Source organism: Chenopodium quinoa, unplaced genomic scaffold (genome assembly GCF_001683475.1).
Source record: "Chenopodium quinoa cultivar QQ74 unplaced genomic scaffold, ASM168347v1, whole genome shotgun sequence".
Lineage (NCBI taxonomy): Eukaryota > Viridiplantae > Streptophyta > Magnoliopsida > Caryophyllales > Amaranthaceae > Chenopodium > Chenopodium quinoa.
This window is the reverse complement of record NW_018744718.1, coordinates 1,121,881-1,193,579: the sequence shown is the minus strand read 5'-3', so window position 1 is coordinate 1,193,579 and position 71,699 is coordinate 1,121,881. Positions and strand designations below refer to the sequence as shown.

The following is a 71,699-nucleotide window of genomic DNA, read 5'->3' as shown; positions in this document are numbered from 1 at the left end:
GGTAAGATTCCAATAAATTTTAAGGTAGGTGCATTCTGGAGTTTCCTTATCCTGTAGATAGTAAGTACACAAATGCTAATAAGCTCTCTTTCTAGTCTAGCAACCTTACATAGAAATTAGAAAGTCCGTTGTTTTGAAAGAATGATGAGGTTGCCTATTTGAGCATATGAAAGTAGTCACTTTGATCTTAAGTAATGTTATGTACAGTTTGTCTCTCAAATTAATATAAGATGGTGTTTAGGAGCAATGTTTTCTAATTCTCTAATATGAGATTCAGTACTGAATTTGTTACATTGCGCCAAAACTATCAATTCGCCAGTGTAATACACCTGTTTTGGTTCACGGTATTTTTTGGGTGTTTTGAGGAAAGGGGGGCGAATTGGTAACGTTGTTTAGGAGTTTAAATCTTTGGGAAGATAGTAAATTCAACAGTATTGTGATCCTATGTCTATCTCTAGGAGATCCAAAGAAAAATTCATAGGAGGACTGACATGGATCTTCTGAAGTGTTGTTTTCAAAAGCATGGATCTTCTGTAGATGATGTTTTCAAAAGCCATGATCTGTAGATGATGTTTTCCAAAGCCATGGAATTTTCATAGATGATGTTTTTGAAAGCCATGGATCTGCTATAGATGATGTTTTCAAAAGGCCCATATCTTGATGTTGTTGTCAGTTTATTTGACTGTCAAATTTTTGGCTTAGTTGCAATGACATTGTGTATTAAAGGACACAATGAGCATACCTGACTGAGAGGATTCTTGAATGTTATGATTGATTCTTTCAAATTATTGTGTTCAATTCAGGGCAAGTAAATGAATCCTGCTCTTATGCTTTCTTTCTTTGTTTGCATAGATAAAACGAGATGGCATTACAAAGCTTGTTGTGCTTCCTCTTTACCCACAATTCTCAATATCGACCAGTGGTTCAAGCTTGAGACTTCTGGAAAGTATATTCCGGTACGTACTTTTTTGTATTTCATTTATATATTTATATTTGCAAAACAAATTTCTGTTTGTGGGATTAGTTTAATACTTTAAGTTAGAATAAGTTTTGATTCATAAACTCTTTATTGCAGGGAGGATGATTACCTTGTCAACATGCAGCACACAGTCATTCCTTCCTGGTATCAGCGAGATGGATATATTAAGGCCATGGGTAATTTGATTGAAAAAGAACTAAAGAAGTTCAATAATCCAAAAGAGGTGAGTTATTTTTAGCTATTTAATGCCTTAGGCCTTTATGTGCTGACCTAAAATTCAATTCTGCTTGGTATTGAATTTTCAATTGATTACTCTTCTGAATAGGACAAGCTCGGCCTATATAAAACATTTGTTTTGTAACTAAAAGAGAAATTCTAGTTGGTGACCTAGAGTATGTAAACTAATTCTGAGTTTCAAACATAAGCTTAATATTCGGTTGAGTTGGTCCTCTAACATGGTATTAGAGCTGTGAGATAAAAATCACACATTCTAATCTCATCCACCCCTCATGGCAAGGTCCATGGTTCTCATGTGAGGGGGCGTGCCAGAGTATATAAACCAATTTGTATAAGAGGGGCACATGGCACACTTGGCCACTACAAAACCACCAACCCACCCTCCTCCCTTAATTCCCAACCCCCCTCACAATCACCACAGCTTCCATCACCCTACCCCTTGCTATTATCACCACCGCCATCCTTTTTGTCAATGGAAAGAAGATACGCCAGGAAATATTGGAAAGAAATGGTTGGTGATACTGTCAGAGTGTCAGGTAGATTGGTAATTGTGCTGAGGGTGGGGTGATGATGAGTGATGACAATGAGAATAGTGATATTTTTTGGAGAGGGTGGTTCCGGTATAGGGGTTGTAAATATGGAGGACTGGTGATGGTGATAGCCTGATTGGTAGGGTTTTATAGTTTGTGGTGGTGGTGGTGGTGGTGGTTTTGATGGTAGTGGTGATGGTGGTGGTTTTGATGATAGTTGTGATGGTGGTGGACTGGTGGTGGATTATGTGAAGGCGGTGATTGTTTCGATGATGGTAATTAATAGCGATGGTGCTGGTTAGTTTGTGAAGGTGGATGGTGGTTCTTGTTTCGGGAGTACTATATATACTCTATATTTTAATTTAGTATATTCTGTAATATGTATTTATGTAATATCCTCAATTAAATTTTGTGGCATGCTCATGGATGTAGTTAAAACTTTGTTAGTGAACCGCATTAATCTACATGCTCTTGTTGTTCTGCACTCTTTCTTGCATCTGTTACTGCATCAGTGAGGTTGGTGGTGGATTGAGTTGGGAATGGTGGTGGGTGGTTTACTGGTTTATGGACCTGGTGTTGGGAAGGGGCAAGGGAAGAAACTGAGGAGAATGAGAGGGAAAGTTCCTGAATGTGGATGAGCTAATTATTAAATTGAATAAAAAGGAGGGGGAAGCGGCGTAGTCTTATAATTTTAGGTTGGTAAGTATGGGCAGAGTTGTAATTGTATGTATAAAAAATATCCATTTTGGGCTGTGTTGCAAGTATTGATTATTGAGACATTTCTATTTTAGGAGTGTTGCAAGTATCTGAAACAGGGATCCCAGGATTCTGTGATCAAATTTGTGTTCAGTCCAAGCTTCAAATTACTTTCTTGCTACTGTATATAACTGATTGTATGTGACAGGTTGTGATATTCTTTAGTGCTCATGGTGTGCCATTAGCTTATGTTGAAGAAGCTGGTGACCCATACAAGGCTGAGATGGAAGAATGTGTTTACTTGATAATGGAAGAATTAGAAAAGAGAAGGATTTACAATTCCTTCACTCTTGCTTACCAGGTATTGAATTTAAATGATCTGTGGTTCTTTTACATTTGTAAATTTCCTTTCTATGTTTGTATGCTTTGTACAATATATTAATTATGCTTGTGGCATGTGTTTATTGGGGTTTTGGGTGGGCAAGTATAGAGAAAATTGTTATTGCACATTGTGCTTACCAATTTTTTTTACTTAAAATTTCAAATGCCCATTATAGCTGTTGATGGTGTGGATTACTTTGGAATCTTTGTACAGAGTAGGGTTGGACCTGTAGAATGGTTGAAGCCCTATACAGATGATACTATTATTGACCTTGGAAAGAAAGGTGTGAAAAGTCTTCTTGCCGTCCCAATCAGGTACTTCCATTTCTATAAAAATCAATTCATCCATGAATGTTTTTGTTTGGGGACAATCAACAGTTATAAATACTAATTGCGTAAAGATTTTCATCAGTTTTGTTAGTGAGCATATTGAAACTTTGGAAGAAATTGATGTGGAGTACAAGGAATTAGCTCTAGAATCAGGTATAGAAAACTGGGGACGTGTTCCTGCCCTAGGATGTGAACCAACATTTATTTCAGATCTGGCTGATGCTGTGATCGAAAGCCTTCCCTATGTTGGGGCAATGGCAGTGTCAAATCTTGAAGCACGACAGGTATGAATATAAGTTTTTTAATATGTAGACCTGTCACCTGTTTATCTGTTTAGCTTTTTCTTAGAGGATATCTTGTAATATTGCATTTATTATGTTCTTATTTTGGGGTCGGTGCTATCAGTAGATATTACATCCAGTATAGAAGACTTTAAACTTTGTGCTGGTTTCAAAACAGCTTGCAAAACTGATCAAACAAGACCTGGTCAGACTTAGAACCAAGTAACATACTAGACATACAATTGGGAAAGAGAAAATTAATTTTCATTTTTAGCAGACAAGAACATACAAGGATCTAGTTTGCATGCTGCAAAATATGTTGCCAGTAAAACAATAAATTTCAAAAAAGTTACTGTTCTTGCAATCACATCCAAACCGAAACTAATCCTTCTTAAATTGACCCAGACTGGAAATGTTAATGATTACAAATCGATTGATTGTTTATGATGAGCAAATTGCCAATAGACCCTGCCTAAAATTTGACCATACCTGATCTAACCCGAATTTGAACAGATTGACTCACCACACCCATATATGACCTAAATTAAATGGTCCTTTGCCATCTCTATCCATCATGCTTAAACTGGCAAAGTGGCATGTTGAAGTTGAGGTAAATGGATATCTTGTTTTTGATATTCTCCCTTAATGCTCACTCCAATTAAAGGATCTGCACACTTTCCTGCTCTGGTTTTCTCTTGTCTTTTGATGTCAGGAGACTGTAAGTATATAAGTGGTAGTAGACTATTAGCTTCAAGCATGAGTTAGTTCTATTACTTCTATAGATTATCTAAAACAAAGGATTGGTATTATGCAGTCTCTCGTTCCACTCGGCAGTGTAGAAGAGCTTTTGGCAGCTTACGACTCACAACGCAGAGAGCTACCGCCTCCAGTGACAGTTTGGGAATGGGGTTGGACTAAGAGTGCTGAAACTTGGAATGGAAGAGCTGCTATGTTAGCCGTGCTGGTTCTCTTAGTGCTCGAGGTTACTACAGGGCAAGGCTTTCTGCATCAATGGGGTATATTACCATTGTTTCAGTAAACAGAAATGTACATGTTAATTTTGCCTCCTTTCCACTTTAAGTTGTTTAAATTTAATTTGGATTTTCTAAACTCCCTCTTCCTCCACAAAATAGGTACTGTGATCAATATATCTTGTAAAAAACCGTTGTACTCAGATACAACTGTGCATCCCTTATAGCCCCCTTGCTATGGGATTTCGAAGCATATATACTAGTTAGCATACACCACATTTCTTACCTTAAATCAGTGTTTTGAATCCACATTTAGTAAAGGCGAGTATATATACAGTCTACAGAGTACTTTGTATTAAACAGTTCGTATTTAACTTGTTAGCTCCTCGAACCATTTCCTATTTTTAGTTTATTTACCTATTTGTGATTTATATTGGAATTTCTATGGTTTTAACTTTTAAGCAATCTTACTATTTTATTCCTTCTTACTTGCTTGATAGTGTCATAATGATAAATGAAATTTTGTACATTTTTTTTAAGCCGTAGTTCTCAAATCTAATTTTCATGTGATACATTTGACGGGGTTCAATTTATCGACCATAGATAGACAAAATAAATTAAGGATATAAATAGTTGGTCTTTCATTGTTCTATGAACAAATGCAAAGAGTTGAAAAAAATAGTAGTGTGTGTAAAAAAAGGGAAAAAATAAAAAATAAATAAATTATTAGTACAACGATCAAAATAAATTGTGTGTTAAAGAGAGAAGATAACAATGAATCCAAAAAAATAAAAAGAATGGAAGACAAAAAAAAAAAATTCACTTAGTTTGACAAATTAGATTATTGATAAAAATAATCTCAACTTTCACCCAACCGCTCAAAATAATCCCAACTATGGATTATTTTTAAATAATCTGAACTTTAAGGGACATGCACTTTTATCGGTCTCAAGTGACCGATAACTTATCAAAGAGGTTTTTTTTTTCAAGTGACACGTGTCAGCACGTGAAAGACTAAAAAACAATTTATTTAATAAAAACTAAAAATTTAATCCCACACCCAAGTACCCAACACCCACGCAACTCCACCACCACTGTCCCGACAACCACCGTTCCCTGAAGTCCAGATCGGTGCCAACGTGAGGAGGGTGTCAGGTCGGCGGCAGGGATGGGGCTTTCGAAGGGGGTTGTGGCTGGGGTTGGGGAGCGGGGTCGTGGGTGGTGCTTAGCTTATTTTATTTTATTTGTACTTTTATATTTTTTTTTTTTTAAACGAATCATGTGATTACATGTGTCTTAATTACCTGTTATAATAGGTTGAGTGATCGGTTGAGACCTTTTTGAGCAAATACTCCTCAGAGTTCGGATTATTAAAAACAAATAAATAATGCATAGTTGGGAATATTTTGAGCGAATGGGTATTACATCAATTTTTCCTTATTATTTTAACCAAAACCAATTCTAGGCTTCTAGCTAATTAACAAATACAAAGTTGTACACTCTATTACATCAACCTAAAAAAAGCAGCACACTCTGTATCTAAACCGAAGATACTGGATCATAAAACTGTGAGGGTTGAGATATGGTACTCCATATTTTTTGGTTTTCTTGTAACGTAATTATAAGCTAGAAAAAAAAAATTAAAAAACCAATATTAGCAAAGATAGACTATGTAAAAAAAAATAGTAATACCTAGTTGTGATTCTTGTGAACATTAACTTTTTAACTTGAATCATACTCGGTATAGCAAGTGATAGTAAACCATTAAAAAGAGGTATGATAATAAAATAAACACTTACGAAGTAATAAACAGAAGAAAATAGACCAGCAATTTCCCACAGGGTATTGTAACATTGTCCAATATGGACCTTTTCTCTTAATATATGATGCTCTATGCATGTTTCTTTCAAAAAAAAAAAAAAAACAGAAGAAAATAGATGTAAATAAATTAACGCAAGTTTTAGATTTTTTAGGTGAAGATTTTTTTGGTGAAGATTGACTTATACGAGTACTAATTTAGTGTGAAGATTGACTTCTAAAATCTTTCAGGAAAAAAAAACAAAGGATTGACTTCTAAAATAGCGTGAATATATTTATAGTTTGTTACTTTCTTTTTTCTTTTTTTTTTTTTTGTTACTTTCATTCCACAATAAATGCAATATATTTACTTATTAACACAGTACTTTTAAGGAAAATGTTATACATAGCCCTTAGGGCTACATATAAGCATTAAATTTACACTTGAAAATCGTAAAAAGTTAAGAAATCATCAAAATATAAACACTAGTAACACCGATTTACGCGTGTTAATGTCATGAATTCCAAATTTTATACAATTTCCAAAAGTATATTTAATATCAAATTTTTACTGCACTTATTCTTTTTTTTTTTTTTTTAAAAAGTTTAAAAATTAATTTTTGAAAATATATATTGAGACTAATTCAACAATAACATATAAATTGATATATAAAGTGAAACGTTACGTCTATTATGAAACAGATAATTGGTGGTTGGTGCAGGCGGATGCACGATCCGCATTGTGCATCTGCGGCAAAACGACATTGCTTTGTTAACAAAACGCAGGCCTTCAATTTCTAAAAAACGCAGAATGTACATTACGTTGTGTAATAAGGTACATGGTAGTAGAAAAAAACATTTTGTTCAATTTTAATGAACATAAGTTGTTTTAACCTTAAGTTTTGTAAAAAAGAAAAAAGATAAAAAAAGATAAACATAGTAAATTTTTTTTACCATTTCATACTATACTCTATCTCTCTAAAATTTTATTTCTCTAGAATATTTCTCTCTCTATAAGTTTTCTCTACCAAACCGATTCAAATTCTTGAAACCCTAAGATTAATTTGGTGAATTTCGAACTTGTTGGTGCGAAATTATTCAAGTATGGTTGACGAAATTGTTCGATTGTAAGTAGTTTTTGCAAGTTTCTGTTTTTTTTTTCTTTTTGTGCTTGGTTTGATTTTTGAGTTCAAATCGATTTTTTGTTTTATTTTTTTGATTTGTTTTTTTTTTTATTATGGTTTTGCAGAGAAAAACCAAATGAAAGTGATGAGAATGATGATGAAAACCGTACAATAGTTTCATTATTGAAGGAGAAAAGAACAAGGAAAGGGACAAATTCAAAGAACAATGGTTTTGAGTATAATTTATTTTTTTGTCATATTAATGTAATGTTCTTTTCTTGATTGTGTGATGTTCTTTTGTTTTTAATTAAGTAATGTTCTTTTGTTAATTATAGAATGTTCTTTTTCAATGTTTGGAAAAATAGTTGAACGCGTATGCAACTTATCTTGGGACTAAAGGAGTGAAGGGTCATGAGAAGGTTCGAAACTTCTCTGTGTCTTTGTTAACTATGGCATGGCAGACAAGCACAAACAAGGTTGATTGTGCCATATACGCAATGAGGCATATGGAGTGCTATTTGTTGGAGACAACGGAAGTATAATGGGTGATTGGATCAGATTAATAAGTAATATTTATAAACTATATGAGAAACGAGTAGAGCTGCCGCACCTACTTATATTTATTCTTGAAAATGAAATAATACCGAAGAATATGTTTTCTTTTATTATATTCTCTTATATTGAAAATGATATCAATTACAGTTTATATAGGAAAAACTCATCCTAAATAAATAGTGATAGAAAATTTAGGAGCATTATATGCTTTACATTTTATTTAGGTTTTACTATTTTATTATTAGTTTTTCTTAATTTTACTTATCTTAATATAGTTTATACATTGCACAATTAACTTTTATCTCACAAATTCCCCCTCTTAATTTGCAATGTTTAATAATGTTTTAAATTTCTCGAACTTTTCTGTTGTTATAGCTTTGGTAAGCAGATCTGCTGGCTGATCATTAGTGTTGATGAACTCGAGCTGTATTTCTTCTTCATTGACTAATTCACGTATAAAATGATGTCGAATCTCAATGTGTTTACTTCTAGCATGAAACACTGGATTCTTTGTCATAGCGATAGCAGACATATTGTCACAAAATATCATCGTAGGGCTTTCTTGCTGAAGACCCAAGTCTTTTAAAATTCTTCGTACCCAAACTGCTTCACATGCTGCTTCAGTAGCAGACATGTATTCTGCTTCTGCAGAAGAAAGTGCTACTGTTTGTTGTTTCTTTGAATTCCATGATATTATCTTAGTGCCTAAACAGAAAATGTAGGCTGATGTACTCTTACGATCATCAATGGAACTAGCCCAATCACTGTCAGTATAACCAATCAATTCTTTATCAACTTCACTCTGGTATCTTAGACCTACTTTCTTAGTACCTGGAAGATATCGTAATATCCTTTTTGCGGCAGCAAAATGTAATTTGCTAGGATTATTCATAAATCTTGATACCATATTCACTGCTTGAGCTATGTCAGATCTTGTATGAGTTAAGTATAGTAAAGAACCTCCAAACTTCTGTACACATTACCATCGACCTTACTAGCTCCATCATCTTGACTTAATTTTTCATTCAATGCCATAGGAGTATTCACTGGTTTGCAATTTTCCATATGAAATTTCTTTAGGAGATCCACAGTATATTTTTCTTGATTAAAGAAAATTTCTCCCTTGGTTTGCGTAACTTGAATTCCAAGAAAGTATTTCATGAGTTCTAAGTCTGTCATTTCAAATTCTTGGATCATAGACTCTTTGAACTCATTAATGAGTTTCATATCATTTTCAGTGTAGATTAGATCATCAACATAAAGACAAACAATGAGAAAATGCCCATCATTGTTTTCTTTAATGTAAAGTGATGGTTCACTTGGACTCTTTTTGAATCCGTTATTCATAAAATATTTGTCAATTCTACTATTCCAAGCTCTTGCGCTTGCTTAAGCCCATAGAGCGCTTTATGCAAACGATAAACTTTATCTTCTTGCCCTTGAATTTCATAACCTTGTGGTTGCTCCACATACACTTCTTCTTCTAATACACCATTCAGAAATGCGGATTTCACATCAAGCTGATAAACATATAATTCTTTCTGTGCAGCTATGGCTAACACTGTCCTAATGGTTTCAATACGAGCTACTAGAGCAAATGTTTCATTGAAATCAACTCCGGATTTTTGAGCATATCCTTTGACAACAAGCCTTGCTTTGTGTTTTTGAAAATTTCCGTCTTGGTCTAGTTTTGTTTTATAAACCCATTTTAGACCAATAATATCTTTACCTTCAGGGTAATCAACAAGCTCCCATGTCTTGTTTTTCTCAATCATAGCAATTTCTTCATCCATTGCTTTTATCCAAACATCGTCATTTGATGCTTCTTTATAGCTAGAAGGCTCACTTGCAAATAAAGCTAATGTTTCCGTGTCATTTGCTTTAGATAAATAGCACTCGTAATCATCCAAATAAGAAGGCCTTTTTCTAATTCTTCCTGGTTGATTTAAAAGTGGAGAAGATGAGGTTTCTTGTGTTTGTATATTTGACACATTATTAGGAGATCTATGCGGACTGTTTGCTTCATTATTTATTGTTGTTGGAGCTGGGTTACGAGAATTTATAGCTTCTTCTTGCACAGGAAAATGAACTATTTCATCATCCCATTTCCATTTTGCCGATTCTTCAAATATAACGTCTCTGGAGACTATTAGCTTCTTAGCTTGTGGGTCTAAGAGACGATAGCCTTTTGATTCATCACTATATCCCACAAAAAGATACTTTCTCCCTTTGGGATTGAACTTGTCTTTACCTTGATCTTTGTTTAAGGCATATGCAATACATCCAAAAACTTTTAAATGACTAACAACCAGTTTTCTACCATTCCAAGCTTCATAAGGAGTCTTGTTACTAACTGCTTTAGTTGGTGAAAGGTTGAGTATGTAAATAGCTGTATTTACAGCTTCAGCCCATAATGTTTTAGGAAGAGTCTTTTCTTCCATCATGCTTCTTGCCATTTCTACAATTGTGCGATTCTTTCTCTCTGCTACACCATTCTGCTGAGGTGTTCGTGAGACTGTCAATTGTCTTTTTATTCCTTCATTTCTACAATGCTCCATAAAAGGGTTATATATAAATTCACCCCCTCTATCAGTTCTCAATGTCTTTATCATATAACCACTTTGTCTTTCAACTAATGCTTTAAATTGGAGAAATACATTGAAAGCATTTGACTTTTGATCAATAAAATATATCCACATCATACGAGTGTAATCATCGACAAATAATAGAAAATACCTCTTATTCTGTAGAGAAGGATTTCTTGTGGGGCCAAATATATCTGCATGTACTAATTCAAGAGGAGCTTTAGCTCTCCATGAAGTTTTTGGGAATGGAAGATGATGCATTTTTCCATATATACATCCTTCACAAACTTGAATATTTCTATCAATGTGTGGTAATCCCACGACCATGTCTTTTTGTTTCAATAATTGTAATCCTTTTTGGTTCAAGTGTCCATATCGTAAGTGCCATAGATAAGATTCATCCATAACATTTTCTTGCAATGCCAGCTTCTTTTGTGGCATATGAAGCGGGAAAACTTTATTATCAGCCATTTGTACTTTCGCCAATATAGTACCAGATTTTTTGTCCGTAACAATGCATTCCCCATTGTCAAAATTTGCTGAATATCCTCGTTGATCAAGTTGCCCAACACTTAGGAGATTATGTGTCAAATTAGGCACATAAAGAACATCATGTATGTATTTTGTGTTATTTGCTTTGCTATTAACAGCAATGACTCCTCGTCCTTCGACGTTTGCCTTTTTTCCATCACCTAAGGTGACTTGATTTGCTACACCCATATCTAACTTGATGAACATGTCCTTATTTCCTGTCATGTGGTTGCTACAACCACTATCGAGAAACCATAAATTGCTAGACTTATTCTGTGCATCCATGCACGTAAGAAATAATTGTTCACCTTCAGCGTTAGCGGTGAAATTCGCTTCATTTGTATTATTTCCATTTTGATGCCAACAATCTTTTTTAGAATGATTTGAATTACGACATCTCTTACATTTAAAATAACATTCAGATGATTGATGGTTAGACTTACCACAAATACGACAAGAATTATTTGACCTTTGTTGATAATTTTGATATTGTCCGCGACCTCTTCCTCTACTTTGTCCTCGGCCACGGTTAAAATTTTGGGTACCACGGCCTCTACCATATTGATGTCCTCTTTGGTTTCCCCCTCTTTTCTCTGACTCTCCTTGATATTGTTTGTTTGATATGTTAAGTTGGGATTGAAACGCTTGATCTACAAGTTGATCGGTATTTGCATTTATTTTCAATTTTTGATCATGTGATTCCAAAGATCCCATCAACTCATGCATTGTGAGAGTTGACAAGTCCTTAGACTCTTCTATTATAAATGTGGCAGAATTATATTTTTCTGTCATACTTCTTAATACTTTTCGAACAACTCTTTTTTCTTCTAATGTATCACCGAGACTTCTTATTTGATTAACTATTTCCGTGACTCGTGAAAAATAAACTTGGATATTTTCTGTCTTTTGCATTTCCAGGTTATCAAAATCTCTCCATAGATTTTGTAATCTAACAGCAACAACTTTTTCATTTCCTAGAAATCCTTGTTTTAATGTATCCCAAGATTCTTTGGATTTTTTCAATCCATATAAGCGGGGAAATATAGTTTTACTCACGGCTACATGAATATATCGTAAAGCAAGTGCATCTTTTTTCTTGTTTTCCTTGTGTAATTTTTGTTGTGCTTCATTAGGATTTTCTGGAAGGTCTTCATAGCCTCCTTCCACGAGCTCCCATAAATCTTGGGATATAAAGAATGTTTGCATTTGACTACTCCAATAGTCATAATGTTCTCCATCAAAGATAGGAAGTGTCAGTTGGGAATAAGAGAAAAATGGTGTTGATGTACTGGAAGCCATGATATAATTATTCCGGCTCTGATACCAAATTTGTTGGAGACAGCGGAAGTATAATGGGTGATTGGATCAGATTAATAAGTAATATTTATAAACTATATGAGAAACGAGTAGAGCTGCCGCACCTACTTATATTTATTCTTGAAAATGAAATAATACCGAAGAATATGTTTTCTTTTATTATATTCTCTTATATTGAAAATGATATCAATTACAGTTTATATAGGAAAAACTCATCCTAAATAAATAGTGATAGAAAATTTAGGAGCATTATATGCTTTACATTTTATTTAGGTTTTACTATTTTATTATTAGTTTTTCTTAATTTTACTTATCTTAATATAGTTTATACATTGCACAATTAACTTTTATCTCACACTATTACGGCAAAAAGAGATGGAATTGTGGCGTAAAACCCTCAAATGTAAGCATGTCTTACTTATTGTGTATAGTTCTGAAAAATAATTTTATTTATTATTAACTTGGGTTTAAATATTTATCAAATTTCAGTATGAACCTGTGAAGAAGTTGAGGATGCAATATGCGTATGAGTTGATGAGTCATGCAATGAACAGGATGAAGGCAGAAGTTCGTTATGTTGCATCCAAATACATCCAAAATTTAGTTTGATGAATGAACTACATTTTGTTTTTTAAAAACCAAAGTTATAAGAAACTTATTGATATGTACAATTGGATATATTATAATTTAAGTGGTTGTTCTTTATTTGAAATATTATGTTCTTTATCCCAAACATTATGCTCTACTTTTACTGTATGTTCTTTATACTTTAACAGTATGTTCTTTATATGATTATAGTTTGTTCTTTACCTTATAACAATATGTTCTTTACTTTATAACAATATTTTCTTTAATTTATGTTGTCATGGTCATTTATATTTATGATCGGATTTATTTGTAGTTTCACTCCTTTGAGAAGAAAGAATTCCTCCACTGAAAAAGTCTTTTGAATATGCAGGACACCACATCTCTCTAATATTATGCAGATTGCTGAGTCATTTGTTATCATTGCATTTGTATTTTGTAATCATACTGAACATATAAAATAAAGAACATCATTCATATAAAAAATGAACATTGCATTTAATCAAAATGAACATATTGTGTATTTATACAGTACATATTTCACAACTAAAAAAACTACAGCAGGTAGGACATACATTATTAATTTCTGAACTAAGAACATACATTATTTCTGAAAAGAATATATAATACTTCTTAATAGAGCATACGTGTAAATAAAAAAGAACATACTCTAAAATTTTAATGAACATGAACACTGAACAAAGAACATTGAAATTATAAGTAAAGAACATTGCAATAAAAATAAAGAACATGAACTTATAAATTAAAAAAAATAGAGAAAAATAATTAAAAACAATTCAAAGACATACCTTGTCCAATAATGTTCGAACTCTGCAATTGTATCAGTGTATTTTAGGACAATGTCAAATAAGTCAGTAAAGCCTTCCTTTGCCCTTAGTCCTTTGATGTTTTTCTTGGCATTTTCACCAATGTGCCAAGTGCATAATCGATGTCGACTGTTAGGGGATACAATCCTAATAGCTTTGGCCCTTGATGCAGCTTGGTTAGTCATGACGGTAATTGGATGTTTGCCATTCATTGATCTTAAGAAAGTATTGAAGAGCCACTGAAAAGATTCCCACTTTTCATTGATGAGAAATCCAATACCAAACATTACATTCTTATTATGATGGTTCATACCCACGAAAGGACCACATATCATATCGTACTTATTAGTACGATATGTAGTATCATGGACTAGCAAATCACCAAAAGCATCATAATCAACCTTCATCCTGCTATCCCGAAAGAAAAATGACTGAAGATGCCCTTTTTCATCAACATCAAAATCATAATAAAAGTCATACTCCAAAGCCTTCCTTTCTTTAAAATAACAAATAAGCTGTTTTGTGTCACAACTGTCGAACTTCTTTTTTTTTTCTCACTAGCTAATGCAACGTAAAGATCTCTTTGAAGAAAGGTAAGATTAGCTTCACCGCCAGCTTGGTTCCTTATTACACGATACGCATCAGCAATAGGAATACCATTTTCAATCAAGGTAGATACCATTTGAATCTGATCCTCATAAACCTGTAATGAAAACATTATCACATACATGTTCTTTATCAAATAATACAATGTACATTAAAATACAGTACTATGTTCTTTTACTATATGAGTAATGTTCTTTAATGTTTATCAAGTGCCTCTTTGAAACGGGAACCCTGCTATGATTATGCTCCATTTCATGTTTGACAGCATGATACAAACAAGTGTCCTTATCGACATCAAACTAGATAAATGCTTTGCAACCGGTACGGTAATCCTTTTTTTGGTACATAGAATCAGACTTCATTTTCTTAAAGCCAGCATAACTACAAACAAGAGTTCGCATTCGAATTGTCTTTTTATCCTCCCTTGTCTTTTTAAGTGCTTTGCGTGTACCAAATCCATGCTTAAAAGCATATGAATTGTACAAATCACATGCTTCTTTGTCTCACATTACTTTTCTAAATAGTAGCTCAGAAGTAGTAGATTCTGTAAAGCCTGCACATAGCAATTAATAAAATTGTGGATTCTCATAAATATAAATGAACATTATAGTCAAAATAAATTAACATTGTAGTCAAAATAAATGAACATTATAGTCAAATTAAATGAACATTAGCCAAAATATAAATGAATATTGTATCTGATTAGGGGATTTTGCTCCCACCAATCGGAATGCGCCACGTGGGCCAATCAGGTCCTGCCAAGTGTCCCCCAGTTGGAACCGTCAGGGCTTTCCACGTGGCACACGCTTATTCGTCCACCTTGGACCTATTATGTCATGACACGTGGCATACTCCATGCCTAATGGAGAAACCGGCCACCCAGGCCCAACTTCCGAGGGAAGCCCAATCAGCCCTAGGTTAACCTAAACCTAGGATGGGCACGTTTCCCAAGGTTATAAATACCTCCCTTAATCCTCATTAAGGGGGATTACGCTGAAAAACTCACATTAAACACTCTCACCTAGAGAGACCCAATCACTTTAATTTCCGCATTAATTACTCTTTAATCAAGTACTAACTTGACCGTTGGAGGCGGAGCTCCCACCACCAGGAGTCTCCGTTGTTTTGCAGGTACAGGCGTCCGGTTCCAGTCTCAGAATTGTAACTCTCCCGCAGGACATCAGGAAACCCCGAAACATTTGGCGCCGTCTGTTCAAGGGCGAGAGGCGACTCCCCATCCTAAATCTAGGAAGCGGGAGCCGACTGCCTTTGATTTCACAAAATACCGTTTTCCTACTCCAGGAAATAGGAAACCTGTTCGTCATATTCAGGCGGACGGGTCGAGGAAATCATACACAGACGCTCGGCTACTGCTAGAGCAGAAGAAGAGTGACCGATTGTCAGAGTCGGCCTCTACTTCAAACTTTCAAGACAGTCTGCGAAATACCTCAATGAGGCATACTCAGTCGTATCATGAGAGTCAGTCAGGCGGCACCTCCCGTCAGTCCGGCTTTCATAGCGACCAGGCGGTACCAAACTTACCGTTTGTGCCGCAACAACAGTATTTTTTACAGCCACCTCCGTTTGGTGGTCATGCAGCAAAAAATGTCCAACCTATGGACTGGCAGCTTCGGTTGCTTAGACTTGGTGAACAGCCGTCGGCCTTCTCCAAGGAAATTACTGAAGCCGCTCAGCCGGCCAAAGTGAAAAATGTATTAGTAGGCGCCTATGACGGCACTACTAACCCAGAAGACCATCTTATGGCCTTCACCAACCTGATGTACCTTCAAGGGTTGGATGATCCCACTTGGTGCAAGTGTTTCCCAGCGACTCTCAAAGGAATCGCACAACAATGGTTCGGCAACCTGCCGACTGGTTGTGTAAATAGCTTCAGGACGCTTGCTTACTTATTCACCTCCAACTTCGCCATGAACATCCCTGCGAAGAAGACGACCCTTGATTTAGGAACAATTCAGCAGGGCGAGAAGGAGGGGCTTCGTTCTTACATCAGGCGGTTTAACCTGATGAGAATACAGATTCAAGGGTTACCGGATGAGGTAGCCTATACTGACTTTTTCAGAGGTCTCAAGGACGGGTCGACCTTCAAATTTGACTTGGTGCGAAAGAGGGTGGCGACTCTTCAAGAGGCCTTGATTGAAGCGGAAGCCTATATACAGGCGACTGATCTTTGTAGTACGGTAAAACAGTCGGACGGGAAAAGGTTCGACAAAAGAGAAGGACGACAGAAACAGTCGTCAAACAAAGACGAGAAGAGAAAAGAGGTCTGGGCGGCTGATTCCTCTAAACAGCCGGCCCAGAAAAAGAAAAAAGAATTCAAACCATACTCCCCAAAGTATGCGTTTAACAAGGATAACCAGTTTATCCTAAAAGAAATCAAGGGACGGATCTCAATTGAGAAGTCGGTCCCCATGAAGGGTTCTGCAAACAACCGGAACCAAGAAAAATTCTGTGCTTATCATGAAGATGTTGGTCATCACACCAATGACTGCATCAGTCTCATGCGGTATCTGGACCGCCTGGCTGAGCAAGGTGATCTTGACACTTATGTCAAGAAATCTACGGGGAACACTTTCTCAAAAAAGCAGTCAGCCAAAAAGAATCAACAGGCCGACAGCTCCGATAAAGATGATGCAGTCGTCTACACCATTGCATGCGGCTTCTCAGGAGGCGGCCCCACTATTAGGGGCAACAAAGACAATATCAGGCGGTTAGATGTAAATTCCGTTCACCAAGAACGGCCGTCCAAATATTCATTTCCTGAGATTGTCATCACTGAAGAAGATCTAGGGGGGGTAAGAGGGCCGCATGACGACCCTATCGTTATTGAATGTAAAGTGGCCAACCAGAGAGTTGGCCGAATCCTCATAGATACCGGAAGCTCCTCAGATCTCATCAGTAGAAAATGTCTGTCGAAACTAAAATATCAGACTGATTGCATACATCCGACCTCCCACCCTTTAGTAGGGTTTGGAGGAGGAGGAGTCCACCCACTGGGACGAGTGGATTTACCCATCCGCCTGGGCGAAAAAGAGGAAGGACGACACATGGTAGTCCGGTTCCTGGTAGTAGAAGAACTCTCGGCCTACAACATGATTCTGGGACGACCAACCCTGAATAATTCCAAGGCTGTTATAATCCCATCTCTTATGTTGCTCAAGTTTGAGAGGGATAATGGAACAGTCGGCTCCCTAAGAGGAGATCAGAGGATGGCCCGATAGTGCTATCTCTCGGATGTCAAGCCCACTGTTATGGCCACTGGGTCAAGTGGTGAAAAAACAGACCTTGACAATGTCAAGGAGAGTGCGCCTGTTCAAGAAGCAGGCGGCAAGAAGAGAAAGGCATCCCAGACAGGGGCCGCAAGAAAAGACAAAAAATAGCAATCATTGGCAGAGGAGCGGTCGGATGATTTCCGCCCTCAGCCGGCTGGTGAGCATGCGGACTTGATCTTAGACGACTCACGTCCTGAGCGAACAGTCAAAGTTGGGACGACTGCTCTGAGAGACCTTGGTGACGACTTTCACAAACTATTGAAAGAATACAAGGACATCTTTGCATTCGAAGTCCATGAAATGCCAGGCATTAGTCCTGATCTGGCGGTACATAAAATGGCCGTGGACCCGAAAAAGAAGCCGGTAAGGCAGAAGAAGCGGAACCATGGCGAAGAAAGAAGTCAGGCGGCAGCCGCCGAAGTTAAAAAATTACTTGATGCAGGGTTCATTCGGCAATGTTACTTCCCAGACTGGGTTGCAAATATGGTGCTTGTTAAAAAGCCGAATGGCACCTGGCGAATGTGTGTAGACTACACAGACTTAAACAAGGCGTGCCCCAAAGACAGTTACCCTCTGCCTAAAATTGATAACCTGGTCGACTCAACAGCAGACCATGCTTTGATGAGCTTTATGGACGCCTACTCTGGTTTCCATCAAATTCCTTTATGGAAGAAAGATCAGGAGAAGACGGCCTTCGTCACTGATCAGGGGTTATACTGTTACACGGTCATGCCGTTTGGTCTTAAGAATGCCCCGGCTACCTTCCAGCGAATGATAAACACTGTGTTCTTTGATCAGATTGGGAGAAACGTCGAGGCATACATTGATGATATGATTGTCAAGACTAAACTTCAGAAAGATCATCTGTTGGACCTCCGAGAAACTTTCGCCACACTCAGGCGGCACCATGTCATGCTCAATCCCAAGAAATGTGTCTTTGGAGTTGAGTCTGGGAAATTTCTCGGATTCCTTATCAATCAGAGAGGAATAGAGGCGAACCCTGAGAAGGTGCAGGCGGTCATTGACATGCAGTCGCCTCGTACCATCCGAGAGGTTCAGAAGTTAACAGGTTGTCTGGCGGCCTTGGGAAGATTTCTAAGCCGATCAGGCGACAAATGCTTATACTTTTTCCAGGCAATTAAGAAAAAGGCAAGGTTTGAATGGGGGCCGGATGCTGAGGCCGCCTTCCAGAAATTGAAAGTTCACTTGCATTCCTTGCCGAGGCTGGTCAGCCCTTTGCCCAAAGAAGTACTCTACATGTACCTGGCCGTCTCTGATCATGCGTTAAGCGCTGTTCTCCTTGCTGAAAGAGACGGCTGTCAGCTCCCGGTCTACTTTGTCAGTCACGTACTGAAAAATGCCGAGTTGAGGTATCCCTTAGTGGAGAAATTTGGTCTTGCACTCTTCATGGATGTTAAAAAATTGAAGCCCTACTTTTTGGCACATGCAGTCGTCGTGTATACAGACCAACCTATCAAGCAGCCATTGACCATCATGGAGTCGTCAGGCCGAATGATCAAATGGGCCATAGAAATTCAGAGCCTCGAAGTTACTTTCGAGCCTAGAAAAGCAGTGAAGGGACAAGCCTTTGCTGACTTTATTGTTGAGATGACTCGTCCCCCTGACTCTCAAGTTCCAGACCAAGTCTGGAAGGTATATGTGGACGGAAGCTCTACTTCAAATGGCTGTGGAGCAGGCGTCATATGTCAGTCGCCGGAGGGCGACAGGTACGAGTATGCTCTACGCTTTAGTTTTCAGGCCTCAAACAATGAGGCAGAATATGAAGCTTTACTAGCCGGAATCCGCATGTGCAAGGCGGCAGGGGCAAGAAAAATAGACGCCTGTTCCGATTCACAATTGATAGTGAGTCAGTACAATGACGAATATGAAGCAACCCATCCGGCCATGATCAAGTATTTACGGGCGGTCCGACAAGCAGTCGGCTCCCTTGAGGATTTCCATCTGATCCAAGTGCCGAGATCAGAAAACAACCAGGCGGATGCACTGTCAAAATTGGCATCATCCGCCTCCTCTGATACTCCTCGAACTGTTTTTTGGGAAGTAATGGAGAAGAGAAGCATCGAGGAAGACCCTATTGGAATCCTAGACAGAAGCTCAACCTGGATGGATCCAATCAGGGCATATCTGACAAACGGTACCCTGCCGGATGATCATCGACAGGCGGCAGCACTGAAAAAACGAGCAACCAGTTTTGAAATAATAAAGGGAGAACTTCACAAAAAGGGGTACCTTCAACCCTTCTTAAAGTGTGTTACTCCAGAGAAAGGACGAGAGATACTAGACGATCTTCACTCTGGTTACTGTGCTTCCCATATAGGCGGTAGGACGCTTGCTCAACGGGCAAGGCGGCAGGGCTACTTTTGGCCTACCTTAGAAGCAGATGCAATGGAGATGGTGAAAAAATGTGACAAGTGCCAAAGGTTTGGCAAGCTAATTTACCGTCCGGCTACTGACCTCACTGCCATTCATAGCCCACTAGCGTTTGCTAAGTGGGGCATGGATATTCTGGGTCCATATACGCCTGCTACAGGCGGAAGGAGGTACATACTTGTTGCCGTCGACTACTTCACTAAATGGGTAGAGGCGGAGGCTGTAAAGAGAATCAAGACGAAGGATGTAATTTCATTCATTTGGAAAAATGTCATCACTCGGTTCGGGGTTCCCATGTCTATGGTTTTTGATAATGGTCCCCAATTTGAGACGCCTGTTCTCAAAAGCTGGTTGGGTGACCAAGGAATTGCACACTACTTTGCATCTGTCGGCCGTCCACAAGCAAACGGCCAGGTAGAAGCCTTTAATAAAATCATCTCAGACGGTCTTAAGAAAAAGATTGAACGAGCAGGCGGCCTATGGGCGGATGAATTACCACATGTTCTCTGGGCCATTAGGACGACTGAAAAAGGGGCGAATGGAGAAACTCCATTCCTCCTAACTTATGGTGCGGAAGCTGTTCTTCCAATAGAACACTACGAGCCGACTCTTCGAGTAGTGCTATATGACGAAAAGACAAACTGGGAAGCCATGCGCCTTGCATTAGACTCACTTCCTGAAAGGAGGGGCAATGCTGTCTTGTGCCATGAAATTTACCGCCCGAGAATGACTAGATCATACAACAAAAAAGTACACAGGCGTCCACTCAAAGTAGGGGACTTTGTACTTAGAAAAATGGAAGCAGTTGGTAGGGCTAATGAGTCTGGCAAACTAACTCCCAACCGGGAAGGACCCTACCGAATTTGTGAAGAAGTCAGGGACGGTACCTACCGCCTGGAATCACCAGACGGACAACCGTTGCCTCGAACTTGGAATGTAGATAATCTTAAGAAATATTTCTTTTGAATGATGTAAATAATCAAGGGCTACTTAATAAAAGTTTGCACTTAATATTCAATTTTGTACTAAGAGGGGCACGCCTACTAACAAATAGTCGACTACTCTCCATGTTTAATTTTTATTCTACTTAAGAGGGGCATGCCGTCTGTACCTTTACAGTCGGCTACTCTCCATTGAGTATTTTACTCCCTTCAGAGGGGCATGCCGTCTGTACCTTTACAGTCGGCTACTCTCCATTGAGTATTTTACTCCCTTCAGAGGGCATGCCGCCTGTACCTTTACAGTCGGCTACTCTCCACTGAGTATTTTACTCTTATCACCATAGGGGCATGTCGTCTGGACATATAGTCGGCTACTCTCCATAGAAGATGGCCGACTGATTCCAAAGCACACAACCACCCCCCTTATACTTAGCTAAAAAGATTAGGGCCTGGCCGACCCTGTGCCTAAACAGGCGGCTACCCTCCTCTTACTTAGCACCTACGTTCACCAAGAACTAACCAAGGCCACATGCCGAATGATCAGACCAGGCGCCAAGCCAACTGATCCAATCTTCAAAACTAATACGACCTGTCCCAACATCATAGCAGGCGTCCGGCGGCATCCCTCCGGATGAAATTCGTCGCAGAGAGCAGCTCCCTTTTGGGTGGAACATTGCTCTATAAATTAATTACACGGCACCTATACGACTGCCCCCAAGGGCAACCACGTAGCCGTTTTTGAGACAAGGATAACTCTATCACTAACCAAACCAGTGGTAGCAGTTGACATCTGAGTCAGATGACCGCCTGTATTACTTGGGATAAATGCAGGGGGTACCTCTTGAGTTAATAGCCAACAAACATTGGCGAATCAAGGGGTCTAGCCGGCCTCCGCCGCCTGGTACCTCTACTTCTCAAGCAAGAGTGACGGTGACTGAGTAACACCAACGTTAACTCATAGTCACTCCCTCAAACTTGGTATGGAACCTAAAAGGTTTGAGTAGACCGCCTGTTTTTTGGCAAACAGGGGCACTCAAACCCCTATTCCTACTAGGTAACCACTCGGGTTAATAGCCAACAAACATTGGCGAATCAAGGGGATCAGTCGGCCTCCGCCGCCTGGTACCTCTACTACTCAATCTAGAGTGTGACGGAGACTAAGTAACTCCTATGTTAACTTATGGTCACTCCCTCAAACTTAGTATGGAGCCTAAAAGGTATGAGTCGTCCGCCTGTTTTTAGCAAACAGAGGCTCTCAACCACTACTCCTTCTAGGTTAACAACTTATGAGTTAAAAGCCAACAAACATTGGCGAATAAAGGGGAACAACCGGTACCCACCGCTTGATACCTCTACTACTCAGTTCCTTGGCAACTAGGTAACAATCATGTTTACTTGGTCAGACCACTGTCAGGGCTTGCCACATGGCACACGCTTATTCGTCCACCTTGGACCTATTATGTCATGACACGTGGCATACTCCATGCCTAATGGAGAAACCGGCCACCCAGGCCCAACTTCCGAGGGAAGCCCAATCATCCCTAGGTTAACCTAAACCTAGGATGTGCACGTTTCCCAAGGTTATAAATACCTCCCTTAATCCTCATTAAGGAGGATTACGCTGAAAAACTCACATTAAACACTCTCACCTAGAGAGACCCAATCACTTTAATTTCCGCATTAATTATTCTTTAATCAAGTACTAACTTGACCGTTGGAGGCGGAGCTCCCACCACCAGGAGTCTCCGTTGTTTTGCAGGTACAGGCGTCCGGTTCCAGTCTCAGAATTGTAACTCTCCCGCAGGACATCAGGAAACCCCGAAACAGTATCCAAAATTAATGAGCATCATATTCAAATTTGATTGGTGTAGAAAGAGACATAATGAACATTGTAGCTAATATAAATGTACATTGATTAACAAAACAACATTATATATAAGATTCATGTAATGTACATTATATGCAACATTAAAGAACATTAAAATATAATATAATGAACATGTGTGCTAATTTTAAAGAACATCATCTTCATCATCTTCAACGTGACACATTATAAATAAAAAAACAGAGCAATACATTAATAATTCCAGAAATCAATGCAATCAACTAATAATTCAAGAAATCAATGCAATAAATCATCATTGTGAAAAATAATTATAATTCAATTCAATCAAATGATAATTCAAGATATCAATTCAATCAAATTCAACGAAATTATAAAATCAATAAGAAAATCATGAAATTCAATTAAATTACAAAAAATAAAACTACATTACCTTTTCCTTCTGTAACAATGTCTTCAGTCTCGCCGAAATCATCATCATCTTGATCATCAAACGCAAAACGGCGATCTGAATCATGTCGAAATTCGCCATGATTGGCCATGTTCTTTAGCTTATCTCTCTTAAAGTTTGATTTCTCCCTATTTTTCTCTCTACAAATTCACTCAATTTGAAAATTGAAGTCTGAATATAAATTTCCTAGTTTAGACACTATATATATAGAAAGAAGATCCAAAAATCAAGTAATTAATAGTATCCAAAAAACAGAGATTCTTTTTTTCTAAAAGAAAAAACATGTGTTTAGGAGGTGGATGCACCATGCATGGTGAATCCGCCTCCAGGAAGAAAATTGATTACTTAATCCATATGAGGCTTCTCAAAGACTTGCAAAAAATAAACTTCTTAAAGCTAAACAAAAATAACATCAAGAAAAACAAAAAAAATTATTTCCTATTATATAGTAATAAAAACGTCTATAAGTGAACGCAATTGCGACTTGAAAGAGAAACCCTTTATGGTGACTTTATGACGTTTTTGTAGCTGAGGAAGGACGAGAAGGCGATGGATGGGATGATGAATTGAATTCTATGGACTTGTTCTCTTCTTCTTCCACTAGCCTTTTCATGTCGCATAAAGTTTTTGCAATACTTAATTCATATTCGGTATATTTTTGTTTTTCTTCTTCTCCCACCCACCTTTTCATGTTGCATAAAATTTTTGCAACACTCCATTCAAGTTCGGTATACTTTTCATTATCAATAGTCGAATTCTTTTTATTCGCCTCCATCATATAAAACATAGATCAACAAACTATTCTACCAAGCAAGAAAATAAATTAATACCAAAAAAATTTAATACCAAAAAAATTAGTACAAGATGTACAGCTAGTCTTATATTTATAGTAGTTCAAAAATCAAGTTTGAGCCATATTAGAATTATACTCCATATAAAACTTGTTTGATAACTAACTTTTAAACATTGTTTTAGATTGGAATTAACAGTTTTAAACTTACCAATCTCCTAAAATTAAATATTTTTCCAATCTCTTTATCATTCATAAAATTTGATTACAGAAAATTAAATCCGCAAAGATTCGCGCTCACTCTAAATCTAAAATATACGAATAATAAATTTATTTTATTTTTTTTTAGGAAAGAGTAATAAAGTAATTTTTTTTTATTGAAACAAGTAACAAAGTAATCTTAAATCATTTGATTTTTTTTTTTAAAAAAAAAAACATTTGATTTGTTTTTAGAAAAAAAAAAAAAAAAAGTTTCCACGTCATTTGATTTGTTGTCGGCTTCTTTCTGTGAAGGTCACTTAAATCTTCCAATCTTCTTCCTTCTTTTTTTTAAAAAATAAAATAAAAAAGCAACCCCACAAAAAAACACGAATTCGGAAACAAACCCAAAAAAATAAAAGTGACGTATAACATTAATTAGCTTCGTTAATTGTTAAGTATAATTTCCTGCTACAATTTATTTAATTAATTCCCAATTTGGCAAATGAAATTTCCCAATAATTTTAGAAATACTTGTACATCGTTTGTTATTATAATTGTGTTGTTGGATTTGAGTCATTTTACAAGTTCAGTGGAAATTGATTCTTTAATTGAGCTCCCACAATCTGGGTTTACAAGAAACAGGACACCCAGAAAAGAAGGGTTTGTTCTTCATGTTACTGCATATGGTGCTGTTGGTGATGGACTTCATGATGATACTGAGGTATAATTATTCATACCCATTTACCTCCTTTTTAATAAAAATGTGAAATTTATGAATTTTACAATTTCTTTGCTTTATTTATTTGATTTAATCACCAATGTATCCATTGTTATTGGTGTTGCTGCTTTTTTTATTTTATTTTTTTTGGTGGGGTGTGAATGTGTGATGATGATGATATTGTTAGCATCAAGCTTACTTAATGAAGTGATACTGATAAATTTTAGGTAATTTTGGAAAATTAAAACAGTATGTCTGTGTGCATTTTGGGGGATTCCAGAATAAGTCATGTTAGGTCGTTAGGAACTAAGGATCTGTTCTCTTCGACTTATTTTCAGTTCAGTTCAGCTCCAATAAGTTCAGTTCAGTTTTTATCTTAATTTCCTTCTCTTATAAAATATTCGGTTGAGCTTAGCTCAGCTCAACTCAAATAAGTTCAGTTCAGTTCAGCTCAGTTCAGTCAATCAGAACAAACCTTAGGATTGTTCTTCAAATTGAATGTCTGAATGTCATATTGCAATATGGAATGTGACTGTAGCTAAGTTACTCATATGCTCGTATTCGAGGAATGAAAGTCTACTGTGTTTAGAATAGCTTGATCTAAGAAGGATTCTAAGGCTTGGATATGGGAGGATTTCCCTTTGTTTTTTTGTCAACTATGAAGTGTCTACTGTAGTACTTTATGTGCTATATGATATCATCTTTAGGTTGGAAACAAGTAATCCAATAATCAATGGTGCCGTGGGCAGAGGGTGAATTTTTGTTTACTAGGATTGAATGGGATAATGGCCCAGATTGGGAGCCTTAATATATGATAAAAGGTTTATTAACGGCTTGTTGGAGAGAGTAGTAAGAAAATCGATGAAGAAAATAGCATATTTGGGGGTGATATAATACCAACTCACTATGACACACACTTTTGGTATTCTATGCAAAGATTTCATTCTAACTTGTTGATTGTTATTGTTACCTAATGATGTCGTACCAAAATAAGAAAAAGATAGAGCAACTGAAGTTATGTGTCACTAGCTACTTGTCAGCATTTTTTGTGAATTGAGATTCTTGTTTTGGTATTCTTTCCATCTCCTTCGACAATCAGATTTTCAGTGGTGGAAATAAGATTAAGCAACTGAAACTTTTCTTTGCCAGTAAATACTTGGTCTGCTAAATTGATTTTCAGTTACATCAAATGCCTTACCTCGTTGCAGGCCTTCAGAAAAGCATGGAAAGTGGCATGTTATTCATCTCAGCGATCAACAGTAATAATTCCAGAGGGATTTACTTATTTGGTGCAGCCAATGAATTTTGCTAAGTGTCGAGCTGAGGTGACTCTAAGGGTATGTTGTGATGCTGTTTTCTTTTCTGTCTTAATGGACTTCCATCTTTTTTCCAACTCAAGGATAGATTACCATTATAATAGTGGGAAACAAAGCCTCTCTTTTTTTTTTTTTTTTTTTTTTTTTTGACATTTTTCACTTGTCTTTTAACAGATACTTGGAGCAATTATTGCTCCTAAAGATCCTGAAGTATGGCTTGGTTTGAACCCTCGAAAATGGCTTTATTTTCATGGTATAAAGAAACTAACTCTAGAGGGTGGAGGGACTATAAATGGTATGGGTGAGATATGGTGGGCTAGATCCTGCAAGACCAATAAGACAATGGTATGCTGTTCTTATGTCCATGATCTTCTTTTCGGTCTTTTGAAATGTTGTTTAAAGATTCATCTAATCTTCTTTATATCTTTTTGCCTGTTGATTTTCGCAGCCTTGCCATCATGCTCCCACTGTAAGCTCTGCTACTTGCTCAAGCCATAAGTTTATGTTCTTTTTGACAGTCCTTGAATCACACTTGTGGCTCTTATAGGTTACTTTGTACTTCTTAGAGATTGATGTAGTTTTTGCAATCTTTAGATTGGCTGAACAATCATGCTGCAGGCTGTTATTTTTCACAGGTGCAAGAAATTAAAAATTCGAAATATCAGTATTGTTGACAGTCAACAAACGCATCTGACCTTTACCAATTGTCGTAGCGTTGTGGTTTCCAACGTCACACTAACAGCACCTGCTGAAAGCCCCAATACTGATGGAATCCACATTAGTGCCTCTTCTGATGTGAAAGTCATTGATAGTAATATTATAACGGGTTAGTTAATTTTCTACTGGTGTTCTTACCGTTTTTTAAATTTGCTGTGATGAAGTGATAGCTCCATATTGGTATGCCTACATGAATACTTGGGCTAGCTGCAGTCAGCGAATGCATGGATTCTTAGTTTTTTCGAATTATTATGATGGGGTAACCAATTGGTGACATGCTGGAATGCTGGATTTTGTATTTGGTTTGCCTGCATCATTTGCTGGTTTGATCCATAAATGTGGCGAGTCAAGGGATGGCTTGTTGCATTTAATAATTAATTTATAGTTTTTTGTCGTATAAATAGGAACTTTAGATGAATAATTTATGCAAATAAGCTGTCCTTTGAGATAAGAAGAGCATTGCAAAACATTAACTGTGGCTTACATATTTTGTGTTGTTTTCTCATTCACCAAACTCCATTTCTATGTGTCTCAAGTTTTTTTCTGAATGGTTTACATACTTTTGCAGGTGATGATTGTATCTCTATTGTGAGCAATTCCTCAAAAGTTGTAATCACAGGTCTTTTTTGTGGCCCAGGCCATGGCATAAGGTATTGACAATACTAATTTGTGTTACATTTATTTTGATCGGTCTCTTGTCCACCCCGAAATCTTGGCTCATTTGAAATTTCCAATAGTATTGGAAGCTTAGGAAAACAGCATGAATGGGCAGAGGTGGATGATGTTATGGTTGATGGGGCATACCTATCGAATACTCAGAATGGTGTAAGAATTAAAACCTGGCAGGTAATGGTTTATGTGATAGTTTGCTTCTTCACTCACGACAACAACAATAATGTACAATTAAAAAAAAATCAAAAATTACTGCCATGGAGCAGGTAACCAAATAATCTATGTACTCCGTATTTAACAAAAACAACCCAGTTAAGATCCTCCCACTAATGAAAGATGTCATTTGTGACAGGGAGGTGCTGGGTATGTGACAAGGGTTACTTTCCGAAACGTGAGGATGGAAAATGTCGCTAATCCGATTATAATTGATCAATATTATTGTGATTCTCCAAAGCCATGTAAAAATCAGGTATTACATACTGCTTGTAAATTTGCAAATTTTGTTCCTTCAACATATTACATGGTGTATTTTTCAGGTGCAAGTTTGTATCAAGTTGTACTCTATTCTAACACATGCTCTTCTTCATATGTTTTCATTTCCGTGTAGTGCATATAGCATATTATATCATTTCCTACGTATATGTTTTAGCTAGAATGCCTGAAATATACTGAACATATTTAGTTTATTGGGAAACATTTAACAGTATGAGATTATGAGGGTCAGCCTGCTTCTTGATTGTCCTATCCTTTTCTTCACTGGCTTTCCTCCCTAGTCCTCTCAGATGTTAACAAGCATAAGCATGGAAATTGCATAAAACAATCTTCTCTTGTTTTTCCTTCATGTCCAAAACTCTCAAACTTATATGTATGGTTAACACAAAACAGTGATAGTTTCCCCCTGGCTTGATCTGAATAATTGGAGTATTATTTCATTTACCTGCAGACATCAGCAGTACATGTTGGTAAAATATCATTTGTGGGCATCAAAGGGACTTCAGCGTCAGAGGAAGCGATAAGATTTGCTTGCAGTGATAGCAGTCCTTGCCAAGGGTTATATTTGAAGGACATCCAGCTCATAAGTTACACAGGAATCACAACAGCATTTTGCTGGCAAGCCCAAGGTTCGAGTTCTGGGTTTGTGTATCCTTCCCCTTGCTTTCCAACCAGCAAAAGCATGATCAAGCAAAAACCAACTTTCAACGCCCTTCATTATTCAAGTTGAACATGGAAAATCATCTTCTGTCAAATAATGAGATTTGATGATATGACACGGGGTGGCTACTTTTGCAATGTCATGAATCATGAGCTCTACTTATCATCGTAGACTGCTTATCATCGTCGCTTTTAAAAGTTTGTGGATTGGTTTGTACTTATCTTGTGTAAAATATATGTAACCTGAACATAGTAGCAGTCTACTCTGAATATATGTACTGCATGAAACAGAACATTGAGATGCATTTTTGAAGGCTATATATGGCTGCAATTTGCAAGTAATTGTCTCCTAATGTAAGTCCAAAATCAAATTCCCTGCAATTTTCCATTTAATTTCTTCTACTAGGAATGTTTTGACATTGACTAAGCACGCAATAGAAGTGAATTACAAATCAATAATTGTATTCAGAAAGGAAATTTTAAGCCTGTAAACAATAATTTTGCTTAGAATATTATTATCATATCATAATTCATTTGAAGTTAATTTAAAGCGATGAAAGAAAGGTCAAATATAATCCAACCAATTAACCTAAGTATTCAAAAATTTCAACACCAACCAGAATTAACATTCAAACTGATGTAACCCCACTAAGAGGGAGAGAAATGAAATATCCAAGTACCTTTGGAATAAATAGCTTATAAAAAGTAGAGCAACCTACAGAGATCTTTCCCACTAAAATATAACATGTGATCAATATGAAATTAATCAAAATGAATGATGGTTTCCCTTGAAAATTCTTGAGCTAATTATACCAATGTAATGGGTGACAAGATCCTCCATCGGCTAGTCTATCAAGATGAAATCTTCCGTGCTCCAAGCTTCGGACAGCCAACTGCAAGAGGTAAATCTAAGTTTTCAACAGTTCTGAATGTCCTTGGCATCATCTTGTCAACATATAGAGCACCCTCCAAATGGTCACACTCATGCTGAAGAATACGTGCCTGCCATCCTGAAGCGTCCACTTTTATAGGCTGCCCATATTGATCCAGTCCCTTGACTTCGACATCAAGATATCGCTCCACCACTGCTCTATACCCGTCGACACTGTAAATTATCAAAACTTTTAGATTCAGAAATATAAGTATCATGAGTTTTGGCACACCGTTACAGGAAGAACGATGTCAAATTTGAATACATAAGTGTTATATCATAATTCAAAGCAGCATGCCAACACCATTCCAACCTATGCTACAGCTAAAACATACATGTTATGTCACAGGTAATTTCATTTGACAAATGGCCTATGCTCGAGGCAGGAAAGTCAGGTCTCACTTTGCCTGGAATGTATTTGAACAAATGGCCTTACACTTCAGCACTATCCTGGATTGTATTTAAACTTCAGAAATAAGAAAGATATTTGAGCCCTCCATTCTTTCCTTATTTTCCCTCAATATTTTTAAAGGGGAATTACAAAGGTAGTAATATCACAGAGTGTATGCTGAAATAAAAGGGGTATGCTAGATCTTCTTCCTAATACCCTCATATAACAAAGAATATCACCTTAGTACTGTGTATACACAAAATGGATACCATCACAACAAAAACAGTTACTATGCCGCTAAATATAGCAGTAATAGGCCAAATAGCACATATAGTGTAACACGTGAGTTGCAAGAGACCATTTGGTGGAAACGATCCTATTTTATCATGACAGATACTCAGGCTGAAAATATTAATGAAGGTAATGTCTCGTACCTCAGGCAGCCTTCAAAGAAAAGTGCCGTTCTGTTGCTCTTCTTTTTCAACACCGGATTCACAATAACCTGCCTCAAATCTAAGAGTTTGTCAATATATAGAGAGAACATTGCACTTCCTAGAAATTAGAAGGAACATAAACCAAAAGGAAATTCCATTTCATCTGTTTAGAATGTTCTCGTCGTCTATCATACCAGAAGATCAAATGGGCGTCTATCTTGTGCTTTAATCTCCTCTTTTGGCGCATAACTGATGAACTCTTTTGTATCTTCCAAAACAATAATCTACACAAAGATGAAAAACTAAGTTCATATTTGGCTTACACCTAGTTATTGACTAGTTGGGTCGAGCTATTACAAAAGAAAAATAGCTTATTGTTATTTGCCAAACAACCATTCCATATCACAAGCACTGTACCTTAGTAAAACAAAATTTTGAAGTTAAAAAATGGTCAGAACTGTATAATTTCAAAATTCCACGGGTAATCATCAAAAATCTCAAACATTCAACAAAGTGTAACAAATTAACAATTGTACATATTCCTAACACATTATTCTAATTTGGTACAGTAATAAAAATAAAATATAAGACAAAGTTCCATGAGGTCCAAATGTACGCAACTTTACCACTTACAAGAAAAACTAGTGAAACAATAATACATAGTACTAATACTACTAAACAAGGCTTTCCTGAGGTCCAAATGTACACAATCTAACTTATAACAAGTCTACCAGTGGAAGTGGAAACACTGTTTAAAAAAAAAAAAAAACTAAATTAACACACAATTATCAAACAAAACTTAATTGACTAAAGTCTAGGGATGGTACTCAACACTTGTGATTAGTCAAACTAGGTGTCTACGTCTACATTATATCCTTTGCGGCTCTCAATACACCAAATAAAACATAAAATCAAAGGCAAATACAACCCTATTTCATATTATTTGCAACGATTTCATTAGAGTGAATAAATGTCTAATCATTGCAAATAATATAAAACACCGTTACAAGCACTGCAACTCATGTATTACACAATTATCAAATAATATGAAACAATTATTTGCAACGATTTCATTAGAGTGAAAAAATGTTTAATCATTGCAAATAATATGAAATGGAGGTAATTGGGAAAATAAATTAAACCAACAAGAAGTCAAGAATCAACCTTTAAAGGGACACCAATTTGGGGAGCAGCAAGTCCAACACCAGGAGCAATCCTCATAACCTTAATCATATCATCAATTATCTTCTGAATCTTCTCAGACCCGATTTCATTCGGGTCAACTTCTCGGGCCGGTTCATGAAGAACCGGGTCACCCGCTTTAACCAAGTCGGGCAACTTCTGCTTGTTTTTTTCCCCAAGACCCAGTAACCAACCTGCCCGAGTTTTTAATGTAGAAGGTGAAGAAGATAAAGAAGAATTGAGGGGTTTTGTACTGAAAAAATGGGTTGTTTTAATCGGGTTTGGGCAAATGGGTAAGGGATTTGAAGTGGGTAATTGGCAAAATTGGAGATGGAAAAATGGGGTGATGAGAGATTTGGGGTTAGGGTTTATGGAGGAGAGAGAAAGAAGGCGGTTGGAAAAGCGGGGAAAAACCTCCATTGTTGTGGGTGGCTAAGTTATGGTTGCTTTCTTACTTGAGCTTAGATAAGTGAAAACGAAGTTGTTTTTCATATGCTTAGTTTTCGATTGGGTGTAACCCGAGAATGTACCAATAAGCCTATCGGAAAGCAATGCTGAACTTATTTGAACTAAACTTTTTCGAGCTTATTTCATGTTTTGGTGGACCTTAAACTAATCTTTTCTAAATTTATTTGATGTTTTGGTATGTTTAGGACTTTTAATGGACCTTATTAGATAAATATGTATCAGATTTAAAAAAGCCTCTTTAAAATTGAAACTTTATGATAAGTTGATAACCGCTCTCCTCTCTTAAACCCAAGCTTGTATTGCTGAATTTTGGAGGAACTTTTATCGGTTACTACAGCCTACCGGTGAAAAACCCTTATTTATGTTTCTTTGGTGATTTCCTTGCTTATGTTTGTTTATTTTGTAATCATGTTAACTCTTTCTCCTTCTGAGAGGAAGTTTCTCTTTGAAATCGTCAAAGAACCAATGATTTTTTGTGCAAAAATTATATTGAAATATAGAAAAAGTTTTGTAAGAAATTGTAATGTCTAACAACATTTCTATTAAGAGAGTAACAATAATGTATCAATTTTAGATTTAGCTATATAGTCTAGTCTAGAATAAATGAACAAAATGTTAAAAGGGATGTTAAAAATAGAGGAGCAGCATTCAAATAAAATATTTTACCAGTCTGTTATCAATCTGTGGAATGAGGGTGATGCTTAGCAAATATACTCATAAAATAAACATTAACAGGGATCTAACTCATCTAAGGCGGGGGTGAAAATTAGGGGTGTACAAAAACTGGACCGGACCTGAAACCGGACCTGAACCGACCTGATCCGGACCGGACCTGACCCGAACCTGTTGATTCAGGTCCGGTCCCGGTCCTTGAAAATCAAGGTTCCCGGTTCCGGTCCGAACCCGGTCTAAAACCGGGGGTTTCAGGTCTGGACCTGAAACCCGGTTTTTTTTTTTTAAAAAAAAAAAAAAAAACAAACACAAAAACTCAAAAAATCAGAAACGCTGCTCAGTGCTCTACTTCAATTTTTATTTTATTTTCTAACCCTAACTCGTTGCTCACCCTGCTCTGCCTCTACGTTGCGCCTCCTCCCTCATTCTCACTCTCTCCTCGCCTCTGCCTCTGCACTGCGACATCTCCCTTGCTTCCTCACTCTTAGGCGACGCCCACCCAAGGCTTGCTACATCAGCCACCGCAAATCTCCGGTAAGTTTTTTTTGCATATTTAATTATTCTTTATTCTTTTGTTCTTGTTTGAAATTCCGAATTATGGTGTATTGGTGTTCATGTTCAGTGTTCTTGTTTAATTTATATACATAATTCGAATTTATATATGTTTAATTTTATTTATATACATAATTCGAATTATATATGTTTAATTCGTATAAGATATACATAATTCGAATTTATATATGTTTAATTCGAATAAGATATACATAATTCGAATTTATATATGTTTAATTTTTGGAAGTATGCTTAAATTTATATATGTTTAATTTAATTTATGTGGGTCGAATTTTTGTTCATTTTGGCCGAATTTTATTTATGTTCAGAATATATATTCGAATTTATATACGTATTCGAAGTTATATATGTTTAATTTTATTTATGTGGGTAAGCTCTTATGTTTAATTTTATTTATATATGTTTAATTTTGGCTGTTAAGCAGGTTTGATGATTAGGGTTTATTGTTTTTGAATTTATGAACTTGAATTTGTGTTGGGGGTAATTGTGGAAGTTTGATTTTGTGAATTGGGTTTTAATTTGCAGGTTTCGATTGCTTTTGGTGGTGCTTCTAGAGAGAAAACTCAGGTTAGGGAATCAATTCAGGGTTTTGTGATGAATTTGAAATTAGGGATTGGTTTGTCTTGATCTATTAATTTTAGTTGAATTTGAAATGGAATTATTCAATTGAGACTTGTTTGAGCATGCAATTCACAATTTTTCCTGTCTTGGATGGTTAATTGTGTGAATTTGCCGTGTTTTTGGATCATTAATTTTGATTTATTAGTTTGATTCTTATTGTTACCTGCTTTAAAGATACAAGATTATCTACATTCTGCTCCTATAAGTTGATTGTTTGATTTATTTTTGTTTCGAAATGAGAGTAGGCTCACATAAGGGAGCTGGAAGAGGAAGTGAAGCTGCTTAGGAATCTATCACACACAAATATAGTTGCAAGTATTTTATCTTTTCATGTACCAAAATACGATCCGATATTGCTGGATTCTGAGCTTAATTTCCATGCTAGAGATATTTGGGGACTGCAAGAGAGGAGGAGGCTTTAAATATCTTATTGGAATTGGTTCCGGGTGGATCCATTTCCTCACTTCTTGGCAAGTTTGGATCATTTCCGGGTGAATCTTAAGAGACTTTATGTAATGTTATGAGTTTTCGTGGACTCATTTGTATTTTCGGTGGACTCATTTGTATTTTTGGTGTTTGGAAATTGGAACTTTAGAGACGTTATGTAGTTTTGTGATTGATAATTTTGGTTTGTATGTAATTATTAAATTATGCAACAGGTCTAAAAATCACAAAACAAGTCCATATGCAGGTCCAACAGGTTATTTATAAAAAAAAAACGAAAAAACCACAAAACAGGTCCATTCAGGTCCAAACCCGGACCGGACCTGATGTTTCAGGTCTGACCCGGAACCGGACCTGTTAAATCAGGTCCGGTCCCCGGTCCTCAAATTTACCCAATTCAGGTCCCCGGTCCAAACAGGTCCGGTCCAGGTCCGGTCCGGTTTTGGACCGGTGTACACCCCTAGTGAAAATACAAGTTTATCTTTGTGATAATGAAAAAGATAAAAGTACGGAGCATCAATTTCTGGACTTCCAGAAGTTTTACCAGCAACCAGCTTATGCTATCTGCTTATCCTCTGACGCCTTGTATAATTTACAATAACAATCCATAGGCAAACCATCAGTGGCTCAGCTTCATTCACTTCATGATCACCTACCAAGCTATCATCATACTACAAGCTGCCCCAACAACGTCCCCGTCATCGTCATAGACTGCCAAGCCAAGCCAAGCCCAAACCTCATTACCCATTTTTGCTGCAAACTACGCTAATGCATGCCCTATACACATCGACTCAACAGACTAATGGTGCCAAACTATCTCATTTCGGTGAAAAAGGAAACATATTAATCTCATTTACCCAATACATTAAAGTGTTTATGAACAACATCGAACTGTCATCTCCCTTTTCATAAACCCATAGATTGGGCTGGTTGAAAACTCTCTAGACTCTGATCTACATTACTACAGCACTACTATATAACTTTCTTTTTTTTTTTTTTTTTTTTTTTTTTTTTTTCCTTAAGACATTGCGGGAAGTTTAGTTACATTCTGCAAAGGAAAGAACAACAATAAATAAAGCCTTGAAGAGCACAAAATGCTATATGGAGAAAACCCGCAACAATCAGCTATACAAATTCCTTCCACGAGCAGTTTCTATCTTCCATCAGACAGTGGGAGGATTTATGCCCTCTTCTCATGATTACTATATGCATCTTCCTCATGCATTGCATTTCTTCATGATTGTTCTTGGACAAAGGTTCTCAAACAGCCATTTATTATGCGAGGCGCTGAACCATCACAAAACCGTTTTGCAAGATCCACAGCCTTCAAGTGCAGGAAGAAATTTATGATCAGTATTGTCTATTTGAAATTGGCACGTTCTCATCAATAAAGAATATAATACCTCATTGATAACAATTTGATGTCGTGTTCCAACTGCAGATATTTCGGACATTGCTAAATGAAGAATTGAGAACTCCAAAATTCTTCCAGCTGGCTCGTTCTAGTGATTGAGCATTCAAAATGACAGAATGAGGTTGAAGAAAAAACTACACAGAGTTTCTAATAATAAATAAACATTAACATTGTCTACAAGTTCACAAAAACAATCATGTCTTTGCAATATTAGTCATAGTAATGGTGTGAAATGTAATACATAATGGTCCATATGTATACTCAATAACGAGTAGTTAATGAGTTACGAATCCAAAAAAAAATTAAGAACGAGTAATAAAAACACAACTGTAGTTATAGAAATTTTTTCACAGCCCCAACTCTAAGAATCATACGAAATAAATAATGTGTAAAACAGACCTTCCAATTTGACGGTGCTACTTTATCAATCACGAGGACATGATTATCCCAATTATCCACCACTGCACCTAATAGTTTCTTCGTGAATCTACAGTGGATAAAAGACACTTAAATTGTATTGGCATACAGTGAGTACAATATCGAAGTGACAATATAGAGAAATAGAATTCTTGCCTCAAAAGCAATTTGCTATATACCAACTTCAGAGGAGCTGATAGAACTTCTGCTTCTGTAATAAAAAGTTATGATCAGATACAACTCAAATATCTAAGAGAACCACTGTAACAAAATAATGAGAAAGATGATGCGTATTAGGACACAAAGAGAACTGGAAATACAGCAATCTACAAGCTCAAACATGAACGACCACAAATTTACAGATGTATGAACTAATCAGATTTTAGAAACATGTGAAGCAAATCAAGTTAAACCTTGAAATGTATAATCACCCATACTTTGTATAACAAATGTTATCGGATTTGTATTGCTCCATTTCCATCGAAATAGAAGCTCATGTTAAAGGCCTTAAAGGGTGATGATGATCCCAAAATCAGCACTATGTAAAGTTCAGCATATCTCTCCAACCCCACATGGAATAAAAAAAAAAATCTGTGTTCACAAGGAACCAGGACAGCACAATGATGCATAAAAAAAATGCACATCTCCCACTTAGAACTAGATTGAAATATCCTCAGCTTCCAAGCAGTCTAGGGTACAAATTGGTCAAACCTCGAACTGTAAACACCACAAAAAGTCCATTTTGAAAGATTATAAGAAGTCTAGGGTCCACAGTTATCATTCACGGTGCCTAATAGTTTCAGTGTCTGACATTCAAAACAAATTGATCTTGGCATGGGCCATATGCTATGAGCTTGAAGGCTTAAAGTTAAATTTGAAAATTGATGGAAAATCTTCATAAGCTGAAGAGAGGGTCCTGTACTTAACTGAAAAGAGTATAAAATCATCATAGGGTAAATATTAGCAATTTGCAGGCATCTGACATCCCTATTTCCAATACTAAATCACACTTAATAGCAGATGGGATCAATATACTAGTATTAAACTGCAAGTCTCTGGTCTAAGACATATCCAGAAGAGCTGGAATAAGTAAAATACTACAATTTAGCAGCCATTAAACAGATTCACTCTAATAAGAATCAACTACTCCGTAAGAATATTGTCTTCACTACTTTTTGTGCTACAAACTACTACAAGGTATGACGCCCATAATGAGTTTGCTACGTGGTACAAAATCAAGAAGCCTTTCATAGGCACAGCTTTAAGCTTTGACTGACTATACGAGATTAGACACGATGAGCTCAAAACAAAAGGGTTCTCTCTGCACTTTGCTGAAGAAAATGCTGGATTGGTTTTTTGCCTTTTGGGCAAAGATCTACTGACTCAACAATTTAAACTACTAAGAGACAAATCAGCTAAATTGCATGAAATTGTAATGAGACATTGCAATTAACTAAACCAAAACAGTTCATTCAAGCGTCTTTGCTTCTTAAAATAGAGTAAAGTAGATAGCAGTCTCATTTTAGATGTATTCATTTAAGCTCCCATGGATATATCCTTTGTGTTATTTCAAGAGTATGGTACATGAGTGTAATGGATTCAGATCAGTCACACAACAAAACCAATATAACAGCAAGACTTTCTGATTTTTCTAGCAAATTACTAAAATGATAGGGTTAATAGCTTTAGGCTATCACTCTCAAAATAGCTTTAGGCTATCACTCTCTAACAATGGCTTGAGGCCATCCATAACTCTTTCTAGGTTTCCCTAATACAAAATTCAGCCTACTTTCTCAATATCTTTCTTCCCTTTTTATACTTACATTCTCCCTCCCTCCGTAGGATGATTCTAGACTGAGTTCTTTTGTCTCATGTGCACAGGTGGCATCTCTTAGTACATTGCCTATTTACCCTTCTTATGTACTCCCTCTGTCCCACAATATAGTTTTTGTTTGTGTTTTTTCACAATATTTAAGAAATAGGAGGAGAAAGTGGATGAAGTACATTAATAAAAGTGAAAAGTACAATCATAGACAAAAGTTAGAGAGAGAAAGTGGAAAAAAGTAAAAAGCATGTGCAAAATTCAAGGGTAAATTAGGAAGTACAATGAATAAAGTTAAAAAAGTGAGGGCATAATGGACTTTACATGCTATCCAAAAATAGAAACAAGAACAACATTTTGGATCTCCAAAATAGGAAAACAGGAACTATATTATGGGATGGAGGGAGTACTACATTTGATCACTATTAACAAACTAAACTACCTGTAATACCCCTTCCTTAAGACAGTTCATTTCAAAGAGATTGTATTCCCCTTCAAAACCTGGGAAAGAGCCTTTCTAGAGGTACTTCTATAGCATGAATTCTAAATTAATAATCATTTTGTTGGATGGACTGATGGAGTCCTCTACTGCAATTAAGAGCAGGTTTATTGCAGAAACTGTAGGTCTTCCATGGAAAGCACGAAACATAATTATTTAAAGGTATTTCTGCTAAAATCAGTACATAGATACAGGACTCAGCATGGTTTTCTACACGACCTGGAAGTAATAATGTTCATGAATCTTAATAAGAACAATGGATAAGGGAGCTGAAAACTAGGGCCACCTTGTAAAAAAGAACAAAAAGAAAAGAATTGCCTACCATTTTTACTCTTGCAATCTACAAAGCTAGTAGCTGGCAATACTAGAAAAGTACCACAAGAAGGCATGTATGGTGGATTAGCAGTGTAACTCATAACGTTACATATGAGGTGTTCGAATTTTTAGCCAATTTCCAATGTAGATGTGCTACTTACTAAACAGGGAAACAAAAGTAAACACAGAAGAGGTGATTTCCTTAACAATTTCTTTTAACTATGCATATACAATTATACACTGCAATGATATGGTAAATGAGAGATTATGATCTAAAAATTTAACAACTAGACAACATGCCATGTTGCTAAAGGATGAACTATTGACATAGTCAGTAATTTCATAAACAGATAATGGCATCTTCCGAGAGCTTTCAACAATACTGAAGATACAAAATAAGAGTAATGTCACAAATTTACCAATAGCTGATTCTGCTTCAAGTTCACTGAGATGTTTGTCAGCTTCCTCAACAGAGGAGGTGATAACAGGAGGTCCTCCAAACCTTGTGTGATCATATTGAAGTAAAGAGCTTTTGTTGAAGACGTATCCAGATTCTAATTTGCAGTGACATAACAATTAATGAAAATACACAACTTTCCTCCAACCGTCCAAAGGAGAAGAGGTTGGGATTAGAAAATTAGAGCAAGAATTTTCAAGAAACAAACAATAGCTACCTCTAGGGGCATTCATTCGCTTCTCAAACACACGAACTGGATTATGCCCATCTAAACATGAAGCATATACAATCAACCTGCCCATTTTCATATTCAAAACAAATCAATTTCATTCCAAACACCTAGTAAAATGATGTAGATTGTTGCAAAAAAATAAGAAAGAAAAGCTTAAAATTACTGTACAAGGCAAGCTCCCGAGCAGCTCTTGGACTGCAAAACCTTCCATTCTTATCCATTCTGGGCAATGTATATGTGTCATCATTTTTACCACTTGCCAAAGATGATGATGAAGCATCAATTTCCTTTAGGGTAACCGGTCCAGCACCAGCCCCAGCCCCAGACACCAAGTGCTGGCTTTTAACTTCTCTTCTCAACCAGGGTTTCAGGTTCTTAGGATGGCAAATGTTACTGCCTGCACTGCTGCTAATTGAACTAGAGCTAGAACTAGAACTAAAACTAAAGCGAGAAAGAGAAAGAGAAGTTTGTCGGTGAGGCCACAAAGATATTGAAGGATGGTGATTAAGACAAGACTGAAATTTTGAGCTACTTATGCTACTGCATTGACTCAATACCAAGGGTCCTCCCTCCATCCTCCACTTCTAATTACAGCAGTCCTTTGTTCCGTTCGATGTTCAACCTATCACAAAATATAGTTTGACTTTACACATTGTATAAAACATTAGTTCAAATTGTGGAGGGTATGCTTAATTCAGCATACACCATCTTGTGTTGCCCCTTTTTGTGTTAAATTTTCAATCAGTCATAAAGGCCCTCCTCCACAACTAAACTTTTAGGCAAAAGAACAACAATTTAAAGGGTAAAGGAGCAAGGTCTCCATTATACACTCGGGTGTACCATACAACACAGGGTTATATGACTTATATCAGCATATTTAATTCACAAGCAATCACCATGAACACAAGAGAATTAAACTAGCAAAATGGGGTTGCTAATTAAAGACATAAACACATTTTAATCCATTAAATCATGCAATTGAGTAAGTTATTAAGCAGCATAAGTAACCTATATCCAATTTTCCAACAATTTTTCAAAAAATCAAAACTCCACCTTCCAAAAATCACACTTTCCCAATTTTACTCAATTCAAGAATCATGGGTACAATTAATTTCAAGTTCTTTTTCTGCTGCATTATTCTAACTGGGGAAAGAAACAGGGGAGAAGGGAACATTACAAAGAAAAATAACAATTAAAACATAACAATCAAAAGCTAAGCAATACAAAGAAAGAAGGAAGAAAGGAGCATAACTAACCAACGTGACTGAGAAAGTAGTGAAGTTCGGCGGTGAAAGTGGGACCGTCGCCGGCGTAGGAGACGGTGGGAAATGGGAGTGAAGGAAGAAGCAGGAAGTGAAGGGAATTGTGTAGTCGTGTATGTCGTCTTATCTGTTAAAGCGGCATACCTGGGTTATAATATCCAAACCATTTTTTTAACCGCGTTATTACTCCCTAGTCCCTACGTCCTTAAGAGATTGTTCCGTGGTAAATAAGTAAATAAGTAACAATCTTAGTTGTAAATAAGTAACAATCTTGTGAGAAGATGTTCCTAATTATCCAATGTATCTTATCTTTTACTTTGTATATAAAAAAATTTAACATGTTTCAACTTTCAAACATTTTGATTTAAACGGTTTGACTGTTGTAAACGGTCCGGTTTAAATGGTTTGTGGTTGAAAACAATTTGGTTTGCACAAGTTGCGTTATGATGTTGTATGGACGTATGGTTTAATTTAAACATTTTTTTTACTAGGTTCACACTGCTTTTGGTTAGAAACAGTTCGATCAACAACGGCTTAAATCGTATTCAGTTCATTTTTAGTTTGGGGTCAGATTCAAACAATCATGTTCCCTATTCAAGATAATATGCTTGTACGGAGTATAATATAACAATAATCGAATATGCGAATTGGTTCGATTTCACATTGAATAAAATGATATCGATCAGTTTTCGGTCTCTGAAAATAGGTCAAAAAATAATCAGTTCGATTAAAACATGACATGTTCAATTCTCGTTGTTTTAGGTCAATTGTGGGTAATTTAACGGTTTAATTTAAAAATTGAGAATGCTACATTGTCATGTTTTGTGTTATATACATCAGTAAAAAAATAATCATGCTTAGTTCAATTAATTAGAAAACCCATATTAAATTTGTTTGTTGAATATATCAAAAAATGAGGTTATTTTTCCTACGTTAATAGGATTTTGTTACACATTTAAAAATGAGGTCATTTTTTCTATGATAATAGGTTTTTATTACACATTATGTTAATTCACTTCGTTTAAAAACTACATATCACAAGTTATAAAATACACATTGTGAACTTAGGCTACATATACTTCCTCCATCAATTGTTTCTTGCAATAAAGGGGGATAACACGGTTCCCAAGTCAATCTTTTAAGGGTTAATAAGGACAGAGTATGAGATTAGGGCATATGATCAACTTTAAAAAGAAAGAAAATGTTGTGAGCCCTTTTTTTTTTTTTTTTTTAATTGGAGCATATTTGATTTTAGGAAGGTGTGCTTTTTCCCTCTCGAATTTTCACCAAATTTATATTTTCATCTTTTTCAAACAAAATTTTTCATCCTTTTACATTTTACATGCAAAGGAGGGTATAAATGGTTCAAATTACAACATTTGTTCACCAAAACAAAAACACGTTGTTAAATTGCTTCGATAATCTTAGCTCAGGGGAATGTAATTAATTAATTAATGTCAAGTCTAAGATGGCTACACATAATTCACCATCTCATACCAGCATATCGAACATGCTGTTTCGGGTGAAAACAATGGGACCTTGCCGAAGGTCCTAAGATGTGGCTGAAGACTGACTCGGTCCAAGTGATGATGGGCCGAGGGTTTTCTGCACAGCAAACACACGTAAACTGGCCTCGGGGGTTGTGCCGAGGAAGGCCCCTCCGATGCCGAAGTCAAACAGTGTTTAGAGAGAGAAAACTATGCAAGAGTATTAATTGCTTGAGGCTTGAATGTGAATCAATGATAAATGATGTAATTGAAGGCTTTTATACCTTAGCATGGCAAGGAGAAAAGATGGGCTTGGAGTCATATGGGCTGATCATGATGACTTGGGCCGCTGACTTGAGCTTGACTTGGCAGGATTGGAGGCTTGGGCCTTGGCCTTGACTTGGATTGAATCATTTATGGACCGGACCCAATTAGGAATAATTGGACCCAAACACAGGCTAAACATATATCACCAACATTTCACATCTAGGGACAATTAACAACCAACAATTAACAACCAACAATCATGCAACATTTGACAACCATATATCACCAACTTTTCACAACAAACCTCACATAAACCAACACCAAGGATGCCATTTAAGAGACTCAATGATCTTAACATAACAGAAGTGTTATTTAACAATTAAAGAAAATTAAATGAAAAAGAAATTAGGGTTTAGAAGATTTATACTAAACTAAGCTAGGTATGTTGTCAAATAACCATTTTGGATAAAACTCCCTCGATCAGAAATTAAAGGTACCCTTGATCGAACTTATCCACATCAATTAGGTATCCAGAGCTAACCCTCTTAGTTCCAAAAAAAAGGGGCCCTTGGCCTACTTCTTTGCTTTGAGGGACTTAGCAGCCTCAACATAAGGCTTCTCAACAACATTAGGGGTCTCAACGGTGGCAGGGTACCTTTTTTTTTTTTTTGGTTGTGCAACAACCCCATATCCATCTTTGCTCCCAATAACCTTTCCTTTCAAGTCTACCTCCTAACCCTTTGCTCACTAAGTTTTCTTCACTACATCTAGATTTGTTACAGTGTCCTCATCGAAAGAGATGTATTCAACTAGCTTTGCATCACCACCAAGCTTACGACGCAAACTCATTAAAGAAGCTCGACGAATTGGTTTCATTTGTCTAGTTCCATGAACCCATTTGTAGCATTTGTAACCAGACGGAACACTACCTTCTTTCTTTTCTGAAGGAAAATTCTATAGTAGATGAGATTTGCTTCATTATTGTTAGAGGAACTCATTTTTGTTAAGAAAAGTGCAAAAAAATGAGAAGAATGAAGGGTATAGTTTTGAGTAGAGTGGAAAGGGAAGTTAGAGGAGAGAACGAGAGAGAGAACGGTGTGGAAAACGAATGAGAAAATGGGTAGTGGTAGATCTAGTATTGGGGGTGAAATAAAGGACACCATGGAAAAAATGCAAATAGTTGAAGGTTACAATGAATGAGGCAGTTGAGAAGAAGAAGGAGTTAGGGTTTATGTTTGATGAAGGCTAAGGGAAAGATAAAGAGGAAGGGAGATCAGATCTGATTTTATTGGTGGGAAAGATTAGACGATGATAGAAGATTAGGGTTTTATCTAATTTTGGTTATATGTTAACAATGTTGTTAATCAGTTTATAATAAGGGTAGTTTGGTCATTTTAGAGAAAAAGTTGCTACAAAAGGAAAAAAAATTGTTGTAATTAATACCTAGCTCCAACATATGGTAAATGCTGGAATAAAAATTTAACAGAGGAAGTAGCTCATTAATTTTAGGCTATGTATAACATATTAAAAGCAATGTGTTAAAACAGATAGGAAATTTTACATTAAACCACCTTTTATAACCCTTTTTTTTGCAAGAAACCACCTTATAAATTTTTTTTCGCAAAAACACACCTATCTAAATTTTTTTTGCAAGCCCACACCATTTCCTGGAAAATACTCTTTGACCTTGTTTTCAGGGGTTGACCCGATCGACCACGTGCCCCCCTAAAACCACTAATCCTCCCTTTTCCCTCCTTATATCGCTCTAATTTCTCGCTGTTTCTAATTGTTTCTCTCTCCTCTCATAACTTTGTTCTTGTTCTTCGAACTTGCTCAAAATTGAGGACATTGTTGCCCAAATTTCCCAGCAAATTCTCCAAGGAACTTCAATTAGGCCAGGTAATTCACATTTAAATGCTTGTATTTGCTTTCAATTGCGGAAATTAGGGCTTTGTTTGAAAATTAGGATTTTAATTGGGGTTATTTTTTATTTCTTTGCAGCATGGATTTCAGGGGCCACACCACGCTTTCTTGATGATGACGACGCAGCTGAGGTCCTTTTTTTACCCATGGCAGAAAGCAAAGACAACCAATTAACACAGAGTACAAAGGCAACATGCAATAAAAATAGAATGAGAGAGAAATTGAGAACTTACATTCACCTAAGGGCTGCAATTTAACTCGAATTAGAAGCATTCAATTTGTGGCAGCCATGACAGAGCAGCAGATAGTTAATGAGGAGAAGAAAAAATAGCTTTTAATAGCTTTTAATTTGAGGGGGGAAAGAACAGTGAAGAAGGAGAGAGAAAGAGAGGGTAATTGGTGTTGGAGGAAAAATTGGGTAAAATTAGAAGAGAGAGAAAGAGAGAGGGAGGATTAGTGGTTTTAGGGGGGCACGTGATGGGCACGCAGTCGGGTCAATCCCTGAAAACAAGGTCAAAGAGTATTTTCAGGGAAAAGGTGTGGGCTTGTGTAGGGAATAATTTCAAGCTTTAAATCTCACTAGCTTGAACCCCACTGTGATCATACACTAAAGTACGGTGACGTCCAAAAGGGAAGAAGATAGAGCAAAAGAGTCGCCAACAAGTTTTTAAGGAACTTGTAAACCGTTCATAGGATGAAGGTTACACCCCTTAACGATCCAAGAGATCGTCAACTCCATAAGGTCATGAACCAAATAAGGGTTCGGGGATGAAGGTACAAATCCAACCTAAAAGAGATTGAATCTGCCCTAATAATAGGCCTCTACTTTATTCTGATCGTATTCATGTGCGCTTTCTGATTAACATGCAATCAATAGGTTAACCCTAAACCTGTTTAATCTATGTTGGTTGAATATTAATGCACAAATAAACTATTATTGGCGATCACTTGAATTATAATCACATTAACCCTAAACAAGATTATTAAATATATTATTAAGCATGATTACAAGTACCAATTCCCTTTAAACATGCAATAAAAGGTGATCAAGCAATAAATAATAAGCATTAAGCAACATAATAATAATCATGATAATAATAATAATCATCATAAAATTATAATCATAATCAAAACGATAATAATCATAAATAAAATAATCATTATCAAAATAATAATAATAATAATAATAATAATAATAATATTCATAATCATCATAAATTATAACAATTATAATCATAATCATGTTCATATTAATATTAAAGCATAATAAAAATAGCAAGATCCTAGGCATGATACTAACAAGATTAATAACAAACCCTAGCATGTCACTAAGCAATAAAAATCAAATCTTTAGCCCTAACATGGTACTAACAATCATAAATATTAGGAAGAATATAGGAAGCATCGTAACAATCATATTTAATATTAAAATTACCCTAGACATGATACTAGGAATATCATAATAACAATATAAACATGATTTCTACATCATAATATCAATTAATCAATTAAAGTACTTACTTTGATGCTTCGTACCTCTTTCTAATAACAAAATACACACGTTAGTAACTTCAAGGAAAATAATAAACAAACAATTAAATTAAATAATTGAAATAGAGATTTGGGACCAAACCCTCAGAAATTAAACCTTTCACGTCTAGGGCGAAGGCAACTTCGAATATGGCTAGGTGTTTCTAGATCTTGTGAATGCGGAATTTTGTATGAAAACAAAGTAAGAAAGAATCAAAGAATTAAAGAGAGAATGCTAATTAAAACTTGTGAATGAGGAGAATTGGTTGTAGGTGAATGTAGATGATGAATTGGTGAATGAAAACGGAGTTTTTGATACGATATTTATAGAGAAAATCAGCCAAAAAAGATAATTTAACAAAATAGAGTCTGACGCACGCAAAACAAGGTTGGCGCCAACCCTGGCTAGCTGGCGCCAGGCACCAGTGGCTAGCGCCAGGCGCCAATGGCTAGAGTCTGGCGCCAAGCCTGGTTCCAGGCGCCAAGGCCTGGGGTTGGACGCCAGTCTTGATTTTAACGCGTTTTCGAAAATCCGATAAGTTTACCGTACTGGAGGATAAAATAATATAATTCCTTCGAAAATGATATTTGATTTTAATTAAAACTCTGAAAAGTCAACAAAGTCAACTTATCAATGCTAATTGAATTAGGAATGAAAAGAACCTTCTAGAAGAATCTAGAAGGCTAAAACCATTCCTAATTGCATTAGGAATGATAAATCATATTAGGCCCTCCCCGAGATCATTGGGCCGTACATAAAGCTCAAACCGGGCCCAGTTTAGTAAATTGGCCATAACTTCCTCAATATTCATCGGAATTGGGCTTATAATATATCGTTGGAAAGGTCTTTGCAAGCCCCATCCAACTACACTACTATTGGACCCATACCATGGACCAACCAAACTGGATTGGCTGTTTTCTTAAAATAAAGTTTTCAAAAACAGAGAGAAGAGAAAAGAAATAAAAACTTTCCGCACCACTAGACCTTTCCACACTTTCGTTTCATTCGATCGTGATTCGACGTGAAAGGTACTCATCACTGGGTTTGGTTTTGGGGAGACACAAATGGGTGTCTACAGCTTGCAAAAAAATATAGGATTAAGGTGTGATTTTGCGAAAAAAAAATTTATAGGGTGGTTTAATGTAAAACTTCCAAACAGATATATACCTTTAAGAAATCCAAGCCTCCTCCTTTAATCTCTTCTCTCTCCTCCCTTCTCTCTCATCTAGCGTTTTTGTTTTGTTTGCCGTTTAAGCCGGATATAGTCTAATTTCTTCGAATATTAGACTATTTCCAATCTTTTTTCTTTAATTTTATTAAGTTTTTGCTTGCTTTGCTTTTGTTTTGTTCTCTCCATTTGTGGAAGTCTGTCCCAATTTTTTTTGGCTTTTCCCAATTTTTTTTAGGACTTTGATTCTCATTTATGGATGAGATTTTTTTATCTTTTTTTTTTGTAGGGTTATGATAATAATTGGGAAGGTGATTTGGATTCATATGGGTAGTGGGTTTAGGGTTTGTCATCAATTTTATGGTCAAAACATCAACATAGATTGTAAAGGTCTCTACTTGAAAAGATGCAAATACATAAAAAAATCACTGCTCGCGTCAAGATTGAAGCAGTGGAATGTGAGATATGCCAAAACAATAGTTGGTTCCTACAGGCGCCTGTACGGTGCAACGTACAGTCGTTTTGTAGGAAAGAACATGATATATAAAAGTAATGAACATAAAGTTATAGTGAAAAGAACATACTATTAAAATGTAAGGAACATATACCTAAAGTAAAAATAACATACTATCAAAATGTAATGAACATATACCTAGAGTAAAAAGAACATATTTGCACCAAAAAAATAAATAAAAAGAACATATGTTTATGTTCATTGATCAATCAGTGTAATGTACTTTATTTGCAACATAATGATCATTGCTTAATGTGAAAAGTTTATTAAATTTTGTCTTCAAATTAGGGTGCTTATATATAGATAAAGTTTATTACAGAATATTATCATGTTCTTTATTAATATCACAAATGTTCTTTAGATATGAAAAAAATATATAAAATTGGATGTTCGTCACAAAACAACTATATGTTCTTTACAAAATAACTGTATGCTCTTTACAAAATAGTTATATGTTCTTTTTGCATTTTTTGGCTGTACCAAGCAAGATACAGCCGCCTGTACCTTAAAATTTTCATGCCAAATATGCAAATTAGTTATGATTTTGTTCGAAATAGTTATGTTTATTAGTTATCTAAATTTTTGATTTACAAATCTTTATTACTATTGTAAATATCGTATGACTATTTATTATGAAACTATTTATCCCGTGTAAAAAAAAAAAAAAAAAAAAAAAAAAATTCACAATGTGTTATCGTTTTATGCAGGCTGGTTATTTTATTACTTACAAACGATCACTGCATATAGCTTCTACCAATTGGGGCGAGGTGGATAACTGGATATCATATGACTACCCTTGACCTTAGTGACATGACTGACATCCCTACATCTAGTTTGCCTTTTAAAAATTTGGACTAGCATATAGATACTTGAAAAAAAAAAAAAAAAAAAAATCGAATTACACATAGCTATCTTTGGTTGTAGCAAGTTAACGGCAAAAAATCTTTTCAAAAAATATGAACTAATTTACTCACAAGAAAAGGTTTGCTTACAATTTGATTAGAGTGACCAAAATAAAATTGGAGTAGGTCGAGAATTTTAGGACGAGTAACCCAATTGATGATTGTACGGAGTGTACTGATGTGACATACCCCCTTTGTTTTTTTTAATGTATTACTTTGACCGATATATTGATCGAGATATATATATATATATTTGATTATTAATATTTTTAATTGGGTATTAGTTTAAATTGTAACAAATTTATATTATGAAATTAGACATTATGACTAATCTAATGATAGATTATAAAATAACATTTATTTATTTTATAGAGGTGAAAAAATTTAAGTCAACTATATATATATATATATATATATATATATATATAAAGTGATACATTTAAAAAAAACGGAGGGAATATAAGAAAATCAAATTAGTAATGAAAGTTGACATGAGAATTAAATTCACATACAAAGTTGCATTTTATATCATCTTTGTTTTGCTAAGTCCTAATCATTCACTTTAGCTACGTAAACCAATGAAAAATAAAATTAAGGAATATATATGTGGGTACTTTTATAGTAGGATTTTTTTGTGAAAAACTACCTTTTATATACAACTTTTTGTGAAAAACTACCTTTTAAAAAAATGTTGTAAATGACTACCTCTTTTTTAAAAAATGTTGTAAAGGACTACTACTAGTCGGAATCTGGCCGTTGACTCACTTTTCCGGCGTTGACCACCCACGTGCCGGTCACATGACCTTTATTTTATTTTTTTTCTTTTTTTTTTCTATGCATGCACCACCAGCAACGCCGCCATCTTGACCACCGCCCCACCACCACAACACCTCAACCCACCTCAAAACACCCTTACAACCGCCCCCACGCATCCCAAAACCATCCCAACCCCACTTGAAACCGCCTCCACCCCGACAAATCCAACACAAACCCACAATTGCTCCCCAATTCCGCGACCCTCAAACAACAACATCATAACTCCTCAATTGAGGAAATTAAAGGAAAGGAAGGCGATCTGGTTTTTGAGGGGGTCGAAGGATGGTGGGCAGGATTTCGAGGGTTTTTGATACGTGGGTGGGATGAAATTTGACTAAAAATTAATAATTTATTTGAGAGGTTGGTCGAAAATCAAGAATCGAGGGAAAGGGGAAGGGTTTCGAGGTGTTTGGGGGAATGATGAGTAGTAAATTGAAGGGGGTTGGAAAGGAAAGGCTGTCGGATTCAATGGAAGTGGGGATAGGGAGGGGAGTGCCCGGAAATTGATAATTTGTTTGAGGCTAGGGCTGCAATAAGGGTTAGTTAAGGAGGGCTAGGGGAAAGGAGCGCTGCAAGGGGTGGGGGATGGCCGGAAATTGGAAAAGGGAGGCAGAGGGGCAACAAGCGCGGCAGTCGGAAGTGTGAAGGGGTGGTCGATCGAAAACTGGACAAGGGAGGGGAAGGTGACGGCAAAGGGGTGTGGGTGCTCGAAAACTAGAAAATGGAGGAGGAGGAGGGGGTGAGGGTGGTCAATAACGAGAAAAGGCTGCCACATGGGGTGGTCAACGCCTGAAGAGTGAGTCAACGACCAGATTCCGACAAGTGGTAGTCATTTACAACATTTTTTAAAAAAGAGGTAGTCATTTACAATAATTTTTTTTAAAAGGTAGTTTTTCACAAAAAGTTGTATATAAAAGGTAGTTTTTCACAAAAAATCCTTTATAGTATTAAAGATGACAAAAATAGAGAGATTTATCAAATAAAATTAGGTCCACAAAGTAGCATTGTGGATGATGATAAAGAAAAATACCGCGACAGGCCACATGGTACGACAGGGGTTACTTGTAGAGTGTTACTGATTTTATTAGGGGTTATTTATAGGTGTTACTTGTATTTTGGGATTACTTGTATTTTGGGGTTACCAAACCCCCATACCAAATAAGTAACACCCTACAAGGAACACCTGATAAAAACCAGTAACACCCTACGAGTAACCCAAGAATATAAGTAACACTCATAAGTAATACCCTGACCAAAACCAGTAACACCCTACAAATAAGTCCAGAATACAAGTAACACCTTATAAGTAACCCCTGCCGCACTATATGGCCAACCACGTACAAAAATTTGTAAAAAAAAATAATAATAGACCACATACAAAAATTTGTGAAAAAAATATGAATAAAAAGTTGTTTTAAAAGGAATAAAGTAAAAAAGAGTATAATTTAGAAAAACAAATACAACAATAGTAGGAAGTTATTTCCCTAATATGAAATTCTAAGAATTTCCTCAATTTGTTTATTGGTTAGCAATATAAGAAGAATTCCATGGAATTTGATTGACCATGCCCCATGGGAGAGCTAGCTTGGTAATTTACTTTCCGTATTTCGTGTGAAGTTGAAATTTTTCATGAATTTTCACTTTCTTCATATTTTTGCTATTGTGTGTCAGCCAAAAAATTATTCAATTTATTAATTCCCATTAATTTCTATTTCTCCCATTTTAGGTATATTGTCAAATAAAATTAAATAAAACCTAATTAAATTTAATCATATACTTCATTTTCAACTATTTGACACATGTATTACTTCTTTTATCAGACCAGTCTTCAAATAAAAGTCTTATTAACCCAAAGATCTATACGGCTATACCCATACTATTTTATTTTGCATATTTACCTTTAGTCAACTAAACACCACTATTTAATTTATTTATTTATTCACCTTCCTAAAACAATGTATAAAAGTAAGTGAAAAAAATATTATTTGAGAATGGAAAAAGTAAGGCCATGTTTAACTCAACTTATTTTTACTTATTTCAGACCACATCAGAAAAAAAAAAAAAGTTCTAACAATCTAACATGTTTTAATGTTTTATGTGTGGTTTATGTGTTGTTTTATTCCTGGGATCGTGGTCATGATGTCTGTGTTGACTTGACATGGTCTTCTCCTTTTGATACAATATGGGTTCTCTGACTTTGTTCCTGGACATGTTTTAATCTAACATGTTTTAATGTTTTATGTGTTGGCTGATGCGGATCGTCGGAAGCGAGTTAAGTACGAAGTCAGTTGTCGGGCAATTGGATATGGCTTCCTCCCTCTCACTTTCTCTTCACTTGGGGAATAAGATAAGGAGGCGGTTGCATTGTTGAATCGGATCCAGATGTTCTCGAAGACTCAAGACATTGAAGCACGTGTAGCTTCTCATATCTTCACTAGGATAGGATTTGCTATTGATCGAGGAGTGGGGGCCTAGATTGTATCTCGGCTTCCTACTAATTTTTTGTAGATTGTTTGACATTATATATGTTTTGAGATATAATAATAATAATAATAATAATAATAATAATAATAATAATAATAATATATTATTATTATTATTATTATTATTATTATTATTATTATTATTATTATAAGATCATATTTGATATATTTTTTCCATATAGATTAGAGTACATAAGGTCAAAGCAAAATTAAATAAGTCAATTAAATCAGATCATAAAAAATAAGTTCAAATTAAATTAGATTATATAGCGCAAAAATAAGATTAATGCTATAAATGATCAAGTGCGTGCACGCACCCTTAGCTTAAGGACGTTATATATCATTAACTAATGCTACAAAAACGATTGATTAACTAATTATTGACATTTTCTTATTTGGTGGGCGTATTAAAGAGCAAACAATGGCTGGATTTTTCAAATGAAACAATTTCAATTTGTCGAATTAGGTTTTTTTATTCCAAATTAAACCCTACTTTTCTTCTAGGGAGTGGTTAGAGCGTAATTGTGCCTTGTTCTTTCAACAATTAAGAACTTCCAATTAAATCTTCATCCATTAACATCATCACTGCCTAGATTAATTATGCCTCCACTTGACCACTTGATATGTATTCAAAATTGCAAGCTCGATTTTGATGCATATCACATAAGACAATATCTTTTTAGTGAATAAAAAAATATGCAATTAAAGGAGGTTTCATGCTAGAGTATAGAACATAACCCTGGATCTCAACCATTAGGTTAAGTATTTGATTGAGTTGGTCTTTTAACATGGTATTAGAGCCGATGGTTGAGACCTAAGATTATGTTTTACGCTATCATTCCATAGTCCATACTTGTCATATTGCTACTCTTATCTCACATTTATCACTTATGTAGTGTTTAATTTGCCTTAATTTTCTAATTTAATACGTTCTAATCAAAATATTAGATTTTGGTCTTATTTGTTAATGTCAATGACACTTTTGTTAACGTCAAGAATATATGCTATGTATTGGAAATTCATGCTACAATGTGACACTACAACGTCTACAAGTCCATCTACAACACCTCGTCCGATCATTTTGAAGCGTCATCTTGTAGAAATTGCACTATACGAAATTACGAAGTAATATAGAATCCGTTTGATTTTCTACCCAAAAAAAAAAAAAAAAAAAAAACAAAAAAAAAAAAACACCAGACTCAAAAAGTCATGTACAAGACAAGAGTTGGAGTGAGAAGTTCTTGAAATGATCTAAGAAAATATCATAAGGGTAGGGGTATTCAAAGTTTGTTCCGGATCGGTTCGGACCAAATTAATCGGCCTAGTCTCCTGGTAGAAAATTGATTTTTTTTGGTTTTCGGTCCGGTCCGATCCAAAATCCTATACAAAAAAGATGTTAAAATATTGTTATTTTTTCTACAAAAAAATCCATAAATTATATAAAATTAGGAAATTTTTTTATAAAAATTCTAAAATCGATGCAAACCTGTCCGGTCCAGGTTTTGGACCGATTTTTTCAGTTCAGTCGTCCTAACTTAATTGGTCCGGTCTTCGTTTCTTTAAATTCAATTTTTCGGTCTTCGATCCGATCTTGGACCGATGAACATCCGTAAGTAAGGGCATGGGTCAAAGATATTGTAGGGGATCGTAAAGAATTTGGTCTAGCCGTCTAGGTATATATCTTTGAGTTAAGTTAAATGATGTTGCTCCCAAATTCGACGCATAGACCCAAATTATATATGTACTTCGTATTATAGAGTAGTTCTAAATAATTTTAAACTTGGTGGAGGCATTTTTGTGAGTTGTGACATTTTGTAGTATACATATAAATAGATATTTTTAGTTTTTGTTGTACCCTAATCATTCTTTCATCTTAATTTTTTAGCTCATCACTTAGCAAAACTAATTCCTTTCGGAGTTGAGCAAGTGTGGGAAAATTGTTTTCCACAAGACATAATTGAACTCCATATGTACTGATGGACATTGCTTCTTTAATATAATGCTAGCTTGCGTGGGTTTTTTTTTTTTTTTTTTTTTAAATTTTATTTTTAATAAATTAACTTTATAAATTTAAGAAAATAGGGTAATAGAAGAAAATTTATTTACTTGCATGGGAACTTAAATCCGATATAGCCAATAGTGGATCGATCTGGTCGTCAAAGGTGTAAATTTCACATAAAAATCGATCCAAAGAATAGTAATATAATGTTGATGAGTTTTATAATATAATAATGTAGCCCTAATCCTTATACAATATTTAATTAATTTAGAAAATACCTATTTAATTGCTGTTATTGGACAAGTAACTAACTACTCGTGTCATATTAAACAAACTAAGCTAAAGATTTTTTTTTACCCTCTCCCTTTCAATTGGTCTATGGTCTATGCCCATGTAATTGACCTCAAAAGAATTAAAAATAATAATTATCAAGTACGTACTCCACATGATATGACCAATCATAAAAGTTTTCTCTTTGCCACAAAAAAAAAAAAAAAAAGTTTTCTCTTAATTTAAAAATTGTGAAAAAATTGCATAAATACCCTATTTCAAATTTTAGGCCCATTTTACTCGAGGGTTTTGTGCAATTGTCACCTTACACGCTTCACCTCTGATGATAAAAATGACTTATTTAATGTGTCCCTATTTATTTGTCCTACCGTCCTTTTACGATTTTTAACTCATTTTAAGTATATAGATATTAGATTATTTTTTTTTTGATAAAAATATAGATATTAGATATTATCAACTATGTTAATGTAAAAAAATACTACGTTTATTCTAAAAGTAAACATTTTTTTTACAGTAAAAGTACCCATTAAATTAAATTAAACAAAACTCCCTAACTATGTGATTAAAAATTTTAAAATTTGATCAACAAAATTGCAATGAGGCAAAAAGGAACACTCCGTACGAAGTAGACGGAATGGAGCACTAAAATTGAAGTGTTAAAATCAATTTCGAGACATACCAAAATTGAGATAGAAGCGTGAAATTCTTTACTCCTATTATTTTGGGATTGACAAAGTCGTAAACAAAGCAATAAAAACGACTACTCCTCTGTAACGAATAAAAAGATCCAACTTTTTCTAGGTTTTCTTCTTCTTACATAATCGAGCTGAATTTTCATACATTAGTGTGGTTTTCATAGTAGCTTTCATATTCGAGCTGAAATTTCATACATTAGTATACTTTTCATTTTATATGGAGTAGTATATTATGAGTATTCTTTTTACTAACCATTATTAGTGTACTTTTCATACATTTTTTTTATAAAAAAAACTCATACATTAATGTTCTTTTACATTTCATTATTCTTTTTATATATGAAGTGTTTAAACTAAATCTTATTATAACTAATATAAACTTAGATAGTTCTTATTAACTCTTACTAGATTTTATTTTTCCTAAACTTATCTAAAATGAATTTATTTTTCGTGAATTGAATAGATCGAAAATGTGGTGAACGTGAACTAAATGGAAACTGATATGATCTGAGCTAAGTGGTACAAAATTGTGAATTTGTAGTATGTTGAATACTTTTATGTATATATAAGTAAAATAGTTTGTATATTCCTCGACCATCCTCATAATAATTGATAGAGTATATAAACCGATCATGTACTTCAACTACCAAGTTAAGTTTTTGGTTAAGTTGGTACTCAGTAGTATTTTACTATATGTTAGTTCTCTACAACTTATTTTTTTTTTATTTATTCACAAATTTATTAATACCGTCATTCATTACCAAATATAAGGTGACAGTACATTGTTAGGCGATGATGAACATTTATGAATAAATACACAACGCTTAAGGATGATATAATTGCTTTTAAATAAGCTAATGATGAATGAAATTAATTACTTTTAAATAATTAGATATGAAATGGACCGTTGTAACAAGTTTAAGGTTTAATAATCCAACAGTCATCGTTGAAAAGTCTATGCTTCCTTCCTATAAAACTACTACACTCCTTACTCCTTAGTGAACCAACATGCATATTCACTAGCTAGCTACTTAAACAATACAAATATAAATTCTAGCTAGTAATAGTAACAAATTAAAAAAAAATTATGGGAAGCATAGATTTACAACTAGAAAATGTTAATGAGGATGCTGAGCTCCTCAAGGCTCACGCCGAGGTGTACAACCATCTCTTTGCCTACGCCGATACCCTTGCCTTAAGAGCTGCTATAGATCTCCGCATTGCGGATATCATACACTCTCATGGCCACCCAATGAGTTTATCTCAAATAGCCTCGAAACTCGAGTCACCCTCCCCTGATGTCACGTGCCTTGCACGTGTCATGCGGATGCTAGTCCGTAAGAAAATCTTTACTGTTGATTATAATAATACATCAGGTGAAGAAATCGTACCCTTATATGGTCTAACCACGACTTCTATGTGGCTCTTGCATGACCAAGACCTAAGCCTTGCTCCTATGTTTTTAACATTTACACACCCTTGGATCATATCTGCATGGTTTGAGATTAGCCGTTCGATCAAGGAGGGTGGGACCCCGTTCGAAAAGGCGTATGGCCAATCGTTTTGGGAGAGGGCAGCTGAGGACCCTGAGTTTAACACAATGTTTAACACTGGGATGGCAGCTGCTACTAAGCCAGCCTTAGATGCTGTTGTTAAAGGGTATAAGGATGGTTTTAGTGAATTAAAAGGTACTCTTATTGATGTTGGAGGTGGAATTGGAAGGATGATAGCCAAAATTGTTAAGGCTTACCCTCATATTAAGGGTATTAACCTTGACTTGCCTCATGTTGTGGCTAGTGCCCCACAACATCCTGGTGTCACCCACGTTGGAGGTGACATGTTTAAGGAGATTCCTAATGCAGACGCTATCATTTTCAAGGTACGTAGATCTAATATTCTAATCATTTATCTGTGAAAAAAATACGGAGTACGAAGTATTTTATATAGATCAGATCATATTTAATCGGGTCTATTTTTAAAAGTTATAAACCCACAAGTCATACTTTATTAAGGCAAACAAAACAATTGGAAATTTCTAACATACATGCATGCGTCCATGGTCATACAATTCACTAAAATTTGTAAGATTATTTCTTAAGTAAACCTAAATACTATGTATTTTACATTTATTATTTCCATGTACCAAATAAATTACGAGTATATAGTCTGTCGTTTTAGAATAATTTATTATTTTGTTTTGAAAAGTACAACACCTTTGATTAATGGTAATAAAATATTAAGAGTGAATGTTCATACAATTTTCTTGGTTGATCACTTTTAATCTAAAAACTTTTTATTATTACATCGAGTGATAGAGTATAAAACATATTTTTGGGCCTCAATCATCAGATTAAACTTTTAATTGAGCTGATCCTTTAACTTTGAGTACTTGTACTGTTGTACATAATAATTAACTAATTAACCACTTTAACTTATTTTATGTTTTGCAGTCCATTTTACACGACTGGACGGATGAACACTGTTTAAAAATCCTAAAGAACTGTAAAAAGGCGGTATCCCAAAGCAAAGGGAAGGTGATTATTGTGGACGTAATTCTAAATCCTGATGGAAAAGGGTTGTTCGACGACGCGGTCATAGGCTGTGATCTTTGGTTGATGGCAGATTGTGTTGGTGGAAAAGAGAGAACTGAGGAGGAATGGAGGAAATTGTTGAAAGAAGCTGGTTTTACTACCCTCAATGTCATCCGCCTTCCTACTATTATGTCATTATCGATCATCGAGGCTGTTCCTCAATAGACCAGCTAGCATGACTAGCTAGTTCCAGTGCACTTTCCAATTGGTTGCAACAAATAATAAGTTGGGTTTGAGTTGGTTCGTATTTGTATCGTATTATGTGTTAGGTTTGGATTTCTAGCTCCTATAAGACGTATTGTGTTGCGACGTAATGATGTGTTAAAAATTACCAAGTTTTTATTTTTATTTTATAAAGTAAGGAGAGGGTCCCTGAGCAAATCTTAATCTTCACGGTTTTTTTAGTTTGATATTTGTGGGTCAGATACTCTAAAAGTGAGAGGAAAAAAGTAAGAAATCCTCACTCTCAAAGTCATTCTAGTGGAAATTGAACCCCCAACCTTTTAAGTTGGAAGGCATAACATTTTCCAGTAGACCAAGCTTAGCTTGGTACGTAGCTACTATAATATCCATTGTACTTGTATCTTAAAAGTACGTAGTACGTATGATGTACATACGTGCATGGTAAATTTGGTATATGTACTTTATTTGCAAATTGTATTATGGTTTAATATATTTAGCTTGTTAGATAAGAGAGAGTCTAGTGGTGTGTTCACTGTTCACATAGCACTAGATTTGCTTATTTCATCAAACACCTCGGAGGTGATCAAAATTTGAGTCAAGCTGGTTTTACGAAAAAAACTCATGCTCAAATTTGTTAAAAAGTGTGGGGCTTGTCAAGTCTAAATGAGTTTTTTCGGTCCATATCAGACTTTTTTTAAACTAAAATTGAAATTTTTGGCTTGCTCAAACCCATTTGTTTTTTGTCGAATTGGGTCGTGCTTGCGGGCCGGGCCATAGTTGATCATCTCTAATTACCTTTTTTATGTTAATATTAGTATATTACATTCATACAACCTCTCCGATCCTCTCAAACTAAGGTGTTGTTTGGTTGGCTCTATTTTCTTATGGACATTCAAAATTTGTTGTTTTGTTGACACAAAAAAGTTAAATTTGGGACAATGACAATTCATGGGAATTTTGTCTTTCCTCAAAACATAGGAATTAACTTACCCAACCCTCCATTTTCACCCAAACAAATTTGATGAATTCCCAAAATACAATCAAATCTAAAGGGCTCCTATATATTACTTTGCCCATGGGCCTCCGAAATCTCAAATACGGCCCCGCATATATTGATAGATAATAGGTTAATATTATCTTATTTATATTATGTAAAGATATATCTTGTGTAATTTAGGACTCTCATAATTAGGTTTGTAAATACCTATTTACTCGATATTGAATGAATGAGAAGTCTCGAATCAAGGAGCAAAAATTACACTATTCTACATGGTATCAGATCCCAATATATATAATTATGGTTTCTCTTTTCTTTCGATCTCTCACAAACCCTAGCTGATCCTTAGCCTAGCCGTGAACCACCAGTGCCACACATCACCAACAACTTCCGGCTACTCCTTCACTTTCTCCATGGCAGGCGATGACACTCCCCCCTCCTCCTCCTCCTTCAGCTCCAACACCTTCCACCCGGCTTTTGCCGTTCCAAACATAAAAAAATCTCATGAGTATTACACTTGATCCAAAAGAGGAGCAATATGCAACGTGGGTTGAACTTTTTCAGATTCAAGCTTGTGCTTTCAATGTTCTAGACCATATTGATGCTACCATTTCTCGTCCGACAGAGATTGATGGTAGAAAAAAATGATTAACTAAATTGACTTATTCTTATTTGGAGGGCGTACATATTAATGGTTGCATTTGTCAAATGAAACAAATTTAATTTGTCGAATTAGCAAGTAATTGTGCCTTGTTGTTTTAACATTTGAGAACTTCCAATCAAATCCACATCCATTAACATCATCATTGCCTGGTTAGATTTGATCCGATTTGTTAATGTCAATGACACTTTTGTTAATGTCAAACTAATTAAACGGATTACACTAGTACACTACAAGTCCATCTACAGCACCTCGTACAATTCTGTGGAATATTATTAAACGGATCCTTTTTGAAGCGTCATCGATCTGATCTTGTGGAAATTACACTATTCCAACTTTCCAAGTTATAAAAATTCTACCGTACGTTTAACTTTCTAACGAGAAAATATGAACTTAATAAAATAGAAAAGACATCAAGTTTTCTCTTAATTTTTTTAAAGACATTTTGTGAAAAACTACTTTATAAAGCAATTTTTTTTTTGTGAGAAACTATCTAATAAAAAAAATGTTGTAAGAAATTACTTTATAAAATAGTAAATGTTGTAAGAGATTACCATTGGTCGATAAGTCAGACTTTTATTTTCCGGCGTTGACTATGTCACGTGTCAATAAAGAAAAAAAGAGGAAAATGGTGAATTAAAAGTCAATGCTTGAAAATGAAAGTCAACGGTGACTTTCCGACCAATGGTAGTCTCTTACAACATTTATCTTTTTATAAGGTACTTTTTTACAACATTTTTTTAATTAGGTAGTTTCTCGCAAAAAAGGTGTTTTATAATATAGTTTTTCACAAAATGTCCTTTTTTTTTTTAAGTACCGTACATTACCAAAAGACATCAAAAGTCCATTTTACACGACTCGACGGATGAACATTGCTTAAAAATAATCCTAGAACTGTTCAACTGTAAAAAGGCGGTATCCCAAAGCAAAGGGAAGGTGATTATTGTGGATGCAATTCTTAATCCTGATGGAAAAGAGTTGTTCGACGACGCGGTCATAGGCTGTGATCTTTGGTTAATGGCACTTTAATTTGGATTTGGTTGTAACAAATAATAAGTTGGGTTTGAGTTGGTTCGTGTTTGTTTCGTGTTATGTGTAAGGTTCGGATTTCTCACTATAACACAATGCATATCATATTGCGGTGTTATGATTTGTTACAAATTACCTACTACCTAGCTACGTACTATAATATCCCTTATACTTGTATCTTTAAAGTACGTATTATCTACGTACATGCATGGTGAATTTGGTATATGTACTTTAATTTATCATGTATTATGATTGATTATATTAGCTTGTTGGATAAGAGAGAGTCTAGTGGTGTATGTGTTTACATAGCACAAGTCACTATAGCAAGTGTACATAGCATAATACTCCGTAATTGCATACTTGATTGTAATAATGATTATTTGTAAATGAAACAAATAAATTTTATTTTGAATGGAAAAAAAGGGCCATAAATTATTTCAAAATTTCCGAGCCAATTAAACCAAATATATTTTGAATGGATTATCAACCGAGTTAAATCACCTCTAAATCATCCAATTTGGAACTTAAGGAGTTAATAGCACATTGATTTTAACTCTAATCTTATATACTTCAAATTGTATGTGAGTCCAGAGCTCTGAAAAATACTGTTATACTGATCCATATGATTCAAATCATATAATAAAGAAACAATAAGATATTTACCTTACTCAAAATGAATAGGTCCGATTCAAACATGATTGAAGTTGACCTATACTTCCTCTGTTAATATTGCAACAAGGATGAAATTACGCATCCCGAAACACCTTTTATATGCTAAATATCTATAATTGTGTAAGAGTAAAAATTATAAAAAGTTGATATTGTGAAAGTATTTTATGAGACGAATCCAACAAGATCCCACTTGACTATATTTTGCTTAACGTATAACTCATATTATATGGTCAAACAAAAGTGATGAATAGTGCAAAAAGTCCATTGTTGCAATATAAATAGAACGGAGGAAGTATTTCATATTAAAGTAAGCGGCAGTAATAATAGACTCAAAAGTTACACAACCTAAATTATAGTACCAAATTTGAATTGAAGATTCTTAACATGACAGTATATACTACCTCCGTTACAAGTTATGTGCAACGATTAGACATTTTCCCTCTCTGCTTTATGTCAAATCGTTGCACATAACCTGTAACAGAGGTAGTATGATACATTGATACTAAGTATATAGGGAGTATGTATCTAATAAAATTTAGGGAAATTCTCACCGGTAACACCCAACTTCTGTTTTTTCTCAATGGTAGAATGCAAATTTTTGGATTATCATTGGTAATCACCAATTACTAATACTAATTTACTTGTAACATTAATGAATCTTTTACCTAAATCCTTTACCATGGTTACCATGTTAAGTGGGAAATTGGAAGCAAAATGACTTAATTGCCCATATTAACAAGGTCAGGAAGATGCAGGCTACCATTAATCAATTTACCAATCATATGGCAAATTTGCTTTGTATAGAAAGGGATTTAGAGTTGTAATTTACTCAAGAAGAGTTAAATGTTGTGCCTACACCTGACGAAAATTCTGATTTCTCTAAGCTAATTGAATTTGTTCAGATGATCAAATTCTCACAAAAACTATATTAATCATAAAACCAGTAGTTATTCCCCAAATTAGATCGAAGCCCACCGAATTTAACTCAAAATCAGATTAAAAATTGGAAAAACAAGTGATGATTGGGTCAACTGCACCTGAATTAATCGAACCTAGAAAAATTGAACCCAATAGTTCATTCCCTGTGCTATCTTACTTCGTATTAAGAGAAATTGAGAAGATCTTTATAAAAAAAAAAAAAAAAAAAAAAAAAAGAATTGAGAAGAAGAAGAACCGGGAGTATGAATATAATTGGGGGTTTATGGTTCATATAAACAGGTAACTGATTGAGGAGGGAAAGCAGCATATAACTTTGGAGGGGAAGTGATTTTTTAGAAGGATAGATTTGTAACTGTGTTATTAGTAAACCATGGTTAGTCAATAATTAGGTAAAAGTTTAATTAATGTTACAAGTAAATTAGTATTAGTAATTGGTGATTACCAATGATAATCCAAAATTTTGCATTCTACCATTGAGAAAAAATAGAAGTTGGGTGTTACCGGTGAGAATTTCTCTAAAATTTATCATATTGGCTAATCATGTCATATCAAATTACTCCGTACTAATTAGGAGACATGGGTGGCTAACAAATCAACAAATAATGATCAAGTAGTATAACTACAACATATTTTTGTTTAAAAAAAAAAACAAAAAAACAAACATATTTTCTTAACCAATTAACCATCTTTCAATAATATGCACTTGCTAAACTTGTGAGTGTTGATTGTTGAACATTTCAAATCTGAATATATTTTGTGGAAGATAAGTCAAAATATGTTGATAAAAGGGCCTAAACCGTACCTCTGACTCTCTGATTTGATACTTCTTCTTTCATTTTTATATTTTATTTTTATTATTATAGTGTAAGGAGAGACATAATTATCCAAATAATTAATAAAGTAGAGAAGAGAATTTAAAACATGCTATAGTTACTTTATTTATTATATTCATTCATTTATTTCAAAAAAAATAAAAAATTATATTCATTCATTTGAAAAGGTAAGAAAAAATGGCCTAAAGTAGAGGTATATTGATTGAATATTGCAATGATATAAAAAAAAAAGGTATGTATTGTTCTGTTTACTTTTGTGCATTGTAGATTTAAAACACAAGAGCCTCAGATTAAACATTCATGTCTTTACTATACTAAACTCATCCATTCTCTAATAAGCTAAGTTGTATATTATGCATTTCTCTAAATTATAATAAACTCTCGTTTTGTTTAATATAGACATATATTGACTATACTCATCCATATTCTAAGGCCCTATTCACTTGACTTTTTGTTTTACTAAATTGAAATTATTTTTACTGAACTTAAATAATTTTTATTAAACTAAAATTAATTTAATTGATTCGCCATTATATTTCTTCTTTAAGATTATTGATTTTTACCGAATCGAAATTATTTTATTGAACTGAACTTATTTTTACTGAACATAAACAAGACCTAAGTTTAGCACTACATTTAATATTATATTATTACCAATTTTCATATGTATAGAAACAAAATCGCAGTCATAAAAGACTAATTTTTAATTCTTGACTACAATTTTACATGTATTTTTTTAAATTTCTTGTTCTCTTGATGGGTAAGTGCAGTGAACAAGCGAAGGGAATTAATAATATTTTTTCTCTTGTACTATGAAAGGTATATTGCAGTCGACCTTAATTAAATTATTTTGGGATCATTTTGTTCATTATTTTGGGATCATTTTGTTCATTGCATTATTGTTGTTGTTGAAAGGGTATGTTTCTACCAACTTTAAGATGTAGCAATTGCAAACAATGGCAATAAAAGATACTTGATCTCATATCATTTCCATTTCTTTTGCTCGAATAGGCGAATGATCAATTAGAATGGCATTAAAAATTACCCCCTCCATTTTTTAAATGCATCACTTTTTATTTAGGAGTGTACTTTTTTAAATGCATCAATTCTATATTTGGTAATTTTATACTATATTTTGTTATTTTGCTCTCTTCTCTAAAACCCACCCAAAGTATTTTTATCATTTCTCTTTCTTTCATAGTATTTACTTATATAATTAAATAAATCATTCTCTCTCACATAATATCTATTTCATAAGTCATATTGTACTTTTATCAAAATAAATTAATCATTCATTTACTACACTTGGCCAATATAATATTAAAGCAAATAACTCTCTTAAAACTCCGCATAAATACAAGTAATGCATTTATTAAAAAAAAAAAAAAACGGATTGAAGGGAATATAAATATATAATTTAGCATGAAAAACTAGAACTGTGACCCTTAATCTTTATTAAAAAGTCAATGCAAGACGACGTTGGTCAGTATGGTCACAGACTCACAGTCGCACATTTCCATTTGAGTGTGCTACATTATACTATTCAATACACTTTTACGTGATTACTCCGTAATTAAGAAATGACGTACAATTTATTGTTCTTGACTTCTTGTACTATTATCCCAATATATCCTCAATCAAAGGAGCAATATTTCAACACACGTACATTATGTTCTTGACTTTGTAACACATGTTAAACATCTTAAGACACCCCAGCAAATTAAACAACGACATAATCTATTTATCCTCCTATAAATAGATTCTTTCATTCAAGCTTATTAACAATTTAATTCAAATACACAATAATATATATATAGTCTCAAAAATGGGGAGCACAGAAATAAACATTAGCAATGCTAATGAAGATGTTGAGCTCCTCAAAGCACATGCCGAGGTGTACAACCATCTCTTTGGCTACGCCGATACCCTTGCCCTAAGAACAGCCGTGGAGCTCCGCATTGCGGACATAATCCACTCCCATGGCCACCCAATAACCTTATCTCAAATAGCCTCGAAAATCGAGGCTCCCTCCCTAGATGTCACGTACCTTGGACGTGTCATGAGAATGCTAGTCCGTAAAAAAATATTCACCATAGAATATAATAACCAGACATCAGGTGAAGAAGTCGTACCCTTATATGGTATAACCACAACATCTAAGTGGCTCTTGTACGATCAAGACCTTAGCCTTGCCCCTATGTTCCTAACCCTTTCGGACCCTTTGATCACGAAACCATGGTACGAGTTTAGTCGTTCGATTAAGGAGGGTGGGATGCCATTTGTTAAGGCACATGGAATGTCTGTTTGGGAAATGGCATCTAAAAATAAAGAGTTCAATAATTTGTTTAATGTTGGAATGACTGCTGCTACTAAACCTACCTTAGATGCTGTTATTAAAGGGTACAAAGATGAGTTTAGTAAGTTGGAAGGAACATTGCTTGTTGATGTTGGTGGTGGTACCGGAAATTTGATGGCCGAAATCCTTAAGGCGTACCCTAAGATTAAAGGTATTAACTTTGATCTGCCTCCTACGGTTGCAAGTGCTCCTCAACATTCCGGTGTCACCCATGTTGGTGGCGACATGTTTAAGGAGATTCCGTCTGCTGATAATGTCATCATCAAGGTATGTCTTTCCATTATTTTTTTAAAAATCGTTACATATTAATGCAAATTTTTGCACGGCTGTGTTCTCTTCACATTATTTTGATTTTTACAAAAATTATTTTTGCTGAACTTAAACTGTTTTCAGTGAATTTAAGTTATTCAATAAAAATATTTTCATTTCAATAAAAACATAATTTCATGTATTAACATAAAATTAGTCCCTTTAGGAAAAACATTTTATGTTAAGCAAAAAAGAATAATTTCATTTCAGTTAATTAAATAATTTCAATTGTTTCGAAAAAAAAAAATTAAATAATTTCAATTTAACAAAAATAAGTTATACAGATTAATGCATGGGCTAAGTGTTTAACATAATATCATCATTGACACTTTTTTGTTATCTAAACTTTAAACCTTAATCATTTTACTAAGTAAACAAATTCTCTATTGTATTATGCTAAATTACGTCTACTCTTATTACAACATGTTTAATTTTTTTTGGTGGTGTTGTAGTCGGTCTTACACGACTGGGCAGATAAGGAATGCTTAACGATCCTAAAGAACTGTCAAAAGGCGGTATCTGAGAAGAAAGGAAGGGTGATCATAGTTGATATAGTTCTTCATCCTGATGGACATGGGATTTTTGACGACGCAACGATTTCCCTTGATCTTTTGATAATGGCCAATACTGATGGTGGCAAAGAGAGGACTGAAGATGAATGGAAGAAACTGCTGAAAGAAGCTGGTTTTACTCGCATTAACTTCATACCACTTCAAACTATTATGTCATTTTCAGTTATTGAGGCTTTTCTTCAGTAACTGTGATTTATATAAGAAATGTTGCCAGTTAAAAAATCTTAGACTTTAGGCAGCATTACTATTGGAGAAAGAATAATATGGACTCTTACATTATTGTTATAACCTATTAATCTACGTTCATTTGAGAAAGGTAGTCAAGATGTATGGTGAAAATTGTTCTTTGTATACGGACTACATTATGGATTATAATATGTGTAATTTCTGTTTAAGTCAAGGTCATATATGAAATGTAACTAATTTAAAGCTAGTAAAGGGAAACACCAAAAATGGCAAATATTTAGTAAAGCTTTTTGTGAAATCCATTTATATTGAAAGACTGGTCTATGTCCAATTATCAATCAATCGATATAACTATACATTAAAAGTCACACCAGCAATGACACAAATTTTTCTTAAAAAATTTAGACAATTATAAATAATAAAAAATTAAATCATATTCTTAAAATAATTTCGGGACATGTTTTACTACAAGAAAAAATATTACTAAGATTTTTTTGCCAATTTTTTGTTAGTTGTGTATAAGAAGCTACAACAAAAAATTCAACATATCACATACTTTTATTATTCCTCGACTGATTGTGATTATATTACTCAATTAATAATCTATAACTATATACATCGTATAACTTTAGATCACCATGCATGGCACGGAACCTAATAGTACTCGTATTATTTAATGCTTCTTGACGTATTTTCACATTAATTTAGGAACAAATAACCTACCGCATATGGTGAACATTTTTTTTTCCTTCGGAAAATAGTGGTGGTCAAGGATGACTGTACTACTTATTAAGTGATTATTACATGGTGTCCCTCAGAGAAAAAAAAAATAAAATAAAAGGTGACTATGCATGGTGGAAACATGAAAGATACGGCTTAAAGTTGGAAAATTCAAGACATTTAATACTTAACTAAATAATAAAAAATGATGAAGACATCAAATTGAACAAGTAAAACCATGGAACAATTCAAAGTAAGCATTAAAGAGTATAATTATTAGAACTACATCACAATAAGATTTTTTTTTTTTTTTTTTTGAAGAAACACTATAAGATTATTTTTGTTCTTAGCTTACACACATTTACATTTATCATAGGATAAAAAAATAAATAAATAAAAAAAAGCAACTAACTCTTTTGTGACTACATATGTACATTTTAGTTTTTAATTAAGAGTAGGCATTATTCACTTCACTTTATTTTTGCCGAATGAAATTTATTTTTATTGAATAAAAATTATTTTTTCTAAAATAAAATGAATTATATTGTCTTGAAATTATTGTAACTAAACTAAAATTATAATTTGTTGAACTAAGATTATTTTGGGTGAATTATTTTTTTTTTTGATCTTTTACTATATTTCTTCCTAAGGTTACTAATTTAGCCTAAACTGAAATAAAATTTACTAAACTAAACTTATTTTTATGAACTAGAATCATTTTTACTATATAAGGTGAAAGTGAACATGACCTGACTCTTATTATCCATGAGTGACTAACCTTTTCTTTTTTAACAGGAGTAACATTAATTTTTTATAAACATAACTTTAATTATTTTGTCCATTTTAAAATTGTCCTATGAACCCAATTAATTACTACTTCCGTTTCTTTTTAGTTGACACATATTCCTTTTTAGGAAGTTTTTTTTTTAAGTTGAAACATTTCCTTTTGGAATAAATTTTTTACCTTGTATTTACAAGTTACTCCACTTGCTTTTTCATTCTCTCTTACTCTCTCTCTTCTCTTTTAAATATATGTGCCTAAATCAAACGCGTCAACTAAATAAAAACGGAGGAAGTAGATACAAGTAATAATATTAAATAACTAAATACAATGTAATTTAACCCTATTTTTTCATTCAAATAACCTCATGCCCTCATCTCATTATTTTGTTCGTTTAAACTATTATTGGCTCTATTGACTCATTTGCTTAAAATTTCTTTGGTTGAAATCGATATAAGTACTTTGTTATCCCGTGTTTCAAATAATTTTTAAAATACTGTAATTACGTAGTGTTTATATATTTTGGATCTAGGCCATCAGGGCCGATCGAAGTAGTTATTATTAGAATTAAATCATTTAACATCGGTTCCAACACGTTGTGAGTTGGCCTGGGTCCATTATTGGTCCAAGACCTATATGCATACTAGGCATTGTTATACTTAATTGATACGGCATATTATATTTATCTCACCTTTTGTCAAAAAAAAAAAAATATTTATCTCACCAATCACTATCTTGAAGACAAATTTTCTTGCAAGAACACTAAACTAATTTGCCAATTGTACCTTTCAGATGATGACGAACGAACCAAACTGAGGGCCTGTTCATATTTACTTATTTTTAGTTCAGTTCAGTTCAGTTCAGCTCCGATCAGTTCAGTTCAGTTCAGTTCAGCTCCAATCAGTTCAATTCAGTTCAGCTCTTAATTTCCCTCTCTTATAAAATATTCATTTCAGCTTAGTTCAGTTCAATTCAGTTCAGTTCAGTTCAGTTCAGCTCCAATCAGTTCAGTTTAGTTTAGTTCAGCTCCAATCAGTTCAGTTCAGTTCAGCTCACTTCAGTAAATATGAACAACCCTGAATCTATGTATATTTCTATCAAATTGAATTGAATAGTCACATTATTAATCTCATTACTTCTTTTTCAACACTCTACCTTTCTAAGGCGTTAGCCAATAACCCGAATTACAAATTTACAATCCTTATTATTAATATATATTATATACCTCACATTTTACAAGGTATATTCACGGCCGTATTTGGGGCAGAGCAGCCGGGGTGGTCGCCCAGGGCCCCATCGCAAAAGCCCAGTTTTCGTTAGTAAAAGCCTGGCCTTCATTATTTTAGGTATAAAAATTAATTTCTAGATATGTTAAATGAATGAACAAAGTGGTTCACTGGTTAGAACATAATTTAGTTATATGTTTACATTCTCATAGATTCGATTCCCATTAACTATTTTTTTTTCCTCCCGTTAACTATTTTTTTTCCTTTCATTTTTTTCGCTTAGTTTTACAAGTATGATACTTTCGTAATTTTGTATGACTTTATTTTTATAAAGTTTTTTTTTTTTTTTTTTGTTCAAAAGATTTTAAGATTAATATTTGTTATTCTATTATTATATTATATATTCACATTAATATTAGAATACTAGGAAGTACCATTTGTATGAAATTGATTATTAATTTATACTCCTTTTGTTCTATTTTAATTGCATGCAATGATAGGAGTTTTTTATATATAACATAAATATCATTAGTTATGTTTTACTAAATATTATAAAAGTTGATAATGAAAGTATATTTCGAGAAAAATCTAACAAAATATCACATGTATATATATTTTTTCCAACCCATAAATTACAAAAGATGATCAAAGGAGTGTACGTGAATAAGATTAAATTCGAAAGGTTAGAATTGGAGGAAATATGATCAAGCTAAATAACGTCATAAATATATAGTACTCTTCATTTGCAATCAATCTTTAGTGCATATGACATGTATGATTATATTTATAGGGCCCCTAATTGTTACTTTTCCCATAGGCTCCACAAAACTCAGATTCGGCCCTGGGCATATTTAATTTATTTCTCTCACCAGTCACTATCTTGAAGGCAAAATTTCTTACAAGAAATTAAAATTAAACTGATTGCAATCTTTTAACCTCTTTTTCACTAGACGACAGGCTCCAAAAAGGATCCGTTTGTTTTATATCAAATTGAAATAAATTGTCACATTATTCTACCATGTATAAATAAATACTAAGGTCCTTATTACGGTAAGCCAATAGCCGAAGTTACGGTCCTTATTAGCTTTCTATTAACATAAATTGTACACTAATATAAGCATTAAATATACACTTAAATCGTTTAAATTTACGAAATCATAAAAATATGTACACTAATTACACTGATTTACGCGTGTTTTTGTCATTAATTCCTAATTTTACACAATTTTCTAGAGTATATTATACTTATATATAGCCCTTAGGGCTACATATAGCATTACCCATATCCACATCATATTTTGTTAACATGTAGAAAATAAAATAAAACGTTTGATAAGCCAACAACATCAAAGTGGTTTATGGTCTATGGAGTGTACAAATTATGGATCAAAGAATTTATTAAAAATTAAATTTCAAAATTACGTACATATCAACTATAAAAAAAAAATTAAAGTTATTAAGTTAGAAATCAGAATATATATTTTAATAAGATGAAAAAAAAAGAGATTAGTAAAGCATGAAAAATATAAAATAAAGTCAACACTTTATAAACTATAAATTAATCGTACTTATACCTCATAACAACTCAAACTAATTAAGCAATTAGAGCTTTTAAGAAAAATTAATAAATAAAAGCCCTAAAAAAACAAGCCTAACAAAAATGGGGAGCACAAATAGTGAGAAAGTTGAGCTCTTACAAGCTCAAGAAGAGGTGTGCAAACACCTCTTTGCCTACGCAGATAGCCTTGTGCTAAGAGCTGCCATTGAGCTCCGCATTGCGGATATCATACACTCCAATGGTCAACCTATGAGCTTGTCCGAAATCGCCTCGAAACTCGAGGCACCCTCCCCAAAACTCTCATCTCTTGCACGCATCATGCGTGTGCTAGTCCGAAAGAAAATCTTCACGGTTGATTTTGAGAAAGTATCTTTGTCGCCGGGTGATGATGAACCCGGCGAACCCTTGTATGGACTAACCCTAGCCTCAAAGTGTCTCTTGCATGATCAAGAGCTAAGCTTTGCCCCTATATTTCTAACCTTCACCCACCCTGTGATGGTGGATGGATGGTTCGAAATAGGTCGTTCGATTAAGGAGGGAGGGACGCCTTTCGAGTTGGCTCATGGTGCACCCTTATGGGAGATGACATCTAAGGATGCTAGTGTCAATAAGTTGTTTATTGCCGGGATGACCGCGGCTACTAATTCATCCTTAGATGCCATCATAAGTGAGTATAAGGATAATAATATATTTTAGTGATATTCTAAGATAGATTTATGGAAGCTTATATGATAGAGTTTATATTGTGTAGGTTATCTTTTGTAGGCTATAAATAATAGCCAAGATCATCAATACAATTCAAGCTATTCTCTCATAAATAATTTGTCATGGTATCAAGAGCAGGTTAAATCTTGGGACCGTTCACACAAATACTCCCCCTGCCGGTGGGTTAGAATATTAAACCCACCGGTGGGATTCATAAATTTGCTTCCGCTATGCAATAGTATTGCTATTTGAAATTTCTATTTATTTATTTAATCCTTTTTTTTTTGGAATAACCATGTGATACGTGGGTTATTATTGGTGTATGTGATCAATATGAATGATCATATGTGATTTGGT

General features: G+C 34.7%; 7 protein-coding genes across 7 annotated transcripts in view; 5 read left to right on the top strand and 2 right to left on the bottom strand.

Moving 5' to 3' along the window:
• Positions 1 to 4,834, top strand: part of LOC110703265 (ferrochelatase-2, chloroplastic-like) — an 8,242-nt gene extending 3,408 nt beyond the window's left edge. Inside the window, exons 6-11 of the mRNA XM_021881045.1 lie at positions 853 to 956; positions 1,076 to 1,202; positions 2,651 to 2,803; positions 3,038 to 3,138; positions 3,236 to 3,437; positions 4,249 to 4,834. Of these exons, the coding sequence (XP_021736737.1) occupies positions 853 to 956; positions 1,076 to 1,202; positions 2,651 to 2,803; positions 3,038 to 3,138; positions 3,236 to 3,437; positions 4,249 to 4,473 (912 nt within the window). The 3' untranslated portion in view covers positions 4,474 to 4,834. The remainder of the gene's footprint in view (positions 1 to 852; positions 957 to 1,075; positions 1,203 to 2,650; positions 2,804 to 3,037; positions 3,139 to 3,235; positions 3,438 to 4,248) is intronic.
• Positions 4,835 to 24,488: 19,654 nt separating this feature from the next.
• LOC110703264 (probable polygalacturonase At1g80170) lies at positions 24,489 to 29,152 on the top strand. Its single transcript, XM_021881044.1, has 9 exons — positions 24,489 to 24,960; positions 26,166 to 26,294; positions 26,448 to 26,618; positions 26,722 to 26,742; positions 26,892 to 27,099; positions 27,559 to 27,640; positions 27,728 to 27,836; positions 28,015 to 28,131; positions 28,606 to 29,152. The coding sequence occupies exons 1-9, from the start codon at positions 24,742 to 24,744 to the stop codon at positions 28,882 to 28,884; spliced, it is 1,335 nt and encodes a 444-aa protein (XP_021736736.1). The 5' UTR covers positions 24,489 to 24,741; the 3' UTR covers positions 28,885 to 29,152.
• A 160-nt stretch (positions 29,153 to 29,312) lies between these two features.
• On the bottom strand, positions 29,313 to 32,328 carry LOC110703263 (peptide deformylase 1A, chloroplastic/mitochondrial-like). Its single transcript, XM_021881043.1, has 4 exons — positions 31,735 to 32,328; positions 30,765 to 30,854; positions 30,571 to 30,638; positions 29,313 to 29,919 (listed from the first exon to the last, which is right to left on the bottom strand). Exons 1-4 carry the CDS (start codon positions 32,170 to 32,172, stop codon positions 29,667 to 29,669), a joined length of 849 nt encoding a protein of 282 aa, XP_021736735.1. The 5' UTR covers positions 32,173 to 32,328; the 3' UTR covers positions 29,313 to 29,666.
• A 3,029-nt stretch (positions 32,329 to 35,357) lies between these two features.
• On the bottom strand, positions 35,358 to 41,092 carry LOC110703262. Its single transcript, XM_021881041.1, has 8 exons — positions 40,943 to 41,092; positions 39,855 to 40,308; positions 39,672 to 39,748; positions 39,417 to 39,551; positions 36,518 to 36,572; positions 36,344 to 36,431; positions 35,934 to 36,032; positions 35,358 to 35,854 (listed from the first exon to the last, which is right to left on the bottom strand). The coding sequence occupies exons 2-8, from the start codon at positions 40,259 to 40,261 to the stop codon at positions 35,765 to 35,767; spliced, it is 951 nt and encodes a 316-aa protein (XP_021736733.1). The 5' UTR covers positions 40,262 to 40,308; positions 40,943 to 41,092; the 3' UTR covers positions 35,358 to 35,764.
• Positions 41,093 to 56,009: 14,917 nt separating this feature from the next.
• Positions 56,010 to 58,307, top strand: LOC110703261 (desmethylxanthohumol 6'-O-methyltransferase-like). The gene is made up of 2 exons (XM_021881040.1): positions 56,010 to 56,903; positions 57,475 to 58,307. The coding sequence occupies exons 1-2, from the start codon at positions 56,112 to 56,114 to the stop codon at positions 57,778 to 57,780; spliced, it is 1,098 nt and encodes a 365-aa protein (XP_021736732.1). The 5' UTR covers positions 56,010 to 56,111; the 3' UTR covers positions 57,781 to 58,307.
• A 6,411-nt stretch (positions 58,308 to 64,718) lies between these two features.
• LOC110703260 (desmethylxanthohumol 6'-O-methyltransferase-like) lies at positions 64,719 to 66,637 on the top strand. Its single transcript, XM_021881039.1, has 2 exons — positions 64,719 to 65,552; positions 66,047 to 66,637. Exons 1-2 carry the CDS (start codon positions 64,755 to 64,757, stop codon positions 66,350 to 66,352), a joined length of 1,104 nt encoding a protein of 367 aa, XP_021736731.1. The 5' UTR covers positions 64,719 to 64,754; the 3' UTR covers positions 66,353 to 66,637.
• Positions 66,638 to 70,735: 4,098 nt separating this feature from the next.
• Positions 70,736 to 71,333, top strand: LOC110703090 (desmethylxanthohumol 6'-O-methyltransferase-like). Its single transcript, XM_021880846.1, has one exon. The coding sequence runs from the start codon at positions 70,740 to 70,742 to the stop codon at positions 71,331 to 71,333; it is 594 nt and encodes a 197-aa protein (XP_021736538.1). The 5' UTR covers positions 70,736 to 70,739.
• The last annotated feature ends 366 nt before the right edge of the window (positions 71,334 to 71,699 follow it).

Excerpts from the sequence above, each read along its gene's own strand:
- LOC110703264 (XM_021881044.1), top strand. The coding sequence starts at position 24,742 with ATGAAATTTCCCAATAATTTTAGAAATACTTGTACATCGTTTGTTATT. Across the intron at positions 24,961-26,165 it reads GACTTCATGATGATACTGAG|GCCTTCAGAAAAGCATGGAA; the intron begins GTATAATTATTC and ends ACCTCGTTGCAG. Across the intron at positions 27,837-28,014 it reads TAAGAATTAAAACCTGGCAG|GGAGGTGCTGGGTATGTGAC; the intron begins GTAATGGTTTAT and ends CATTTGTGACAG.
- LOC110703263 (XM_021881043.1), bottom strand. The coding sequence starts at position 32,172 with ATGGAGGTTTTTCCCCGCTTTTCCAACCGCCTTCTTTCTCTCTCCTCC. Across the intron at positions 30,639-30,764 it reads GACGCCCATTTGATCTTCTG|GTTATTGTGAATCCGGTGTT; the intron begins GTATGATAGACG and ends GATTTGAGGCAG. Across the intron at positions 29,920-30,570 it reads TTCTTTGAAGGCTGCCTGAG|TGTCGACGGGTATAGAGCAG; the intron begins GTACGAGACATT and ends GATAATTTACAG.
- LOC110703262 (XM_021881041.1), bottom strand. The coding sequence starts at position 40,261 with ATGGAGGGAGGACCCTTGGTATTGAGTCAATGCAGTAGCATAAGTAGC. Across the intron at positions 39,552-39,671 it reads GCGAATGAATGCCCCTAGAG|AATCTGGATACGTCTTCAAC; the intron begins GTAGCTATTGTT and ends ACTGCAAATTAG. Across the intron at positions 36,033-36,343 it reads TAGCACCGTCAAATTGGAAG|AACGAGCCAGCTGGAAGAAT; the intron begins GTCTGTTTTACA and ends CTCAATCACTAG.
- LOC110703261 (XM_021881040.1), top strand. The coding sequence starts at position 56,112 with ATGGGAAGCATAGATTTACAACTAGAAAATGTTAATGAGGATGCTGAG. Across the intron at positions 56,904-57,474 it reads CAGACGCTATCATTTTCAAG|TCCATTTTACACGACTGGAC; the intron begins GTACGTAGATCT and ends TATGTTTTGCAG.
- LOC110703260 (XM_021881039.1), top strand. The coding sequence starts at position 64,755 with ATGGGGAGCACAGAAATAAACATTAGCAATGCTAATGAAGATGTTGAG. Across the intron at positions 65,553-66,046 it reads CTGATAATGTCATCATCAAG|TCGGTCTTACACGACTGGGC; the intron begins GTATGTCTTTCC and ends GTGGTGTTGTAG.
- LOC110703090 (XM_021880846.1), top strand. The coding sequence starts at position 70,740 with ATGGGGAGCACAAATAGTGAGAAAGTTGAGCTCTTACAAGCTCAAGAA.